This window comes from Panulirus ornatus, chromosome 48 (assembly GCF_036320965.1).
Source record: "Panulirus ornatus isolate Po-2019 chromosome 48, ASM3632096v1, whole genome shotgun sequence".
NCBI classification, from domain to species: Eukaryota; Metazoa; Arthropoda; class Malacostraca; order Decapoda; family Palinuridae; genus Panulirus; species Panulirus ornatus.
In genome coordinates, this window is record NC_092271.1 from 6862103 (window position 1) to 6934191 (window position 72089).

Genomic DNA, 72089 nt, shown 5'->3' on the forward strand with positions numbered 1-72089 from the left:
ATTACCATAGTGGTAATGTTACATACCCCAGTGATAGTGTTGATTACCATAGTGGTAATGTTACATACCCATTGATAGTGTTGATTACCATAGTGGTAATGTTACATACCCCAGTGATAGTGTTGATTACCATAGTGGTAATGTTACATACCCCAGTGATAGTGTTGATTACCATAGTGGTAATGTTACATACCCCAGTGATAGTGTTGATTACCATAGTGGGTAATGTTACATACCCCAGTGATAGTGTTGATATACCATAGTGTAATGTTACTATACCCCAGTGATAGTGTTGATTACCATAGTGGTAATGTTACATACCCCGTAAATAGTGTTGATTACCATAGTGGTAATGTTACCATACCCAGTGATAGTGTTGATTACCATAGTGGTAATGTTACATACCCCATGATAGTGTTGATTACCATAGTGGTAATGTTACATACCCCAGTGATAGTGTTGATTACCATAGTGGTAATGTTACATACCCCAGTGATAGTGTTGATTACCATAGTGGTAATGTTACATACCCCAGTGATAGTGTTGATTACCATAGTGGTAATGTTACATACCCCAGTGATAGTGTTGATTACCATAGTGGTAATGTTACATACCCCAGTGATAGTGTTGATTACCATAGTGGTAATGTTACATACCACAGTGATAGTGTTGATTACCATAGTGGTAATGTTACATACCCCAGTGATAGTGTTGATTACCATAGTGGTAATGTTACATACCCCAGTGATAGTGTTGATTACCATAGTGGTAATGTTACATACCCCAGTGATAGTGTTGATTACCATAGTGGTAATGTTACATACCCCAGTGATAGTGTTGATTACCATAGTGGTAATGTTACATACCCCAGTGATAGTGTTGATTACCATAGTGGTAATGTTACATACCCCAGTGATAGTGTTGATTACCATAGTGGTAATGTTACATACCCCAGTGATAGTGTTGATTACCATAGTGGTAATGTTACATACCCCAGTGATAGTGTTGATTACCATAGTGGTAATGTTACATACCCCAGTGATAGTGTTGATTACCATAGTGGTAATGTTACATACCCCAGTGATAGTGTTGATTACCATAGTGGTAATGTTACATACCCCAGTGATAGTGTTGATTACCATAGTGGTAATGTTACATACCCCAGTGATAGTGTTGATTACCATAGTGGTAATGTTACATACCCCAGTGATAGTGTTGATTACCATAGTGGTAATGTTACATACCCCAGTGATAGTGTTGATTACCATAGTGGTAATGTTACATACCCCAGTGATAGTGTTGATTACCATAGTGGTAATGTTACATACCCCAGTGATAGTGTTGATTACCATAGTGGTAATGTTACATACCACAGTGATAGTGTTGATTACCATAGTGGTAATGTTACATACCCCAGTGATAGTGTTGATTACCATAGTGGTAATGTTACATACCCCAGTGATAGTGTTGATTACCATAGTGGTAATGTTACATACCCCAGTGATAGTGTTGATTACCATAGTGGTAATGTTACATACCCCAGTGATAGTGTTGATTACCATAGTGGTAATGTTACATACCCCAGTGATAGTGTTGATTACCATAGTGGTAATGTTACATACCCCAGTGATAGTGTTGATTACCATAGTGGTAATGTTACATACCCCAGTGATAGTGTTGATTACCATAGTGGTAATGTTACATACCCCAGTGATAGTGTTGATTACCATAGTGGTAATGTTACATACCCCAGTGATAGTGTTGATTACCATAGTGGTAATGTTACATACCCCAGTGATAGTGTTGATTACCATAGTGGTAATGTTACATACCCCAGTGATAGTGTTGATTACCATAGTGGTAATGTTACATACCCCAGTGATAGTGTTGATTACCATAGTGGTAATGTTACATACCCCAGTGATAGTGTTGATTACCATAGTGGTAATGTTACATACCCCAGTGATAGTGTTGATTACCATAGTGGTAATGTTACATACCCCAGTGATAGTGTTGATTACCATAGTGGTAATGTTACATACCCCAGTGATAGTGTTGATTACCATAGTGGTAATGTTACATACCCCAGTGATAGTGTTGATTACCATAGTGGTAATGTTACATACCCCAGTGATAGTGTTGATTACCATAGTGGTAATGTTACATACCCCAGTGATAGTGTTGATTACCATAGTGGTAATGTTACATACCCCAGTGATAGTGTTGATTACCATAGTGGTAATGTTACATACCCCAGTGATAGTGTTGATTACCATAGTGGTAATGTTACATACCCCAGTGATAGTGTTGATTACCATAGTGGTAATGTTACATACCCCAGTGATAGTGTTGATTACCATAGTGGTAATGTTACATACCCCAGTGATAGTGTTGATTACCATAGTGGTAATGTTACATACCCCAGTGATAGTGTTGATTACCATAGTGGTAATGTTACATACCCCAGTGATAGTGTTGATTACCATAGTGGTAATGTTACATACCCCAGTGATAGTGTTGATTACCATAGTGGTAATGTTACATACCCCAGTGATAGTGTTGATTACCATAGTGGTAATGTTACATACCCCAGTGATAGTGTTGATTACCATAGTGGTAATGTTACATACCCCAGTGATAGTGTTGATTACCATAGTGGTAATGTTACATACCCCAGTGATAGTGTTGATTACCATAGTGGTAATGTTACATACCCCAGTGATAGTGTTGATTACCATAGTGGTAATGTTACATACCCCAGTGATAGTGTTGATTACCATAGTGGTAATGTTACATACCCCAGTGATAGTGTTGATTACCATAGTGGTAATGTTACATACCCCAGTGATAGTGTTGATTACCATAGTGGTAATGTTACATACCCCAGTGATAGTGTTGATTACCATAGTGGTAATGTTACATACCCCAGTGATAGTGTTGATTACCATAGTGGTAATGTTACATACCCCAGTGATAGTGTTGATTACCATAGTGGTAATGTTACATACCCCAGTGATAGTGTTGATTACCATAGTGGTAATGTTACATACCCCAGTGATAGTGTTGATTACCATAGTGGTAATGTTACATACCCCAGTGATAGTGTTGATTACCATAGTGGTAATGTTACATACCCCAGTGATAGTGTTGATTACCATAGTGGTAATGTTACATACCCCAGTGATAGTGTTGATTACCATAGTGGTAATGTTACATACCCCAGTGATAGTGTTGATTACCATAGTGGTAATGTTACATACCCCAGTGATAGTGTTGATTACCATAGTGGTAATGTTACATACCCCAGTGATAGTGTTGATTACCATAGTGGTAATGTTACATACCCCAGTGATAGTGTTGATTACCATAGTGGTAATGTTACATACCCCAGTGATAGTGTTGATTACCATAGTGGTAATGTTACATACCCCAGTGATAGTGTTGATTACCATAGTGGTAATGTTACATACCCCAGTGATAGTGTTGATTACCATAGTGGTAATGTTACATACCCCAGTGATAGTGTTGATTACCATAGTGGTAATGTTACATACCCCAGTGATAGTGTTGATTACCATAGTGGTAATGTTACATACCCCAGTGATAGTGTTGATTACCATAGTGGTAATGTTACATACCCCAGTGATAGTGTTGATTACCATAGTGGTAATGTTACATACCCCAGTGATAGTGTTGATTACCATAGTGGTAATGTTACATACCCCAGTGATAGTGTTGATTACCATAGTGGTAATGTTACATACCCCAGTGATAGTGTTGATTACCATAGTGGTAATGTTACATACCCCAGTGATAGTGTTGATTACCATAGTGGTAATGTTACATACCCCAGTGATAGTGTTGATTACCATAGTGGTAATGTTACATACCCCAGTGATAGTGTTGATTACCATAGTGGTAATGTTACATACCCCAGTGATAGTGTTGATTACCATAGTGGTAATGTTACATACCCCAGTGATAGTGTTGATTACCATAGTGGTAATGTTACATACCCCAGTGATAGTGTTGATTACCATAGTGGTAATGTTACATACCCCAGTGATAGTGTTGATTACCATAGTGGTAATGTTACATACCCCAGTGATAGTGTTGATTACCATAGTGGTAATGTTACATACCACAGTGATAGTGTTGATTACCATAGTGGTAATGTTACATACCCCAGTGATAGTGTTGATTACCATAGTGGTAATGTTACATACCCCAGTGATAGTGTTGATTACCATAGTGGTAATGTTACATACCCCAGTGATAGTGTTGATTACCATAGTGGTAATGTTACATACCCCAGTGATAGTGTTGATTACCATAGTGGTAATGTTACATACCCCAGTGATAGTGTTGATTACCATAGTGGTAATGTTACATACCCCAGTGATAGTGTTGATTACCATAGTGGTAATGTTACATACCCCAGTGATAGTGTTGATTACCATAGTGGTAATGTTACATACCCCAGTGATAGTGTTGATTACCATAGTGGTAATGTTACATACCCCAGTGATAGTGTTGATTACCATAGTGGTAATGTTACATACCCCAGTGATAGTGTTGATTACCATAGTGGTAATGTTACATACCCCAGTGATAGTGTTGATTACCATAGTGGTAATGTTACATACCCCAGTGATAGTGTTGATTACCATAGTGGTAATGTTACATACCCCAGTGATAGTGTTGATTACCATAGTGGTAATGTTACATACCCCAGTGATAGTGTTGATTACCATAGTGGTAATGTTACATACCCCAGTGATAGTGTTGATTACCATAGTGGTTGTGTTACATACCACAATGGTAGTGTTGATTACCATAGTGGTAATGTTACATACCCCAGTGATAGTGTTGATTACCATAGTGGTTGTGTTACATACCACAATGGTAGTGTTGATTACCATAGTGGTAATGTTACATACCCCAGTGATAGTGTTGATTACCATAGTGGTAATGTTACATACCACAGTGATAGTGTTGATTACCATAGTGGTAATGTTACATACCCCAGTGATAGTGTTGATTACCATAGTGGTAATGTTACATACCCCAGTGATAGTGTTGATTACCATAGTGGTTGTGTTACATACCCCAGTGATAGTGTTGATTACCATAGTGGTAATGTTACATACCCCAGTGATAGTGTTGATTACCATAGTGGTAATGTTACATACCCCAGTGATAGTGTTGATTACCATAGTGGTAATGTTACATACCCCAGTGATAGTGTTGATTACCATAGTGGTAATGTTACATACCCCAGTGATAGTGTTGATTACCATAGTGGTAATGTTACATACCCCAGTGATAGTGTTGATTACCATAGTGGTAATGTTACATACCCAGTGTAGTGTTGATTACCATAGTGGTAATGTTACATACCCCAGTGATAGTGTTGATTACCGTAGTGGTAATGTTACATACCCCAGTGATAGTGTTGATTACCATAGTGGTAATGTTACATACCCCAGTGATAGTGTTGATTACCATAGTGGTAATGTTACATACCACAGTGATAGTGTTGATTACCATAGTGGTAATGTTACATACCCCAGTGATAGTGTTGATTACCATAGTGGTAATGTTACATACCCCAGTGATAGTGTTGATTACCATAGTGGTAATGTTACATACCCCAGTGATAGTGTTGATTACCATAGTGGTAATGTTACATACCCCAGTGATAGTGTTGATTACCATAGTGGTAATGTTACATACCCCAGTGATAGTGTTGATTACCATAGTGGTAATGTTACATACCCCAGTGATAGTGTTGATTACCATAGTGGTAATGTTACATACCCCAGTGATAGTGTTGATTACCATAGTGGTAATGTTACATACCCCAGTGATAGTGTTGATTACCATAGTGGTAATGTTACATACCCCAGTGATAGTGTTGATTACCATAGTGGTAATGTTACATACCCCAGTGATAGTGTTGATTACCATAGTGGTAATGTTACATACCCCAGTGATAGTGTTGATTACCATAGTGGTAATGTTACATACCCCAGTGATAGTGTTGATTACCATAGTGGTAATGTTACATACCCCAGTGATAGTGTTGATTACCATAGTGGTAATGTTACATACCCCAGTGATAGTGTTGATTACCATAGTGGTAATGTTACATACCCCAGTGATAGTGTTGATTACCATAGTGGTAATGTTACATACCCCAGTGATAGTGTTGATTACCATAGTGGTAATGTTACATACCCCAGTGATAGTGTTGAATACCGTAGTGGTAATGTTACATACCCCAGTGATAGTGTTGATTACCATAGTGGTAATGTTACATACCCCAGTGATAGTGTTGATTACCATAGTGGTAATGTTACATACCACAATGGTAGTGTTGATTACCATAGTGGTAATGTTACATACCCCAGTGATAGTGTTGATTACCATAGTGGTAATGTTACATACCCCAGTGATAGTGTTGATTACCATAGTGGTAATGTTACATACCCCAGTGATAGTGTTGATTACCATAGTGGTAATGTTACATACCCCAGTGATAGTGTTGATTACCATAGTGGTAATGTTACATACCCCAGTGATAGTGTTGATTACCATAGTGGTAATGTTACATACCCCAGTGATAGTGTTGATTACCATAGTGGTAATGTTACATACCCCAGTGATAGTGTTGATTACCATAGTGGTAATGTTACATACCCCAGTGATAGTGTTGATTACCATAGTGGTAATGTTACATACCCCAGTGATAGTGTTGATTACCATAGTGGTAATGTTACATACCCCAGTGATAGTGTTGATTACCATAGTGGTAATGTTACATACCCCAGTGATAGTGTTGATTACCATAGTGGTAATGTTACATACCCCAGTGATAGTGTTGATTACCATAGTGGTAATGTTACATACCCCAGTGATAGTGTTGATTACCATAGTGGTAATGTTACATACCACAGTGATAGTGTTGATTACCATAGTGGTAATGTTACATACCCCAGTGATAGTGTTGATTACCATAGTGGTAATGTTACATACCACAGTGATAGTGTTGATTACCATAGTGGTAATGTTACATACCCCAGTGATAGTGTTGATTAACATAGTGGTAATGTTACATACCCCAGTGATAGTGTTGATTACCATAGTGGTAATGTTACATACCCCAGTGATAGTGTTGATTACCATAGTGGTAATGTTACATACCCCAGTGATAGTGTTGATTACCATAGTGGTAATGTTACATACCCCAGTGATAGTGTTGATTACCATAGTGGTAATGTTACATACCACAGTGATAGTGTTGATTACCATAGTGGTAATGTTACATACCACAGTGGTAGTGTTGATTACCATAGTGGTAATGTTACATACCCCAGTGATAGTGTTGATTACCATAGTGGTAATGTTACATACCCCAGTGATAGTGTTGATTACCATAGTGGTAATGTTACATACCCCAGTGATAGTGTTGATTACCATAGTGGTAATGTTACATACCCCAGTGATAGTGTTGATTAACATAGTGGTAATGTTACATACCACAGTGGTAGTGTTGATTACCATAGTGGTAATGTTACATACCCCAGTGATAGTGTTGATTACCATAGTGGTAATGTTACATACCCCAGTGATAGTGTTGATTAACATAGTGGTAATGTTACAATGGTAGTGTTACGTCAAGTAAGTTTGGCTTGTATCAGCTTTGTCGCAACATGATCATAACTTGTGTTCACATAGACTCAGGTGTTTGTTTGTTTGTCTGTTGGTGTCATGTACTCACCTGCGGCCGGAAGTAAGGAACAAGGATCTTGCAATGACAAATCAAGAAATATTTCCGTTTTAGTATTTTATTTAAAAATCAAAATTTCCTGAAACCACGACTTTCATTATACAGTTAGACGTTAGAATCACATGTCTTCTTCGTCGACTGCATGTGGTATATTGTCTTGCAGGACATTCACTATATTATATAATTCAAGATTTGACGACGACACGACGTAATTTCCAATATCGTCAAATAACAATAAACCATATATGATAGAGCAGGAGTCACTCACATTCTCCAAATATACAAACATATTCTCTGTAATTATATACATCTGTGTAATATATACATACAAACTGAGAGGGTATGATCCAACCTCAGCCAGCATCACAAGGGTCAGAGATCATCAATATGGGTCATGTTATGGTTTGGTTCTCTTCCCTTCAACCTGACACTGGACACTATCAGTACACACCTTCCGGCTACTGACAGTGTCAGTTATATGACAATACACACCCATCAGCTCTTCACAATACTAGGATCATGACAGGACACATCTTCCAGCTGCTGACAGTAACAGCAACACAAGAGAGCACACCCACCAGCTGCTGACACTACCAGCACACCTCTGCTGGGGACGGAGTGTGAAGAAGGCTAAAGATAATGAGGATGACCACATGTTTACCTCAGCCAGGATCATATATCAGGGGATATGTTTATAATGACCACATGTTTACCTCAGCCAGGATCATATATCAGGGGATATGTTTATAATGACCACATGTTTACCTCAGCCAGGATCATATATCAGGGGATATGTTTATAATGACCACATGTTTACCTCAGCCAGGTTCATATATTAGGGGATATGTTTATAATGACTACATGTTTCCTATAATGACAGGTGTGACCACATTACTCCTATAATGACAGGTGTGACCACATGACTAATATAATGACAGGTGTGACCACATGACTCCTATAATGACAGGTGTGACCACATGACTACTATAATAACAGGTGTGACCACATGACTCCTACATGAGGTGGACCAGGACTATGAGTGTGACCACAGGACTAATAATGACAGGTGTGACCACATGACTACTATAATGACAGGGTGTGACCACATGACTACTATAATAACAGGTGTGACCACATGACTACTATAATGACAGGTGTGACCACATGACTCCTACAATGACAGGTGTGACCACATGACTACTATAATGACAGGTGTGACCACATGACTACTATAATGACAGGTGTGACCACATGACTACTATAATGACAGGTGTGACCACATGACTACTATAATGACAGGTGTGACCACATGACTACTATAATGACAGGTGTGACCACATGACTACTATAATAACAGGTGTGACCACATGACTACTATAATGACAGGTGTGACCACATGACTACTATAATAACAGGTGTGACCACATGACTACTATAATGACAGGTGTGACCACATGACTCCTACAATGACAGGTGTGACCACATGACTACTATAATGACAGGTGTGACCACATGTTTCCTATGATGATAGGTGTGACCACATTACTCCTATAATGACAGGTGTGACCACATGACTACTATAATAACAGGTGTGACCACATGACTACTATAATGACAGGTGTGACCACATTACTCCTATAATGACAGGTGTGACCACATGACTAATATAATGACAGGTGTGACCACATGTTTCCTATGATGATAGAGATGACCACATTACTCCTATAATGACAGGTGTGACCACATGACTCCTACAATGACAGGTGTGACCACATGACTACTATAATGACAGGTGTGACCACATGACTCCTACAATGACAGGTGTGACCACATGACTAATATAATGACAGGTGTGACCACATGACTACTATAATGACAGGTGTGACCACATGACTACTATAATGACAGGTGTGACCACATGACTCCTATAATGAGATGTTTGACCTCGTGATTCCTATAATGAGAGGTGTGACCTAATGACTCCAATAATGAGAGGTTTGACTGTATAACTCCTATAATGTGAGGTGTAACTTCATTACTCCTGTAATGTGAGGTGTGACCTCATGACTCTTATAATGAGGTGTGACCACATGAATCCTATAATGAGGTGTGACCACGTGAATCCTATAATGAGGTGTGACCACATGAACCCTATAGAAAAGTGTGACCGCATGACTCCTATAATGAGAAGTGTGACCACATGAATCCTATAGAAAAGTGTGACCGCATGACTCCATAATGAGAAGTGTGACCACATGAATCCTATAATGAGAAGTGTGACCACATGAATCCTATAATGAGAAGTGTGACCACATGAATCCTATAATGAGAAGTGTGACCACATGAATCCTATAATGAGAAGTGTGACCACATGAATCCTATAATGAGAAGTGTGACCACATGAATCCTATAATGAGAAGTGTGACCACATGAATCCTATAATGAGAAGTGTGACCACATGAATCCTATAATGAGAAGTGTGACCACATGAATCCTATAATGAGAAGTGTGACCACATGAATCCTATAATGAGAAGTGTGACCACATGAATCCTATAGAAAAGTGTGACCACATGATTCCTATAATGAGAGGTGTGACCTCTTGACTCCTCATCATGAGCAGAAAGTGACCACAGGTCATGGGCACAACCTAACCAGGGAGGGAAGCTGTTCAGGGTGTTATCATGTCATTCTTCTGGTCAACATAGGAGGTCAGCTGAGGTCAACAGTACTGTTAGAAAGGCAGAGCCACACCGTTGGATGACACGTTTTGTCGTCACATCTGGTGAACAGTTTGACAACAGTAGCGTAACGGAACAACGGCACCTGATAGTCACTCAATGTCCACTGGCTACTGCTGCTGCTCCCCCCCCCCCCACAACACGGGCCAAACAGTAACAATAGCCAACTGTATGCCGTGTGACCTGGCTAGAGACCCCACCCGTGTGACCTGGCTAGAGACCCCACCCGTGTGACCTGGCTAGAGACCCCACCCGTGTGACCTGGCTAGAGACCCCACCCGTGTGACCTGGCTAGAGACCCCACCCGTGTGACCTGGCTAATGTTAGAGGCGGTACTGGTTGAGTGGTAGTCTGGCTGGGGTAGAGGCAGGTAACCCTGTACGTAGTAAAGAGTAGACAATATGTCTGACACATAAGTATAGGATGATGGCCAGGTATCGTGTTGATGTCTGTACCTGTCCAGTGTAGGTATACCGACACAACACTTAGTATACCGACACATAACACTTAGTATACCGACAAACAACACTTAGTATACTGACACATTTAGACTTGAGTGGGTTGTCTAAGAGTATCCGACCGACCCACTTGGTCGATGCTACCGTTGGATCCTGGTAGAGGAAGCTTGTGTGTGCTGTCACTCAGGCCGTGGTTAACAAAGTGGTTATCTATCGTAGCTCGTACCACAGACCCACCCTCGTCTTCATCATCATAAACATCGATGGGAGGAGCTGTGGCTGCCAGGACCAGGGCCTTCCTCATCCTGGGGCTCCGGTGTAGGCTTCTCCTGCTGCGGGTCCTCTCCTCAGCTACCTGCAGGTAGTGATGAACCAAATGAATAAAACCACAACACAACGTATCCAAGTTTTGCAACACCAGTATATCCAAGTATTGTATTGCTGACATATCCAGGTATTGCAACACAGGCATATCAAAGTCACTTACACAGGTATTGCAACACTAACATATCTAGGTATGGAAACACTAACATAAATGTTATTTAACCAAAATCCCAGCAACTTACCCTCGCTCACATCCTATCTCTAGCTCATGCCTCGTCTCCTATTTAATATTGTTGGGTCTACTAGTCTTTCAAATATACCCACTTTTGCCGTCCCAGATAACATTCTTTATTGCCACACAATTTTCATCGCTCCCAGAACCTTCGCTTCCTCCCCTACCCTATGACTTACTTCCACTTCCATGGTTCCATTCCCTGCCATGTCCACTCCCAGATATCTAAAGCCCTTAACTTCCTCTAATTTTTCTCCATTTAAACTTACACCCCAGCTAACTAGTCCCTCAACCCTGCTGAACCTAATAACCTTTACTTTATTCACATTTAATCTCAACTTTCTGCTTTCACACACTCTTTCAAACTCTGTCAATAAGTTGTGCAGTTTCTCATTAAACTCTGCCACTAATTCTGTATCATCAGCTAACAACAATTGACTCACTTCCCAGGTCCTCCTATCCCCCACAGACTGAATACTCGTCCCTCTCTCTAAAACTTTTCCATTAACCTCCCGAACCACCCCATCCATAAACAAATTAAACATTCATGGTGACATCACACATATCTGCCGTACACCGACCTCCACTGGGAACCAATCACTCTCCTCTCACCTCCTACTCGTGCATATGCCGTACACCCTTGATAAAAGAAATTCCCATATATATATATATATATATATATATATATATATATATATATATATATATATATATATATATATATATATATATATATATATATATATATATATATATATATATATATATATATATATATATATATATATATATATATATGTCTATATATATATATATATATATATATATATATATATATATATATATATATATATATATATATATATATATATATATATATATATATATATATATAAATATATATATATATATATATATATATATATATATATATATATATATATATATATGTATATATATATATATATATATATATATATATATATATATATATATATATATATATATATATAGATATATATATATATATATATATATATATATATATATATATATATATATATATATATATATATATATATATATATATATATATATATATATATATATATATATATATATATATATATATATATATTCCTATAAGTCCACGGGGAAAATGAAACACGAAAAGTTCCCAAGTGCACTTTCGTGTAATAATCACATCATCAGGGGAGACACAAGACAGAAATATAACAGTCAGTTGATATACATCGAAGAGACGAAGCTAGGACGCCATTTGGTGAAAAGTTTTTATCGAGGATGTAAGGCATGTGTAGGAAGAGAGGAAAGTGATTGGTTCTCAGTGAATGTCAGTTTACGGCAGGGGTTTGTGATGGTCGTTTAATTTGTTCACGGATGGGAAATGGCGAAGATGTATGAAAAGATATATATATATATATATATATATATATATATATATATATATATATATATATATATATATATATATATATATATATATATATATATATATGCGATTGTCCAAGAAAATCGCATGTTTACCAAATGGCGTCCTAGTTACGTCACTTCGTTGTATATCAACTGACTGTTATAATTCTCTTTTGTGTCTCCCCTGATGATGTGATTATTACACGAAAGTGCACTTGGGAACTTATCGTATTTCATTTTCCCCGTGGACTCATAAGGATATATATATATATATATATATATATATATATATATATATATATATATATATATATATATATATATATATATATGTGTGTGTGTGTGTGTGTGTGTGTGTGTGTGTGTGTAAACTTTGAAGTTGGATTGTGGGTGTGGCAGGAGGAAGTGTTGGGAAGTAGTCATGTGGTACCCACCTTGTACGTGAAGACGCCACCTATGATGCAGTAGAGGACCATGATGGCCAGCTGGGCCACAGTCAGACCAGCCCCCACCAGCAAGAACAGCTCCTCATATTCCTGTGGAGAAAGCATGACCGTCACAACACTTGTCATGCACATCATTGCCCCTCACTCTCACTCACCTCACAATATCACCATCACCAAGTCATCAACCCTTGCCACAGGATCAAATGGATGTCACTTTTTAAGGATGTTACGAGAGCGTCACATGGACGTTACCCTAGGGATGTTACGAGGGCGTCACATAGACACCAGCCCATGGACGATATCAAGACCTATGAACATATGAACATCAACAGTCGTCCACAACATTGATGATCAACTCTTAATTTCCTTTCAAACAGATTTTACGCCTGTTTCAGTTGTCAGAGTTTCATCTCTCTAACAGTTAACATCTCACTCAGCAGTTAACATATCTCAAACAGTTAACATCTCACTCAACAGTATCTCACTCAACAGTTAACATCATACTCAACAGTTAACATATCGCGAACGATTAACATCACACTCAACAGTCAACATCTCACTCAACGGTTAATATCTCACTCAACAGATAACATCTCACTCAACGGTTAATATCTCACTCAACAGATAACATCTCACTCAACGGTTAATATCTCACTCAACATTTGACATCTCAACCAACAGTTAACATCTCACTCAACAATTAACATGTCAGCCACATACAGTAATTAACAAGTACACTTTCCACACGACTCTCCAAAATTATTTGATTCTTGTCTTATAAGAGAACGACTCTAAGATCTGGCCCTACTGTCCTAGGGCAGTAGCTGCTCCACCTGGCCCTACTGTCCTAAGGCAGTAGCTGCTACATCTGGCCCTACTGTTCTAGGGCAGTAGCTGCTCCACCTGGCCCAACTGTCCTAAGGCAGTAGCTGCTCTACCTGGCCCTACTGTCCTAAGGCAGTAGCTGCTACACCGGGCCCTACTGTCCTAAGGCAGTAGCTGCTACACCTGGCCCTACTGTCCTAGGGCAGTAGCTGCTACACCTGGGCAGTAGATGGTACATCTACCCCACTGTCCAAGAAATGGAAATGGTATATCTACCCTACTGTTCTACAACAGTAAATGGTACATCTAGCACACTGTCCTAGAACAGTAGATGGTACATTGATGACCATGGAGCCAGAGCGCCTCCAGCTGGGTGAGTGACCTTACCCAGCTGAGGTAGGGATACCCTCTTTCTTGCCCACGTCTGGTGTGGCTCAGGTCCCTCCTCAACATGTGGCTGTATGACGACAACCTTGAGGCCTGTGCTGACGAGGAGGACATGATGCTGATGATGACTCTACTTACATCTTATCTTCCTCCTATTGTCACCATTGATTCTATTTTCCTATTGTTGTGGAAAGACAAAGGCTACCTGAGGACTTGCCTGGGGACGGCCAGGGAACCTGCCTGGGGACGGCCAGGGAACCTGCCTGGGGACGGTCAGGGGACCTGCCTGGGAACGGTCAGGGGACCTGCCTGGGGACGGTCAGGGGACCTGCCTGGGGACGGTTAGGGGACCTGCCTGGGGACGGCCAGGGGACCTGCCTGGGGACGGCCAGGGGACCTGCCTGGGGACGTACCTGAGGCTGGTAGGTGATATGGTCGAAGCTGCCACTACGCACCATCCAGCGACTGATGTAGAAGACGTTGATGCCCATGACACCGAAGGACTTGAAGAGCCAGAGCCACGTCAACCACGGCATGTGCTGTGACGGAGACAGAGAGAACACTGAGGCCTTGCTGTGGGAAGGGAGGCAGTGCTGTGCCAAGGGAGATAGTGATGTGGGGAGGGAGACAACGGTGTGAGTTGGTACACACTGCCGTGGAGAGGCATGTTACACTGTGGGGAGGAGGATAGTGCTATGCGGAGGAAGGTTTGTGGGAGGTGATATTGTAGGGGGTCATGCTGTGGTGGTGTAGGGGAAGACAGTGCTGTGGGGGTCATAATGTGGTGCTGTAGGAGAAGATGATGCTGTGGGGGCCATATTGTGGTGGTGTGAGTGAAGACAGCTCTGTGAGAATCATGCTGTGATGTTGTGAAGGAGGTGGGATTATCCTAAAGGAAGATATGGGTTAAACTAAGGTAGGGAAGTAAACATCAATACATGTTCTGTAGTTAGAGAGAGAGAGAGAGAGAGAGAGAGAGAGAGAGAGAGAGAGAGAGAGAGAGAGAGAGAGAGAGAGAGAGAGAGAGAAATTTATCCGTGGATGTTAATACAATGGTGACGCTGGTGGTTCTGACCTGCCACCTGCTGGTCAGAAACACATGTTGACGCCACAAGTTCCCGCGACCAGAGAGAGGACTGATGCCACACGATCATGAGGAATACCTTCGTAGGAAGATGGGAATCGTAAATGCTACAAACACAGATGGACTGAATATCTGTGTCTGCCTTCTCAAGACCCACACTGACTTTGAACAGACCAGTTATGGTCTTATAAAACGTTGACAGATGTGGTGAAATGGTCTGTTATGCGGGTCATATTGTACCATTAAGATGCTAAGCTCAAGTTATCCTACCTGAAACTGGTCCAAGCATAACAGGAGTAAAGTTATTACGTGGGAAGATGACGTCTGGTGGCGTCCTCACACAGCCCGCATGATGCATATTGTTATTATCTTCTTTACTAACATAAACTGTTACTACTGTAACTGACACCTTAAACTGTAATGTAATTGGTACTTTAATCTGTTACTACTGCAACTGGTACTTTCTACTACTGCAACCGGTACCTTAAAATGTATTGTAATTGTTACTTCAAACTGTTACTACTGTTAATGATACTCTAAATTGTTACTGCTGTAACTGATACTTTAAACTATTTCTGCTCTAACTGCTTCCCTAAACTGCTTTTTTCTGCAGAAGGCTCCAGTCACGGACAAAATTCTACATCAATGTCTGTTCATAATTGAAATATGGAGAGAATTATGAAACGGAAAAAGAAAAGACTAGAGAAAGTATTTACGAATCTTTGAGAAAGTGAAAACCCTGTCTTTTGAAATGCGCTAGCTCATAGTTATTAGGAAAGACAGGAGAAGGTAGAGAGTTCCAGATCTTCAACATGTAGGGAAAGAAGAAGGTATCAAAACGGCCCACCCTTGAGTTGCTGATGGCCACACATTAATCACGTGACTCTGCAGTTTGCTGAGTATTGCGTGGTCTGGTTAGTGATGTGGGCACACAAACAGCCAGCTCTTGGGAGCAAAAACCAAAGTAATATCTACAGAAGAGAGAAAAAAAAAACAACATTGTGGCGTAGGGAAAGGGGGTTAGGTTTGGAATTTATTCTGGGACAGTTTATAAGGCGGACCGCTTTCGAGTCAACTCTGTCAAGTAAGGATGCAGAGCTAGAACCACCCCAGATGTGAGAGCAGTACTCCATACAAGGACGAATCAATCCCTTGTATAAACGGGGCAACTGTTCAGAGGAGAAGTTTTAACATCTACACAGGATACCCAGTTTCTTTGAGGCAGACTTAGGTATTTCTATGATGTGGGATTTGCAAGAAAGAGTGGATGTTACAGTCATACCAAATAGTGGATGTTACAGTAATACCAAGTATGTTCATTGAGTCAAGAAACTGAATTACAGATTCGTCAAAGGAGAGAGGATAGTTGTGAGGAGTTTGGTGCTGTATCTAATACATTAAACTGTTACTGTAACTGATGCTCTAAACTATTACTACTGTAACTGATACTTTAAACTACTACTACTCTATACTTTAGACTACTGCTACTGTAACTGATACTTTAAACTGTTACTACTGTAATTAATATTTCAAACTGTTACTATGGTAAATGGCACTTTAAACTCTTACAAATGTAAACGACACTTTAAACTGTTACTACTTAAATTGGTAATTAGAAGTGTTGTTAATGTAACTGATACCTTAAACTGTTCCAAATGTAAATGACAACTATAATGTTCAACTGTAATTGATACATAAAAATTTTCCTACTTTAATGACGCTTTAAACTGTTCTTACAGTGACTGATACCTGTTATGTTCCTCCTGTAACTGATACCTTAAATTGTTCCTACAGTAACAGATACTTTGAACTATTACTATTGTAACTGATACTTTAAATTGTTGTTATTGTCAATGATAGCTTAAACTGTTCCTACAGAAATTGATACCTACAATATTCCTACTGTAACTGATAACTTAAACTGTTCCTACAGTAACTGATACCTTAAATCAATTTTACATAAACTAATGCATTAAACTGTTACTACTGTGCAGATAATCTAATCTGTTTTTTACAGTAACTGATACCTTAAACTGTATCTACTGTAACTTATACCATAAGCAACTTCAGCTATTACAAGATTTTTCAAATAAGCTACATAAAAAAAAAAAACTGCTTTGGATTTTTTGTCATTATGTCAGATGGTAATTGATCATATAACTTGATATAACTAATGACTTACCTTGACGAGGATCATGATATAGATAATGACTTACCTTGACGAGGATCATGATATAGATAATGACTTACCTTGACGAGGATCATGATATAGATAATGAAAAAGGAATACAAAACATTCAAACAGCGTTGGGACGTTTCCAGAGGGTGTGTGACAGTGGCAGATGTCAGGGACTCACAGATTAGTGAGGTAAGAGCTAGAAGGCAGACTCACGATTCAAACTGTCAGTGTCAATATGGAGGCGCAAATAATGAAAGTCGTGGACTTGATGCGAAATACATAACAAGTTTACTCTTGAACGTATCTACAGCACTGCTTTCAAATCTTTTATCAACAAATCGTTACAGCTGTCAACAGACATGATGAAGAACATGTACTTCGCTTCAGTCAAGAGAAAACGTTTGCCTATGAGTTTGCATCTATTACTACGAGTAAAATCAAACGAGTCAAGACTATCAAAGCCTTTTATCCTTGTGAATACTTGTGTTAGATCACCCCTGAACCTTTTCTTTTCTAAGCTAAATAGATTCAAGTCGTTTAATCTCATCTCGCAAGATTTCTTTCTCACTCCGGGAATCATCTCGGTAGCTCGACTCTGTATTTTCTGTGTGTCTTTTTTCATTTAAGGTGACCAAATCTGAGCACAATATTCAAGATGTGGACGAGCCAATGAAGTGTAAAGATGTGACGATGGTTTCCATGAACTTATCAGATTCGAAGGCTCTACTTATGAATGTAAGGATTTGTTCGCTCTTTTCATTGCTTCTGTGCACTGCTTACTTGGTTTTAGGTCATCAGAGATTATTATGCCAAGTTTGTTCTCATTTACCTTTTGCAGTTCAAAAAAGTCATACTGTAGCTTCACTTTTCGTTTCTCATACCGATACGTAAAATGTTGCAATTATCGATATTAAAGTTAATTTACAACCGATGACGTCAAGCCATCCGCTGGTGTGTGTCAGTTTGAAACTGCAGACGTTCCAGTTCATTTGTAGATATATTTCTCAGCTTTGTATCATCAGCGAAGTTTGCCATCTTACAATGCAGCTCATGATCAATATCATTAATATACATGAGAAAGAGAACCGGTCCCAAGACTGATCCTTGTGGTACTCCACTTGTTACGTCTAACTGTTCTGAGGTTTGAGTGTTAATCACTACCGTTTGTTTACGTTCAGTTAACCACTTTCCTGTCCACTAAAGTACAACCCCATCATTGCCATGTGCCTCAATATTTGCATGTAATCTTGGATGATGAACCTTATGGAAAGCTTTATGATAATCTAGATAGATAACATTAAGTACTTTACTTTCGTCACACATGTTGATTATATCATAAAAGATATCAAGCAGATTTGTCAGACATGAGCGATTTCGTCGACATTATACTGAGAATTGTTTATTAAGTGCTGGTCATCTAAATGGTTTACAATTGTACACAGAATGATGGTTTCCATATGTTGACCAACTACACACGTTAAGCTAATAGCACGATAATTTCCGGGCAGTGACTTACTGCCTTGTTTTGAATATCATCGTCACATTGGCCAACTTGCATTCATCTGGAACTTGTCCTGTAGCAAGTGACTTACTGAGAAGACCAGTTAACTGCCTCATTGTTCGCCTCTTTCATTGTTCTCACATATAACTCATCAGGCTCTGATGTTTGATTTGATATCATTCCGTTAATTGCTGATACAATCTATGTCCTCAATTTCTATGTTGGTTTGTTGCAGAACTTTCTCCGCTCTCATCACTGAAACTGGATTCAAGGCATGACTTACCTTGACGAGGACAGTGATATAGATCATGACTTACCTTGACAAGGACAGTGATATAGATCATGACTTACCTTGACGAGGACAGTGATATAGATCATGACTTACCTTGACGAGAGCGACGATATATATGATATCAAAGACTGGAGTTATGACACCTTCTCCCAGGCCGATGTAGGTTCTCAAGGTATATCCTGCAAGGCAACCATCAGCCACCTTCAGTATAACATTACAAGACAGGGACTCCCTCCCTCCCTCCCTCCCTCCCTTCCTCCCTCCCTCCCTCCCTCCCTCCCTTCCTCCCTTCCTCCCTCCCTCCCTCGCTACCTCCCTCTCTCCCTCCCTCCCTCGCTACCCCCCCCCTCTCACACTCACACACCAATACTGGCCACTACTACACCACCGGCCAGGACTACACCCACTGGCCAGTACTACACCCACTGGCCAGTACTACACCCACTGGCCAGTACTACACCACTGGCCAGGACTACACCATTGGCCAGTACTACACCCACTGGCCAGTACTACACCCACTGGCCAGTACTACACCACCGGCCAGGACTACACCACTGGCCAGTACTACACTCACTGGCCAGTACTACACCCACTGGCCAGTACTACACCCACTGGCCAGCACTACACCCACGGACCAGGACTACACACTTTGGTCAGTACTACACGACTATTCCCACTGGTCACCACCACACAAAAACACAAACTTATCATTCCACATCTACAGATATTGGTGAGTCCTACAGATCTACAGATATTGGTGAGTCCTACAGATCTACAGATATTGGTGAGTCCTACAGATCTACAGATATTGGTGAGTTCTACAGATCTACAGATATTGGTGAGTCCTACAGATCTACAGATATTGGTGAGTTCTACAGATCTACAGATATTCGTGAGTCCTACAGATCTACAGATATTGGTGAGTTCTACAGATCTACAGATATTCGTGAGTCCTACAGATCTACAGATATTGGTGAGTCATACAGATCTACAGATATTGGTGAGTTCTACAGATCTACAGATATTCGTGAGTCCTACAGATCTACAAGAACTGGTCAGTATTACACATCTACTAAGACGGGTCACTACTACACATGTAAACAAGCCACTCATGCTACCTACGTCATGTACACAATCATTCTCCCAGAACCATCTTGCACCACACAGCCCTGCCCTCCTGCCACCCTCCTGACCATCTTGCACCACACAGCTCTGCCCTCTTGCCACCCTCCTGACCATCTTGCACCACACAGCTCTGCTCTCCTGCCACCCTCCTGACCATCTTGCACCACACAGCCCTGCCCTCCTGCCACCCTCCTGACCATCTTGCACCACACAGCCCTGCCCTCCTGCCACCCTCCTGACCATCTTGCAACCCAGCATGCCTACACACCCACACACAGCCATCCACATCCACAAACAACCATCCACACCCACACACACAACCATCCACACCCACACACACAACCATCCACACCCACACACAACCATCCACAACCACACACAATCATCCACACCCACGCACAACCATCCACACCTAAACACAACCATCCACACCTACACACAACTATCCACACCCACACACAACCATTCTCACCTACACACAACCATCCACATCCACGGACAACCATCCACACCCACAGATAACCATCCACACCTACAGACAGCCATCCACACCCACACATAGCCATCCACACCCACACACAACCATCCGCACCCACACACAACCATCCACACCCACAGACAACCATCCACATCTACACATAACCATCCACACCCACAGACGACAATCCACATCCACGGACAACCATCCACATCTACACATAACCATCCACACTCACAGATAACCATCCACACCCACACATAACCATTCACACCAAAAGGCAACCATCCACACCCACAGACAGCCATCCACACCCATAGAAAACCATCCACACCCACAGATAACCATCCACACCCACAGATAACCATCCACACCTACAGACAAACATCCAGCCCCACAGACAACCATCCACACCCACAGATAACCATCCACACCCACAGACAACCATCCATCCCCACAGACAACCATCCATCCCCGCAGACAACCATCCACCCCCACAGACAACCATCCGCACCCACAGATAACCAGCCAGACCCCCCACAGCCAGCCAGCCAGACCCACACAAGGTGTGAGGTACTCACTCTGTTCGTAGATGTAGATCTTGTTCTGGCAGATTGTTATGTCCAGCTCCCGGGGGCACAGGTAGAAGGAGTGAGCGATGAAGCGATACCCGTAGAAGCCAGCCGTGGTCAGGCCATGCAGCTGTGGACACACCTCCATGAGCTAACACGAACTTATTCAACGATATGACAAGGAGTATACCCATGTCCCAGCCCCAGGGTATACCATGTCCAGGCATGAGAGTTTACCATGTCCTGGTCAAACAGTATACCGGTCATAGAGTATGCTGTGTCCCAGCCTGAGTGTATAACGTGTCCCACCCTTGGAGTATACTATGTCCCAGCCTGAGTGTATAACGTGTCCCACCCTTGGAGTATACTATGTCCCAGCCTGAGTGTATAACGTGTCCCACCCTTGGAGTATACTATGTCCCAGCCTGAGTGTATAACGTGTCCCACCCTTGGAGTATACTATGTCCCAGCCTGAGTGTATACCGTGTCCCACCCTTGGAGTATACTATGTCCCAGCCTGAGTGTATAACGTGTCCCACCCTTCGAGTATACCATGTCCCAGCCTGAGTGTATACCGTGTCCCACCCGTGGAGTATAGCGTGCCCTGGCCTGAGTGGCAGGCGGGCCTACCAACGGGGGTAAAGACGGCCCACCTCCTGAGGTAGGGTGGGCCCCACCTCCTGAGGTAGGGTGGGCCCCACCTCCTGAGGTAGAGTGGGCCCCACCTCTAGAGTTAGGTAGCTGATAAGGACCAAATATGGAGACATTCTACTGTGTCTACAACAAAAAGTAAAGGTAGAATATAATGATATACTCACAAGATTAAGATACTCATGATATAGTGAAATTCTCACAAGGTAAAGATATACTCATAATATAGTGATATTCTCACAAGATAAAGATATACTCATAATATAGTGATATTCTCACAAGATAAAGATATATTCATTATAATGATATAGTCAAAATATAATGATATACTTACAAGATAAAGATATACTCACAATATAATGATATACTCACAATATAAAGATATACTCATCAAGATATACTCACAATATCTAAGATGGCGAGAAAGATACCGAAGTTGACTACAGCTTTAATGGTACAGGCCATAATGGTGCGACCTTCACGCTGGCTGAGCCGCTACCTGCAATACACGTCCAGTGTTGAGCTATGTGATCTAGACGCACGTGAGCACATCCCGTGTTATGCTACCTCACCTACTACCAGCCACTCCTACCTGGCCCACTACATACCATCCTCCTCTACCTACCAACATATCAGTAAAACAAATTATGTCAGTCGACCAGGTATGATCGGCACCGGCCTCCCCAGTCTACCAGATCTGAGCAGCACCTGAGTTCCCGTCTACCAGGGTCGAGCGACACCTGGATCTAACCTACGTTGTATATTTCAACGGTGCGGAAACAGAGTGGCTCACGAGAGCCAGCCCGGCCGGGGCCCACACCAGGCGGGAGGACTCCTCTGTGCATCTCGAATGTAAGATGAAAATGGTTCCCTCGTGCACTGGAGATATATATTTACCTGACTGTTGACAAGTGTTGCAGTTGGGTAAGCGGATTACTGATAACATACCAACCAGATTGACTGGCTCAGGATCAACCAGTCTGACTGATAGTATTGGTCCACTGGCTCAGGATCAACCAGTCTGACTGATAGTATTGGTCCACTGGCTCAGGATCAACCAGTCTGACTGATAGTATTGGTCCACTGGCTCAGGATCAACCAGCCTGACTGATAGTATTGGTCCACTGGCTCAGGATCAACCAGTCTGACTGATAGTATTGGTCCACTGGCTCAGGATCAACCAGTCTGACTGATAGTATTGGTCCACTGGCTCAGGATCAACCAGTCTGACTGATAGTATTGGTCCACTGGCTCAGGATCAACCAGCCTGACTGATAGTATTGGTCCACTGGCTCAGGATCAACCAGCCTGACTGATAGTATTGGTCCACTGGCTCAGGATCAACCAGTCTGACTGATAGTATTGGTCCACTGGCTCAGGATCAACCAGTCTGACTGATAGTATTGGTCCACTGGCTCAGGATCAACCAGTCTGACTGATAGTATTGGTCCACTGGCTCAGGATCAACCAGCCTGACTGATAGTATTGGTCCACTGGCTCAGGATCAACCAGCCTGACTGATAGTATTGGTCCACTGGCTCAGGATCAACCAGTCTGACTGATAGTATTGGTCCACTGGCTCAGGATCAACCAGTCTGACTGATAGTATTGGTCCACTGGCTCAGGATCAACCAGCCTGACTGATAGTATTGGTCCACTGGCTCAGGATCAACCAGTCTGACTGATAGTATTGGTCCACTGGCTCAGGATCAACCAGTCTGACTGATAGTATTGGTCCACTGGCTCAGGATCAACCAGTCTGACTGATAGTATTGGTCCACTGGCTCAGGATCAACCAGTCTGACTGATAGTATTGGTCCACTGGCTCAGGATCAACCAGTCTGACTGATAGTATTGGTCCACTGGCTCAGGATCAACCAGTCTGACTGATAGTATTGGTCCACTGGCTCAGGATCAACCAGTCTGACTGATAGTATTGGTCCACTGGCTCAGGATCAACCAGCCTGGCTGATAGTATTGGTCCACTGGCTCAGGATCAACCAGCCTGGCTGATAGTATTGGTCCACTGGCTCAGGATCAACCAGTCTGACTGATAGTATTGGTCCACTGGCTCAGGATCAACCAGTCTGACTGATAGTATTGGTCCACTGGCTCAGGATCAACCAGTCTGATTGGCTGGAGTCGGACGACACTCTTCCAAGAACATAGTGTGTTCCCTGGCTACCTCCTCCCCGAGCATGGTCCTCCGCTTGTACCTGCCGAGCCACTTCCCCGACCATGGCCCATCTCCACAAGGTTCCTCTGCCTTCCTTGTCTCCAATGGAACGAGTTATCCCATTTGGTGATTAACGTGTTCGAAAGTTTGTAATTCAAACACTGAGAAATTTTGTAATTTAATGGGTGGAAACGGGTGTCACTTAAGGGGTTTGAACGTTTATATGTGACGGGATAATAAACGTTTGTGAGTGACAGGGTGGAAACGCTCTAGCACTGACGGGAATAAACCCATTATCAAATGCCATTAATGATTGTTTAGATACTTAGCTCCTCCACGACTGCCATGTGTGTAAGGTGTGAGGGAGGGTCAATTGTATATGGGGTGAGGAAGGGTGACAGTATATGGGGTGAGGAAGGGTGACAGTGTAGGGGTGAGGGAGGGTGACAGTATATGGGGTGAGGAAGGGTGACAGTGTAGGGGTGAGGGAGGGTGACAGTGTATGGGGTGAGGAAGGGTGACAGTATATGGGGTGAGGAAGGGTGACAGTGTAGGGGTGAGGAAGGGTGACAGTGTAGGGGTGAGGAAGGGTGACAGTGTAGGGGTGAGGGAGGGAGAGTGAGCCTGACGTCTACAGTTTGGGTTGGGGCTGACGACGTCAGGTAGAGTGAGAGATGATGCTGCTGAGCGGAAGGCTAACGGTGTCAGAAGTCAACAAGACTGAGAGGCAAGACGCCAGGTTCAAGGCTGAGGCGAGAGTGAAGGTCACATCAATAACCCAGCAAGAGGAGATGCTGACGACGCCCTAGGATGAGGATCTACGGCTGGCTGGCTGACTGGCTGACGGTAGACTCAAGCTGCGCCTCACATGAACCACCCACAACACTCGCCATTATATACCTCACTTTAAAGGACCGCCAACCTCAAGCTCTATAAACTGTCCAGCTTAACTGAGACCCAGACTGATGAGGTCAGCCTCGGTCTGACCTGCCTTGGTCTGACACACACACACACACACACACACACACACACACACACACTTGATCGCCGTTTCCCCCATTAGCGAGGTAGTGCCAGGAACAGACGAAGAAGGGCTATATCAGCTCGAATCCATTCTCTCGCTGCATTCTGCAATGCACTGAAGCCACAGCTCCCTGTCCACAACCAGGCCTCACAGAGCTTTCCATGGTTTACTTCGGATGCTTCACATGCCCTGATCTAGTCAACTAACAGCACGTCGACCCAAATATACCATATTGTTCAAAATCTGTTTCCTTCCACCCTTCTACCTCCAATTTTGTCTCCCCGTCTTCCTTGTTCCCTACACCTCTAACACATATATCTTCTTTGTCAGCCATTTCAGCACACCCTCTTCAGCGTTCTCAACCACATTCTCTCATTTTCTGTACCACACCTCACCCTTATCCTTTCATTACTTCCTCGATCAAACCACCTCACACCGAATAATGTCCTCAGACATATCATTTTCAACAAATGCACCTTCCTTCTCAGAGTCTTATCTATAGCCCAAGACTCGCATCCATATATTATTGTTGGGACTAATATACTTTCAAACACACATTCTTGCCCTCCAAGATAACGTTCTCTCTTTTCACACATTCTTCACTGCTTCCAGAACCTTCGCCCCCTCACCTACCCTATAACAGTTCCGCTTCTATGGTCCTATTAGCTGCCATGTCTACTCCCGCGTCCCTAAAACACCTCATTTCCTCCAGTTTTCCTTCATTCAGTCTTACGTCCCAGCTAACCTGTTCATCAATTCTTCTAAACCTAATACCCTTGCTTACATCACATTTACTCTCAATTTTCTCCTTTCATGCATTCATCTAATCTCAATTACTAACTTTTACAGTTCCTTACTCGAATCCGCCACAAGTGCTGCATCATCAGCAAACAACATCTGACTCACTTCCTAGGCTCTCTTCTCTCCAACACACCGCATACTCGTCCCTCTCTCCAAGATTCACGCATTTACCTCCTTCACCATCCCATTCATACACCCCTACCGCAGACCGACCTTCACTTTGGAACTACTCACTCTCCTCCCTTCTTACTCGTGCATACGACATATAACCTTGATAAAAACTTTTCACTGCTTCTAACAGCTTTCTTCCAACACAGTATATTCTTATGACCTTCTACAAGGCATCTCTATCAACCCAGTCACATGCTTTCTCCAGATCTATAAATGCCACATACAAATACATCTGTTTTTCTTTCTCAGACAAATGATCGAAAATGCAAACACCTGATCCTCTATCACCTTTGAAATCACACTGCTTCTCCCCAGTCTGTGCTCTGTACATGCCTTAGCCCTCTCAGTCAATACCCTCCCATACAACTTACCAGGTATACTCAACAAAGTAATATATACCTCTGTAATTTGAACACTCACCTTTATCCTTCTTGCCTTTATACTGCGGCACTATATAAACATTCTGCCAATCTTCAGGTACCTCACCATGGTTCATATATACATTGAATATCGTAACTGGCCAATCAACAATACAGTCACACCCTTTCTTCAAAAATTCAACGGTATTACCATTCACTCCATCCGCCTTACCACATTTCATCCTTCGAAAGGCTTTTACCAGCTCTTCTTTCTTCACCAAACCACTCTCCATGACTCTCTTCGCATACCATCCCGACCAACACATATGCGCCACCAGCTGGTATTATTGACATTACCAGCAGCCAACACCCACCACCAACTGGTATTATTGTCATAACCATTAGCCAACACCCACCACCAGCTGGTATTATTGTCATAACCATTAGCCAACACCCACCACCAGCTGTTGTTATTGCCATACAAGTCATTGGAAGGTTGTTGTCCTACAACATTTCCTGTTGTGGTCGTCATGGATTTACTTCCGCCTGTAGGAGTCACCAGCCTCCCACTCAGTCCTGCTACATTACAGGTTATAAACCATGAACTAGTATAGGTCAGGGATACCATGGTGGGTAGCGGGGACAGTGGGATGGGACTGATCAGGGATACCACGACGGGTAGCGAGGACACTGGGATGGGACATACCGTCTCCCAAGGAGAACTGAACCTCTCAGTTGAAATGCATTTTGATAAGGCAGGTCTTGGTGTTGTCTGATATATTCTTAAAAGTCCTCCCATGTGTACACGGAGGAGTAGTCTGCACCTGCAGGTGTAGCAGACGTGCAGTATCTCTCCCCTGGACTGTGTAGGTGGCGATCTCCGTCTCCAGCTGCCACCAGGAGAGCAGCCAAGGTTGCGCTACATTTGGGAACACTGCTCTCTCTATGATGTTTACCCTCGTTCCTTACCCCCATGACCCTCTCACAGGGTCTGCCTGTGGCACCTGACCTAGATGACGGCACAGACCTGGCCACTACCCTAGCCAACTGTACAAAGTTCTCAGTGTACAGTGAACCAACATGGTACAGGAAATGTTCCTGTTGTCGTGCTGGTATTAGGTATGTTGCACTGGTAATACAGCAACATCTTATGTCGCCTTATGTCTTATGTTAGACGAGTACAGCAAGGCTGGTCAGGTGTTATGTTGGACAGGCACAGCAAAGTAGGTCTGGTGTTATGTTGGACAGGTACAGCAAGGTTGGTCTGGTGCTATGTTGGACAGGTATAGCATGCCTGGAACAAGGTTTAGTCTTTTGTTAAGCTGGAAGAGTAACGTAAGGCTAGTTTCGTGTTATGCTGGATGGTTGGAACAAGGTTTGGTCTTGGGTTATGTTGGACGGCTACAGCAGAGCTGGTCTTGTCTTATGCCAAACGGTTGGCTTAGGGTGGTCCTGTGTTATGATGGACGGTTGGAGCATGGTTGGTCCTTGGTTAAGTTGAACGAGTACAACATGGCTGGTCTTGCGTGATGTTGGACGGTTGGAACAAGGCTGGTCTTTCGTTATGTTGTAAGAGTACAGCAAGGTTTGTCTGGTGATATGTTGGACGGTAGAAGCAAGGCTGGTATGGCGTTATGTTGGACAGGCACAGCACGGTTGGTCTTGTGTTGTTATCTTGGATGGTTAAGGTAAGGTTGGTCTTATGTGATGTTGGACGGGTAAAGCAAGCCTGATCTTGCTATGTTTGACGGGTACATTAAGGATAGTTTTATGTTACGTTGGACGGGTATAGCAAGACTGACCTTAGTGCTGTGATAATGTGTCACGACCTCAACCGGCCTCATCTACGGTTATATCATGAGATAACTGTGTCGCTTGATACACTAGGTTATGTAGACGCCACTACCTCTACATGATACACTAGGTTATGTAGACGCTACTGCCTCTACATGATACACTAGGCTATGTAGACGCCACTACCTCTACATGATACACTAGGCTATGTAGACGCCACTACCTCTACATGATACACTAGGCTATGTAGACGCCACTACCTCTACATGATACACTAGGCTATGTAGACGCCGCTACCTCTACATGATACACTAGGCTATGTAGACGCCACTACCTCTACATGATACACTAGGCTATGTACACGCCACTACCTCTACATGATACACTAGGCTATGTAGACGCCGCTACCTCTACATGATACACTAGGCTATGTAGACGCCACTACCTGTACATGATACACTAGGCTATGTAGACGCCACTACCTCTACATGATACACTAGGCTATGTAGACGCCACTACCTCTACATGATACACTAGGCTATGTAGACGCCACTACCTGTACATGATACACTAGGCTATGTAGACGCCACTACCTGTACATGATACACTAGGCTATGTAGACGCCACTACCTCTACATGATACACTAGGCTATGTACACGCCACTACCTCTACATGATACACTAGGCTATGTACACGCCACTACCTCTACATGATACACTAGGCTATGTAGACGCCGCTACCAGTACACGATACACTAGGCTATGTAGACGCCACTACCTGTACATGATACACTAGGCTATGTAGACGCCACTACCTGTACATGACAGTCAAGAATGCCATCTGGACACCAAACCCAACTTTATACTTATCACATTTCATTAAGTAAACAGATCAGGATCACTCATACACTTAAAACAATCAACAAAACAATATATTACAATTATGAACAAAATACAAGTTATGATCTGAACACATGATGGGCTCTGTGGCGCACTAGTCAACGAAAACATTTGAGTAAATCTGAAATTTACATTTCCTCATAAATACTGCTCTCTTTACTTCTGTAAATAATGCCTAAATCTTGTACTTCCATATGACAATTAATCAAGGACAGATGACAACAATAAGGGCAAATACAGCTTGATTATATAGAGCAACCAACGCTCACCTTCAGTCAACTCATCAGCCACCAGCAGAGAGGACAAATGTGCAACTTGTGTGTTCCAACTCCAGCTCTTATTGTTTTAACATAACAAGGGCTTATCTCCACAAAAAAGTAATAACTATGTTTTCACAATACCTTCATGATACTTTATAGAACATGATAAGTTAATCACATAATAAAAGAATAGAAGATTAATTACATTATTCGAATTTATAACAAAAACATTTCTTTTGAGAGTTATGATGAAAAGGAAATACATAACAACAGATAGAGCAAGGTTGGCCTTGTATCATGTTGGACCGGTAGAGCAAGTTGATCTTGTGTTATGTTGGGCGGGACAACAAGGTGGGTCTTATGTTGGATGAGTACAGCCTTAAAGCTAGTCCTGTGTTATATTGGACGGGTACAGCAAGGCTAGTCGTGTGTTTGGTTGGACCTGTACAGCAAGGTTGGTCTTGTGCTATGTTGGACGGGTACAGGAAAGCTGGTCTTGAGTTATGTCGTATTGATGAAGTAAAGCTGGTCTTATGTTATGTTGGATGGGTGGAGCAAGGTTGGTCTATGTTATGTTAGACGGGTGAAACAAGGCCGGTCTTTCATTGTGTTGGTCTTCTTTTATGATGGACGGTTGGATAAAGGCTGGTCTTGTGTTATGTTGGACCGATAGAGCAAAGATGGTCTTGTATTATGTGGGGGAGGGGGCGAAGGTTCTGGGAGCGATGAAGAATGTGTGGAAGAAGAACACGTTATCTTGGAGAGCAAAATTGGGCATGTTTGAAGGAATAGTGATTCCAACAATGTTATATGGTTGCGAGGCGTGGGCTATAGATAGAGTTGTGCGGAGGAGGGTGGATGTTTTGGAAATGAAATGTTTGAGGACAATATGTGGCGTGAGGTGGGTTAATCGAGTAGGTAATGAAAGGGTAAGAGAGATATGTGGAAATGAAAAGAGTGTTGTTGAGAGAGCGGAAGACGGTGTGTTGAAATGGCTCGGACATATGAAGAGAATGAGTGAGGAAAGATTGACAAAGAGGATATGTGTGTCAGAGCTGGAAAGATTAACTTGTCCCTCAACCCTACTGAACCTAATAACCTTGCTCTTATTCACATTTACTCTAGCTTTCTTCTTTCACACACTTTACCAAACTCAGTCACCAGCTTCTGCAGTTTCTCACCCGAATCAGCCACCAACGCTGTATCATCAGCGAACAACAACTGACTCACTTCCCAAGCTCTCTCATCCACAACAGACTGCATACTTGCCCCTCTCTCCAAAACTCTTGCATTCACCTCCCTAACAATCCCATCTATACACAAATTAAACAACCATGGAGACATCACACACCCCTGCCGCAAACCGACATTCGCTGGGAACCAATCACTTTCCTTTCTTCGTACTCGTACACATGCCTTAGATCGCACTTCAGTAGTTCATACAATTTTGTCTAGCATATAATTTTTCTATATATGTGGCACGATATATTTCGTGGAGACGACCCATCTCATCAAGTACCAGTACCTATGAAAGTTATCTAAATCCCAACATCACACTTGATTTCCGTGGTCCAACACCAATCTTTATAGCCTAACCACTGTCTGCTTTGTCTGGTCGTAACCCTTGTAAGGGAGAGTGTGATTCATGAGGGTCAGGCTGCAGGAGTTGACCTGGGTAGTTGGGTGTGTCTTGAACAACTTTTTCATGTTTTCGTGTTTTGTGAATTAAAGTTGCCTGGGGACAAATCTAATCAGTGACGTTGCATGTAGCGTAATTAGTAAAGGTATATAAAATAACCGGATGTTCAAGATCTATGGGGTCATCATTTTCATGACAAAGTTTAGCAATGGCATCTTTGTGGTCATCCCTGCTTACTGAATGACAGCGTCAGTAACATCTCTCCGTTACAGTTTTACCAGTCCGGCCGACGTAAATGTATTTACATGCCTTGCATTTGACGGCGCAAACATTCTCAGTTATTGCATGATGTGGCCTACTATTCATTAAGATCTTACTATTGGTGCTATTGTACTGGAAAGCAACCTTACAAGTATGAGTGAAGCAATAAGACGAGAAAAAAATAATCAGAAAGAAGAACCGTCTGAAATGGAAAATCGACAAGATCTTTTCCAACAGTTTATGGGCGAAAGCATCGAACCCTGATAAGCATGGAACCCTGATAAGCATGGAACCCTGATAAGCATGGAGCCCTGATAAGCATGGAACCCTGATAAGCATCGAACCCTGATAAGCATGGAACCCTGATAAGCATGGAACCCTGATAAGCATGGAACCCTGATAAGCATCGAACCCTGATAAGCATGGAACCCTGATAAGCATCGAACCCTGATAAGCATGGAACCCTGATAAGCATGGAACCCTGATAAGCATGGAACCCTGATAAGCATCGAACCCTGATAAGCATGGAACCCTGATAAGCATGGAACCCTGATAAGCATGGAACCCTGATAAGCATGGAACCCTGATAAGCATGGAACCCTGATAAGCATGGAACCCTGATAAGCATGGAACCCTGATAAGCATGGAACCCTGATAAGCATGGAACCCTGATAAGCATGGAACCCTGATAAGCATGGAACCCTGATAAGCATGGAACCCTGATAAGCATGGAACCCTGATAAGCATGGAACCCTGATAAGCATGGAACCCTGATAAGCATGGAACCCTGATAAGCATGGAACCCTGATAAGCATGGAACCCTGATAAGCATGGAACCCTGATAAGCATGGAACCCTGATAAGCATGGAACCCTGATAAGCATGGAACCCTGATAAGCATGGAACCCTGATAAGCATGGAACCCTGATAAGCATGGAACCCTGATAAGCATGGAACCCTGATAAGCATGGAACCCTGATAAGCATGGAACCCTGATAAGCATGGAACCCTGATAAGCATGGAACCCTGATAAGCATGGAACCCTGATAAGCATGGAACCCTGATAAGCATGGAACCCTGATAAGCATGGAACCCAGATAAGCATGGAACCCTGATAAGCATGGAACCCTGATAAGCATGGAACCCTGATAAGCATGGAACCCTGATAAGCATGGAACCCTGATAAGCATGGAACCCTGATAAGCATGGAACCCTGATAAGCATGGAACCCTGATAAGCATGGAACCCTGATAAGCATGGAACCCTGATAAGCATGGAACCCTGATAAGCATGGAACCCTGATAAGCATGGAACCCTGATAAGCATGGAACCCTGATAAGCATGGAACCCTGATAAGCATGGAACCCTGATAAGCATGGAACCCTGATAAGCATGGAACCCTGATAAGCATGGAACCCTGAAAAGCTGGAACCCTGATAAGCATGGAACCCTGATAAGCATGGAACCCTGATAAGCATGGAACCCTGATAAGCATGGAACCCTGATAAGCATGGAACCCTGATAAGCATGGAACCCTGATAAGCATGGAACCCTGATAAGCATGGAACCCAGATAAGCATGGAACCCTGATAAGCATGGAACCCTGAAAAGCTGGAACCCTGATAAGCATGGAACCCTGATAAGCATGGAACCCTGATAAGCATGGAACCCTGATAAGCATGGAACCCTGATAAGCATGGAACCCTGATAAGATCATTATTCATCTTTCCTCCTGTTCCTTATCCTAGGATGAAAATTTTGCTCTGGGATTTGGACTCTTTTTCTTTTAAATCCACAGATGCTTTCAAGGTGAAACATCAAGAATCCATCAGAAGATCCACTAATAACGGCTACGATGATTTTGATTTCTTATCTGGTTCATTTCTAAATGAAGTGATAACACTTCCAAGTGATAACACTTCCAAGTGATAACACTTCCAAGTGATAACACTTCCAAGTGATAACACTTCCAAGTGTAGTGACATGCCACATACATTCCAGAAAACCATTGAATATTTCAAAGAAAATACAGATATTCATATTACAAAATCAGATAGAACTAGTCAGTTTGTGATTTTAGATACAAAGGACTACAGATGTAAGCTTCAGGATCTTTCAAATTACAGAGAAATATTGGAAAGATTAACTTTCAATTCCCTTAACAATGAAATAAGACCTTCAGTCCTAGACTCAACCAAGTGTTCAATAAGCAGCAGGATCTTCTGAAGTCAGTAAGGATGGTAATCCCTCTTTCTTATATATATGGATCATATATATATATCTACTTCGTTAATTCTTCTGGTTATGAATCATCCAGATGGTGAGCTAAACGCCTTAGCTGTGTTTAACGAAAAATCTCTCCATCGCGTGTTATGAACAGCTTAGATTTTGTAGACGAGGCTGGGACTAATACTTTGCCTGAACATAAACTCATCAGTTTCATGTGAATTTGTAATTCACATTGATGAAACCATCACATGCCTAAGGAGGAAATTACCTGATCTCAGTCTTGCCTCATCTCCTGCCCATAAAAATTTCCATTGACTAAATGAAGCTTTGAGTTTCCAATAATGTTTTCCAAGACAATGAAGGTCATTTCTATAGACAGAAATTTGGTCTTGCTACGGGAAATCTTTTTAGTCCCATTCTCAGTAACTCATTCATGAATTACTTTAAGATAGATTCTAACTTCAATCATTGTCATCTCAAGATTATGATGTTTTCTTTAATGAATTACATAACATCCATCCCACCATCACATACAAGACTGAATGGGAAGAATAAGGTAAATGCCGTTTCTTGATGTGTTGATGACGAGGGGATCTGATCACTTGTCCTTCATGATCTACAGGAAGCCGACCAACTCCCAGAGTTAGATTCATTATTTCTCACTTCAGGATCCTTCTGTACATATGTCTGTAATGTCTATGTTTTTAAGAGCATTACGGATATGGGATCCTACAAGTTTGGTAGATGAATATAGTCATATAAGACGTACCTTGAGGCTGCTATGTTATCCTTATTGGTTTGTGCACAAGACTTACTGTAAAGCCAGAAAGATGTTTTATGCATCTATTAAGGAAAAATGTAAAAAATGATGATAAATGTAAATGTTTTGCGTTGTCTTATCTTCCTAACTTAGCTAATGTAAAACAGGGAGTACAAAACTCTGCTTTTAATGTTGCCTTCCAATACACTAACGCTATCAGTAAGACCTTAGTTAAAAGTAAGTGAAAGTATCAGATAACCGGGTGTGTATACACTGACCAGACAGATAAAACAGTAACTGAGAGATGTTATTGGCACCGTCATACAGTACGCAGGGATGACCACAGTAATGCGATCGCTAAACACTGTCATGAAAACGATCACCTTGTTGACCTTAACAACCCAATCATGTTATACCACCTCATCTGATTACGCAACCCGTAACGTCATCATCCTAATCATTATGACGTGAGAACTATGAAGAAACGATGACGTAAGAACTATGAAGAGATGATGGCGTAAGAACTATGAAGAAACGATGACGTAAGAACTATGAAGAAACGATGACGTAAGAAAAGTATATGAATATACATGAGGTTGCCCTGGCCAACCTCCCCTGCGCCAACTACCTTAACCCCACAGCCTTTGAGCGGTCAGGTCAGTGTATACGTCGGCATGGTGGTGACAGATTGGAGTCTGTGCGTTGGTCTTGAGATCTGAATACGTTATGAATTGTTTGCTCCTGATGAGGTGGATGGTCCTCGTGAAACATGTATTGCAGCATGTGTTACAAAATACATGTTAAATTAAATTATCTGAACTCCCACCATTGAAAAAAAAAATAATCATCCAGACTGATGGATTTACGTAACTGACTGTTTGATAAGTGACTGGCCACAAGAGTATCTTATGACACTCATTCAGTTACCCATACACAACCCCAGTCTGCAACACTGGTTTATATGAAGCAAGCCACCATTCCTGACACAGGCATACGTAAGTGTAAATATATCAAACAAATGAATGTTATCATGGCTCTGAGTTGCCCTTACCTCCAGCAACACAACAGCAGAGTTGTTCACATCACCAGGAACACAACAGCTGATCAGTTCATATCACCAGCAACACAACAGCTGAGTAGTTCACATACCAGCAACACAACTGATTAGTTCATATCACCAGCAATACAACAGCTGAGTAGTTCACATACCAGCAACACAACTGATTAGTTCATATCACCAGCAACACAACAGCTGAGTAGTTCACATCACCAGCAATGCAACAATTAAGTAGTTCATATCACCAGCAACACAACAGCTGAGTAGTTCACATCACCAGCAATACAACAATTAAGTAGTTCATATCACCAGCAACACAACAGCTAAGTAGTTCATATCACCAGAAACACTACAGTTCGTTCGTACACAATACCAGCAACACAACAGCTGAGTAGATCACATCACCAGCAACACAACAGCTGAGCAGATCATATCACCAGCAACACAACAGCTGAGTAGATCACATCACCAACAGCACAACAACTTAGTAGATTCACATCACCAACAACACAACAACTTAGTAGTTCACATCACCAACAACACAAATTAGTAGTTCATATCACCAGCAACACAACAGCTGAGTAGATCACAACACCAACAACACAACAGCTTCGTTGTTCACATCACCAACAACACAACAACTTAGTAGTTCACATCACCAACAACACAACTAGTTCACATCACCAGCAATACAACAACTTAGTAGTTCACATCACCAGCAACACAACAACTGAGTAGTTCACATCACCAGCAACACAACAACTTAGTAGTTCACATCACCAACAACACAACTTAGTAGTTCACATCACCAACAACACAACAAATGAGTAGTTCACATCACTAGCAACACAACAGTTAAGTAGTTCACATCACCAGCAACACAACAGGTAAGTAGTTCACATCACCAGCAACACAACAGGTAAGTAATTCATATCACCAGCAACACAACAGGTAAGTAGTTCACATCACCAGCAACACAACAGGTAAGTAGTTCACATCACCAGCAACACAACAGGTAAGTAGTTCACATCACCAGCAACACAACAGGTAAGTAGTTCACATCACCAGCAACACAACAAGTAAGTAGTTCACATCACCAGCAACACAACAGGTAAGTAGTTCACATCACCAGCAACACAACAGATAAGTAGTTCACATCACCAGCAACACAACAGGTAAGTAGTTCACATCACCAGTAACACAACAGGTAAGTAGTTCACATCACCAGCAACACAACAGGTAAGTAGTTCACATCACCAGCAACACAACAGGTAAGTAGTTCACATCACCAGCAACACAACAGGTAAGTAGTTCACATCACCAGCAACACAACAGGTAAGTAGTTCACATCACCAGCAACACAACAGGTAAGTAGTTCACATCATCAGCAACACAACAGCTGAGTCGTGCACATCACCAGCAACACAACAGCTGAGTCGTGCAGGTCACCATCAGTCAAGGCGTCAGCTGAGCAACACTGTCAGTCAAGGCGTCAGCTGAGCAACACTGTCAGTCAAGGCGTCAGCTGAGCAACACTGTCAGTCAAGCAAGAATGTCAACATTTGATGAGTGGCCGTAACTGTCGGTGATCCAGACAGCAAACGACTGGATCCATCAGTGTGACGCTCCTGTAACACAGACCCACAGTGTGACGCTCCTGTAACACAGACCCACAGTGTGACGCTCCTGTAACACAGACCCACAGTGTGACGCTCCTGTAACACAGACCCACAGTGTGACGCTCCTGTAACACAGACCCACAGTGTGACGATCCTGTAACACAGACCCACAGTGTGACGCTCCTGTAACACAGACCCACAGTGTGACGCTCCTGTAACACAGACCCACAGTGTGACGCTCCTGTAACACAGACCCACAGTGTGACGCTCCTGTAACACAGACCCACAGTGTGACGCTCCTGTAACACAGACCCACAGTGTGACGCTCCTGTAACACAGACCCACAGTGTGACGCTCCGCCACAAACCGTCACAACAGTTAATCTTCTTAACAAGGGCTGACACTGCTGACCTCTTGAAACGTCTTAACTATATATGGGCGGGCAGGTGGGCGTGCGGGCGGGCGTGCGGGCGGGCGGGCGTGCGGGCGGGCTGGTCAGGCCAGCAACACGTAAAACCTTCACAAATACACATACAACAACACATGATCAAGATGTATACATAGTAAATAATGATTATGGGTGATGAGTGAGAGTACTGACCGTAGTGAGAGTGTGGTGGAGGTGATGAGTGAGAGTACTGACCGTAGTGAGAGTGTGGTGGAGGTGATGAGTGAGAGTACTGACCGTAGTGAGAGTGTGGGGAGGTGATGAATGAGAGTACTGACCGTAGTGAGAGTGTGGTGGAGGTGATGAGTGAGAGTACTGACCGTAGTGAGAGTGTGGTGGAGGTGATGAATGAGAGTACTGACCGTAGTGAGAGTGTGGTGGAGGTGATGAGTGAGAGTACTGACCGTAGTGAGAGTGTGGTGGAGGTGATGAATGAGAGTACTGACCGTAGTGAGAGTGTGGGGAGGCGATGAGTGAGAGTACTGACCGTAGTGAGAGTGTGGTGGAGGTGATGAGTGAGAGTACTGACCGTAGTGAGAGTGTGGTGGAGGTGATGAGTGAGAGTACTGACCGTAGTGAGAGTGTGGTGGAGGTGATGAATGAGAGTACTGACCGTAGTGAGAGTGTGGTGGAGGTGATGAGTGAGAGTACTGACCGTAGTGAGAGTGTGGTGGAGGTGATGAGTGAGAGTACTGACCGTAGTGAGAGTGTGGTGGAGGTGATGAGTGAGAGTACTGACCGTAGTGAGAGTGTGGTGCAGGTGATGAGTGAGAGTACTGACCGTAGTGAGAGTGTGGGGAGGTGATGAGTGAGAGTACTGACCGTAGTGAGAGTGTGGTGGAGGTGATGAGTGAGAGTACTGACCGTAGTGAGAGTGTGGTGGAGGTGATGAGTGAGAGTACTGACCGTAGTGAGAGTGTGGTGGAGGTGTGTTGCCTGAGGCGACACTTGGCCAGGAGTGAGTGTGAGGGAGGCTGTGTCTTGCCTTAATACCTCGCCTCAGCGGAAGCCAGCACTAGTCACCCCAGCTGGGGGACGCCCATCCGCTGCTCGGCGCCTCACGCTGCTTAGGACGAGCTGTTTCTGGGGTCAATTAGTGACGACGGTTTAGTTAGTGAGACGTTACTGTGAGACGAGTGGCGTAGTATCATCCAGAGAGGCGTAAGTCTCGTGCAGAATACCTGGCTCTTCGCCCTTTTGACAGACTCGTGCCGCCACCTACTGCTACGGTCGTCGTTTAAGGCGTTTATTCCATGAGTTTGAGACAGACCATGACCTTAACAGCTTTGAGCCTGGATGTCTGCGGGTCCCTGGTGACGTCATGAGCAACGACCATGACAACAACCCTAACACCTCTCCCCCCCCCTCCTCCCCCCTCCTCCCCCCTCCTCCCCCCCCTCCTCCTCCTCCCCCAGTACATCACACACGTCATTAATCCCTCCCTCCCTCCCCCAGTAATTCATTTAATTCATTAGGTCACATACGTCACCAACACCCACCTTCCCCCCCCCCCCCCCCCAGTCAATCAGTGGGTCACCAACATGACCAGCGGCCCACATATTTACCTCGAAGGTTTTTAAGACGTCAGGAGACAGCTGATGTATACCATAACAAAAATAGTCAACACATCTCTATCGGATGGTCAGGTGCCAACTGACTGTAAACTAGCAAATGTTACTTCTATATATGAAAAAGGAGACAAAAAGTGTGTCTTGAACTACCGCCCAATTAGCCTTACGTCAGTGTTAGGTAAAATGATGGAAAAAATAATACGTTTCTAGAACACAAAATTATATCGGACAACCAACACAGTTTCCGCTACAGAAGATGCTGCAGTATATTCAGATTTCCAAAAGGCTTTCGGTACAGTACCTCACAAGAGACTCTTACATAAACTCAAAGCACACGGAATGGGTGAAGAACTCTGTACATGGATCAGAGACTGGCTTACCGGAAGAAAGCAGCGTGTAGTATTAAACGGCGAAGCCTCAGATTGGCTAGACGTAACGAGTGGTGTGCCACAGGGGTCGGTCCTAGGCCCAATTCTTTCCATAATATACATTAATGACCTACAACTCAATGTCATATCTAAGATCTCCAACTTTGCTGACCATACTAAACTAGGAGGTAGAGCTGGAAACAGGCGGGACTGCGAAATGATTCAAAGATCTTAACTTACCAGCAGAGTGGCTGATCAGACAGATGGCATATGAAGTTTGATGTAGACAAGTGTAAAGTTATGCACTTGGGAGACAAGAATATACGTTACGACTACAAACTATTCAGAAACTCTCTAACTAAAGTAAACGAAGAAAATAACCTTGGAGTTGTCATTAGCAACAATTTGAAATACACTGAACAGTGTCAAGCAGCAAGTAAAAAAGGCAATCAAATATGCAGTCTAATTTTGGTCCCCAAACTATAAAAGAGACGAGGAAAAATTAGAACAAGTACAAAGACGCGCGACAAAATTGATCCCATCTCTTAGAAATCTGGCATACGAAGAGAAGCTAAAACGATTGGATCTCTTCTCCCTTAACCAACGTAGACTTCGCGGCGACTTAATCCAAGTGTTCAAAATTCTGAACAAGATCGATAAAGTAAACCTCGAGCATCTTGTCGAAATACAAGAAAATATGGTTACCAGAACAAATGGAATAAAACTCAAAGCTAAAAGATGTTGTACGAACGTGGGGAAAAGCTTTTCCTACAGGTGTGTTGCGCAGTGGAATAAGTTACCGTCAGATGTCGTGAATGCTAAATCTATCAATACCTCTAAAAGTCGCTTACACAAATATTATATAGATTCAGGTATATTTTGAGAAAAACGGCAGAAATGAATGTATATACGACAGCGGTAACGGAGACACTAGGAAGCTATTGTGCAACAGCGGCGAGTCGTGATAGCTTAAAAAAGAGCTGAGCGGAATTGAATTTTACTTGTCAAGTTGATTTTTTTTTCTAACAACCCGGTCGTGGGCCAAGCAGGCCTCCTGTTGTGTGTGTTTCTCATATAAACTCATGTAAACCATCATCACCGGCCACCAGCAGGCTGGCCCAGACCTTGGCCTACCATCATCACTATAGATCATCCAGCTGACCAAGACCATGGCCTAATATCAACACCGGCCACCAGCTAGCGGAACCAAACCTTGGCCTACCATCAGAACTAGCGATTATCCTGCAGGCAGAGAACCAGGCTTACCATCACTATTATCCACCAGCTGGCTGGCCCAGACACTACATTACTATCAACACTAGCAACCAGCTGGCTGGCCCAGACACTACATTACTATCAACACTAGCAACCAGCTGGCTGGCCCAAACACTAGATTACTATCAACACTAGCAACCAGCTGGCTGGCCTAGACACTAGATTACTATCAACACTAGCAACCAGCTGGCTGGCCCAGACACTACATTACTATCAACACTAGCAACCAGCTGGCTGGCCCAGACACTACATTACTATCAACACTAGCAAACAGCTGGCTGGCCCAGACACTACATTACTATCAACACTAGCAAACAGCTGGCTGGCGCAGACACTGGCCTACTATCAACATTAGCCACCAGCCTGCTGGCCCAGACCCTGACCTACCACCATAACTAGCCACCAGCCTGCTGGCCCAGACCCTGACCCACCATCATCACAATAAACCAGCTGGCTGACCCACACCCTGGCCTAATATCAACACTGTACACGAGCCTGCAGGCGAAGACCCCAAGTCTTCCATCATCAATGGTCACCAGCTGGCTGGCGCAGACCCTGGCCTACCATCAGTAATAGTCACCAGCCAACTGGCCACACCCAGGCTTACCATCATCACTGGCCACACCCAGGCTTACCATCATCACTGGCCACATCCAGGCTTACCATCATCACTGGCCACACCCAGGCTTACCATCATCACTGGCCACACCCAGGCTTCCCATCATCACTGGCCACACCCAGGCTTACCATCATCACTGTCCACACCCAGGCTTACCATCATCACTGGCCACACCCAGGCTTCCCATCATCACTGGCCACACACATGCTTACCATCATCACTGGCCACACCCAGGCTTACCATCATCACTGGCCACACCCAGGCTTACCATCATCACTGGCCACACCCAGGCTTACCATCATCACTGGCCACACCCAGGCTTACCATCATCACTGGCCACACCCAGGCTTACCATCATCACTGGCCACACCCAGGCTTACCATCATCACTGGCCACACCCAGGCTTACCATCATCACTGGCCACATCCAGGCTTACCATCATCACTGGCCACACCCAGGCTTACCATCATCAGTGGACACACCCAGGCTTACCATCATCACTGGCCACACCCAGGCTTCCCATCATCACTGGCCAAACCCAGGCTTCCCATCATCACTGGCCACACCCAGGCTTCCCATCATCACTGGCCACACCCAGGCTTACCATCATCACTGGCCACAGCCAGGCTTACCATCATCACTGGCCACACCCAGGCTTACCATCATCACTGGCCACACCCAGGCTTACCATCATCACTGGACACACCCAGGCTTACTATCATCACTGGCCACACCCAGGCTTACCATCATCACTGGCCACACCCAGGCTTACCATCATCACTGGCCACACCCAGGCTTACCATCATCACTGGCCACTCCCAGGCTTACCATCATCACTGGCCACACCCAGGCTTCCCATCATCACTGGCCACACCCAGGCTTACCATCATCACTGGCCACACCCAGGCTTCCCATCATCACTGGCCACACCCAGGCTTACCATCATCACTGTCCACACCCAGGCTTACCATCATCACTGGCCACACCCAGGCTTACCATCATCACTGGCCACACCCAGGCTTACCATCATCACTGGCCACACCCAGGCTTACCATCATCACTGGCCACAACCAGGCTTCCCATCATCACTGGCCACACCCAGGCTTACCATCATCACTGGCCACACCCAGGCTTACCATCATCACTGGCCACACCCAGGCTTCCCATCATCACTGGCCACACCCAGGCTTCCCATCATCACTGGCCACACCCAGGCTTACCATCATCACTGGCCACACCCAGGCTTACCATCATCACTGGCCACACCCAGGCTTACCATCATCACTGGCCACACCCAGGCTTACCATCATCACTGGCCACACCCAGGCTTACCATCATCACTGGCCACACCCAGGCTTACCATCATCACTGGCCACACCCAGGCTTACCATCATCACTGGCCACACCCAGGCTTACCATCATCACTGGCCACACCCAGGCTTACCATCATCACTGGCCACACCCAGGCTTACCATCATCACTGGCCACACCCAGGCTTACCATCATCACTGGCCACACCCAGGCTTACCATCATCACTGGCCACACCAGGCTTACCATCATCACTGGCCACACCCAGGCTTACCATCATCACTGGCCACACCCAGGCTTACCATCATCACTGGCCACACCCAGGCTTACCATCATCACTGGCCACACCCAGGCTTACCATCATCACTGGCCACACCCAGGCTTACCATCATCACTGGCCACACCCAGGCTTACCATCATCACTGGCCACACCCAGGCTTACCATCATCACTGGCCACACCCAGGCTTACCATCATCACTGGCCACACCCAGGCTTACCATCATCACTGGCCACACCCAGGCTTACCATCATCACTGGCCACACCCAGGCTTACCATCATCACTGGCCACACCCAGGCTTACCATCATCACTGGCCACACCCAGGCTTACCATCATCACTGGCCACACCCAGGCTTACCATCATCACTGGCCACACCCAGGCTTACCATCATCACTGGCCACACCCAGGCTTACCATCATCACTGGCCACACCCAGGCTTACCATCATCACTGGCCACACCCAGGCTTACCATCATCACTGGCCACACCCAGGCTTACCATCATCACTGGCCACACCCAGGCTTACCATCATCACTGGCCACACCCAGGCTTACCATCATCACTGGCCACACCCAGGCTTCCCATCATCACTGGCCACACCCAGGCTTCCCATCATCACTGGCCACACCCAGGCTTCCCATCATCACTGGCCACACCCAGGCTTACCATCATCACTGGCCACACCCAGGCTTACCATCATCACTGGCCACACCCAGGCTTACCATCATCACTGGCCACACCCAGGCTTACCATCATCACTGGCCACACCCAGGCTTACCATCATCACTGGCCACACTCAGGTTTACCATCATCACTGGCCACACCCAGGCTTACCATATCACTGGCCACACCCAGGCTTACCATCATCACTGGCCACACCCAGGCTTACCATCATCACTGGCCACACCCAGGCTTACCATCATCACTGGCCACACCCAGGCTTACCATCATCACTGGCCACACCCAGGCTTACCATCATCACTGGCCACACCCAGGCTTACCATCATCACTGGCCACACCCAGGCTTACCATCATCACTGGCCACACCCAGGCTTCCCATCATCACTGGCCACACCCAGGCTTCCCATCATCACTGGCCACACCCAGGCTTACCATCATCACTGGCCACACCCAGGCTTCCCATCATCACTGGCCACACCCAGGCTTACCATCATCACTGGCCACACCCAGGCTTACCATCATCACTGGCCACACCCAGGCTTACCATCATCACTGGCCACACCCAGGCTTACCATCATCACTGGCCACACCCAGGCTTCCCCTCATCACTGGTCACACCCAGGCTTCCCATCATCACTGACAACACCCAGGCTTCCCATCATCACTGGCCACACCCAGGCTTCCCATCATCACTGGCCACTCCCAGGCTTACCATCATCACTGGCCACACCCAGGCTTACCATCATCACTGGCCACACCCAGGCTTACCATCATCACTGGCCACACCCAGGCTTACCATCATCACTGGCCACACCCAGGCTTCCCATCATCACTGGCCACACCCAGGCTTACCATCATCACTGGCCACACCCAGGCTTACCATCATCACTGGCCACACCCAGGCTTACCATCATCACTGGCCACACCCAGGCTTACCATCATCACTGGCCACACCCAGGCTTACCATCATCACTGGCCACACCCAGGCTTACCATCATCACTGGCCACACCCAGGCTTACCATCATCACTGGCTACACCCAGGCTTACCATCATCACTGGCCACACCCAGGCTTACCATCATCACTGGCCACACCCAGGCTTACCATCATCACTGGCCACACCCAGGCTTACCATCATCACTGGCCACACCCAGGCTTACCATCATCACTGGCCACACCCAAGCTTCCCATCATCACTGGCCACACCCAGGCTTCCCATCATCACTGGCCACACCCAGGCTTACCATCATCACTGGCCACTATAGCTGGCTGGCCGAGACCCTGTCCTAAGATCAACACTGGTCAACAGCTGGCTGGCCCAAACCCTGTCCTACTATCAACACTAACCACCTGCCAGCTGGCCCAAATCCTAGCTTACCATCAACACTGACCACTAGCCAGCTCACCCAGGCCCTGGAATACTATTACCACAGGCCAACAGCCAGCTGGTCAAGACCCTGGCGTACCGTGGCCAACCATCATCACGGGCCACCAACCGGCTGGCCCAGACACGGGCCTACCAAAAAACTGGCCACCATCCGGGTGGCCCAGATCTGGTCTACTATCAATGCTAGCCACCAGCCAGCTGGGCCAAAAACCGGCCAAACAACAACACTGGCCACTAAACAGATGGCTTAAACCCGGTCCTACCGTCATAACTAGCCATTAGCCGGCTGGCCGAGAACCTAGCCTATCATCAACACTGGTCACCAGCCAACTGACCCAGACTCTGACCTGCCATGAACACTAGCCCCAAGCCAGCTGGCCCAGAGCCCGGCCAACCAACAACACTGGCCACCAGCAGCTGGCATTAACCCTGACCTACCATCATATCTAGCCACGAGCCGGCTGGTCTAGATCTGGCCTACCATTAACACTAGCCACCAGCCTGCTGGCCCAGACCCTGGCCTACCATCATAACCAGCCACCAGCCTGCTGGCCCAGACCCTGGCCTACCATCATCACTGGTCACCTGCTGGCTGGCCCACATCTTACCCTACCATCATCACCGGCCACCAGCCGGTTGGCCAACAGCTGGCTGGCCAAAACTCTGGCCTTCCATCAACACAAACACCAGCCAGCTGGCCCAAATCCTGGCCGACCATCAGCACTGGCTAACAGCCAGTTGTCCAAGACATTGACCTACCATCAAGAATGGCCACCAGCCAGCTGGCCTAGACCCCGGCATACTAGCAAGACTGGTAACCGAGTGATCCAGTCATATCATGGTGATTATGGTGCTGGAAACTGATTGGTCAAGCTCTAACATGGTGAGTATGGAGTTGTGATTTCAGTGGTGTAGCCCTACCATGATTGATATTGTGTTTATATATGAGTGGTCCAGCCCTCCTGGTGTGTTTGGTGCAGGCAACTGAGTAGGCAAGCCCTACTATGATATTTATAGTGATGGCAACTGAGTGTTCCAGCCCCGCCAGAGTGAACATAGTGTTGGTAACTGAGTGGTTAGGCCCTACCAAGGTAAGTATTGTGTTGGCAAATGAGTGGTCCAGCTCTACCATGGTGAGTATCGTGTTCATAAGTGTGTAGTCCAGTCCTACCATGATGAGTGCTGTGTTAGTAAATGAGTGGTCTAGCTCTACCATGGTGAGTATGGTTTTCGTAATTGTGTGGTCTAGCCCCACCATGGTGAGTATGGTGATGGTAACTGTGTGGCTAAGGCATACCATGGTGAGTATAGTGTTGGATACTGAGTAGTTCAGTCTAACCATGATGCCTATGGTGTTCGTGACTCAGTGGTGCAGGTATACCATGATGAGTATAGTGTTGTGAATTGAGTGGTCCAGCCCTACCATGGTAAGTATGGAAGTGGGATCGCAGTGGTGTAGCCAGACCACGGTGAATTTAGTGCTGGTAACTGAATGAACCAGCCCTCTCGCGATGAGTATGGTGTTGTTAACCGAGTGGTTCCGCCCTGCCATGGTGAATAGAGTGTTTGCAACTGAGTGGTTTAGTCCTACCATGGAAAGTATAGTATTGGTAACTGAGTGTTTCAGGCATACAATGCTGCTTTTAGTGTTGGTAACTGAGTGGTCCAGACCTACCATGGTTAGTATACTGTTGGTAAATGAATGGTCCAGCCTTAACATGTTGAGTAGATTGTTGGTAACTGAGTAGTTCAGACCTACCATGGTAAGAATGTTGTTAACTGAGTGGTCCAGCCCTACCATGGTGAGTATAGTAATGGTATCTCAGTAGTCCAACCATACCCTGGTGAGTATGGTGTTGGTAGCTAATTGGTCCAGACATACCATGGTACGTGTAGTGATGGTAAATGACTGGTTCAGCCTTACCATGGTGAGTATGGTGTTGGTAAGTGAGTGGTCCTGTCATTCCATGGTGAGTATGGTGTTGATAACTGAGTGGTACAGGCATAACATTTTGAGCTTGGTGTTGGTAACTGAGTGGTCCAGGGATATCATTGTGAGAATAGTGTTGGTAACTGAATGTGCTAGCCCTACCATGGGGAATATATCGTTGGTGTCTCAGTGGTCCAACCCTACCATGGTGAGTATGGACTTGGTAACTGATTGGCCCAGGCATATGATGATGAGTATAGTATTGGTAACTGAATGGTCCATGCATACCATCGTAAGTACAGTGTTGGTAAATGAATAGTTCACCCTTATCATAGTGGGTATAGCGTTGATGACTGAATGTCAAGCTCTACAGTGCTGCTTATGTTGTTCGTAACTAAGTGGTCGAACCATATTTTAGCCTGTATGGTGTCAGTAACTTAGTATTCCAGCCCTAGCAGTAACTTGGTGTTCCAGTCCTGTCAGTAACTTAGTGTTCCAGCCCTACCAGGGTGATTACGGTGTTAGTAACTGTGTTATCAAGCCCTGCTATGGTGAGCATGGAGAAAGGAACTGAGTGGTCCCCTACCATGGTGAGTATGATATTGGTGACTATGTATGTAGTCCAGCTATACTATGGTGAGTATGGTGTCCAGCCCTACTATGGTGAATAGAGTGTTGGTAACTGAGTGGTCTAGCCCAACTTTGGAGAGTTTGTTTTTGGTAACTGAGTAGTTCAGGCATACCATGGTGATTATGGTGTTGGTAACTGAGTGGTCTATACCTACTATGGTGAGCATGGTGTTGGTAACTGAGTGGTTCACCCCTGCCATGATAAGTATGGTGTTGTTAACTGAGTGGTCCAGCCCTATAACGGGAAGTGTAGTGTTGAAAACTGAATGGACCAACCTTACCATGGTGAGATAATGGTGTTGGTAACTAAATGTTCTAACCTTACCATGGTGATTAGAGTGTTAGTAAATGAGTGATCGTGGTATACCATGGTGAGTACAGTGTTGGTAAATAAGTAGTTCATCCTTACCATAGTGTGTAAAGTGTTGGTAACTGAATCGCCAACTCTACAATAGTGCGGTAACTGAGTGGTCCAGCCATACTATGGTGTATGTATGGTGCTGGTAACTCAGTGTTCCAGCCCTACCATGTTGAGTATGTGGTTGATAACTGAGTGGTCCAGCCCTGCCATGGCGAATACAGTGTTAGTAACTGAGTAGTCTAGGCCTACCATGGTGAATTTAGTGTTGGACTCTGAGTAGTTCAGCCTTCCTATGGTGCGTATGGTGTTCGTACGTGAATGTTGCAGGTATACCACGATGAGAATGGTTTCGGCAATTGAGTGGTGAAGCCCTACCATGGTGAGTATAGAGTTGGGAAGTCAGTGGTGTAGCCCAACCATGATTGATATAGAGTTGGAAACTGAGTGGACCAGCCCTACCATGGTGAGTGTGGTGTTGTTAACTGAGTGCTCCAGCTATACCATGGTGAGTATAGTGTTGGTAACTGAGTAGTCTAGGCCCACCAAGGTGAGTATAGTGTTCGTAACTGAGTGGTCCACATACCATGAGGAGTAGGGTGTTGGTAACTGGGTGATACAGGCAAAGTATGGTGAGTATGGTGCTAGTAACTGATTTGTCAAGGCATACCATGGTGATTATAGTGCTGGCAAGTGAGCAGTTCAAACCTACCATGGTAGATATGGTTTTGTTAACTGAGTGGTCCAAACCTACATCAGTGAGCATAGTATTGACAACCGAGTGGTTCAGCCCTACCATGGTAAGTATGGTTTTATTAACTGAGTGGTCCAGCCTTACTCATCATGGTAGGGCTGGCACATTCAGTTGCCAACACCATACTCATCATTGTAAGCCTAGACCACCCAGTTACCAGCACCATAATTGCCAACACTATACCCAAAATGGTATGCTTGGACCAATCAGTTACCAACACCATATTCACCAAGGTATGGCTGGACCACTCAGATACCAACACTAGACTCACCATGTATGTCTGAGTCACTAAGTTACTATCACCGTACTCACATAATAGGGCTGGACCACTCAGTTACCAACACCATACTCCCCATGGTTAGGCAGGACCAGTCAGTTACCAAAGCCATATCCACCATGTTATAGCTGGACCACTCAGTTACCAAAGCCATATTCACCATGTTATAGCTGGACCACTCAGTTACCAACACTATACCCACCATGTTGGGGCGGATCAGTCACTTACCAACACCATACGCACCATGGTAATAGTTAGACCATTTAGTTACCAACAGTATACTTACCATGGTAGGGCATACCACTTAGTTACCTGCACCATACTCACCTGGACCAAACTGTTTTTAACATCATACTCACCATGGTATGCCTGAACCCATCAATTACCAATACCATACTCACCATGGGTGGCTGGATCACTCAATTACCAACTCCATACCTAACTTGGTAGAGCTGGACCACTCAGTTAACAACACCATGGCAAGGCTGGGATACAGTTAATCAACATTAAGCTTACCATGGTATGGCTGGACCACTCAGTTACCAGCACTGCACGCACCACGATAGGTCTGGACCACTCAGTAACCAACACCATACTTATCATGGTATGGCTGGATCTCTCCGTTACCAACCCCATACTCACCACATTAATGCTGGATCACACAGTTACCAACAATTTACTCTCCATGATAGGGCTGGACCACTCAGTTACCAACACCGTACTCACCATGGATGGCTTGGTCCACAGAGTTACCAACATAGATTCACCGTGGTAGGTCTGGACTACTCAGTAACCAACACCATACTCACCATGGATTGCTTGGTCCACAGAGTTACCAACATAGATTCACCGTAGTAGGTCTGGACCACTCAGTTACCAACACCATACTCACCATGGATGGCTTGGTCCACAGAGTTACCAACATAGATTCACCGTGGTAGGTCTGGACCACTCAGTTACCAACACCATACTCACCATGGATGGCTTGGTCCACAGAGTTACCAACATAGTTTCACCGTAGTAGGTCAGGACCACTCAGTTACCAACACCATACTCACTATGGTATGCCTGCACCGCTCAGTTACCAAAACTATTCTCTCCATGGCATGCCTTGAGAGCTCAGTTTCCAACACTATACCTACCATGGTAAGAATGGACCACTCAGTTACCAGCACCATACTCACCATGTTTAGGGCTGGAACACTCAGTTTCCAACACGATGCTCACAATGGTATGGTTGGACCACTCCGTCATACGCACCATATTTGAGCTGGACCACTTAGTATCCACCACCATACTCACCATGGTATGGCTCGACCACTCAGTTAAAATCATACTTATCATGGTATGGCTGGATCACCCAGTTTTCAACCCCCATAATCACAATATTTAGGCTGGATCGCACAGTTATCAATAATTTACTCACCATGGTAGGGCTGGACCGCTCAGTTATCAACAACAATCGCACAATGGTAGCAGCTGGAGCATTCTGTCACCAACGATATACTTACCATGGTAGCTCTGGACCACTTAGTTACCAACACCATACTCATCATGGAATGGCTGGATCACTCAGTTTTCAACCCCCATAATCACCATATTTAAGCTGGATCACACAGTTACCAACAATTTACTCAACTTGGTAGGGCGGACCACTCAGTAACCAATACCATACTCAGCATAGTAGGGCTGGAACACATAGTTGCCAACACTATACTCACCATGGTAGGGCTAAAACCATAGCTACCATGGTATGGCTGGACCATTCAGTTACCAACACCATAGCCATCCTGGTTGGGCTGTACCACTCAGTTTCCAGCACCAAACACACCATGGTATGACTGGACCACCCACTTACCATCACTACACTCACCATAGTAGGGCTGGATCACTCAGTTATCACCACCATACTCACCATTTGAGGGCTGGACCACTCAGTCACAAATACCATACTCATCATGGTTAGACTGGACCATTCAGTTACCAACTCCATACTCACTATGGCATGGCTGGACCACTCAGTTAGGAAAACCATATTCACTATGGTATGGCGTGGACCACATAGTTACCAACACCATACTCACCATGGTAGAGCTTGACCACTCAGTTACCAACACTCTACTCACCATAGTATTGCTGGACAACTCAGTAGCCAGCACCATACTCACCATGTTGTGGCTGGACCACTCAGTTATTAATACCATACTCATCATGGTATTGCTGAACCACTCAGTTAACAATACCATACTCACCATGGTAGGGCTGGACCACTCAGTTTCCAGCACTGTACTCACCATGGTAGGGCTGGATCACTCAGTTATCAACACTATACGCACCATGGCAGGGCTAGACCACTCAGTTACCAACACCACACTCACCATGGTAGGGCTGGACCACTCATTTACAAACACTATTCTTACCATGGTCGGGCGAGACCATTCAGTTACGAACACCATACTCACTATGGTTGGGGTGGACCACTCAGTTATCAGCACCATATTCATCATGGTATGACATGGACCACACAGTTACCATTACCATACCTACCATGGTATAGGTGAACCACTCAGTTACCAACGCTATACTCACATTATATGGCTGGACCATTCAGTTACCAACACCATACTTGCCATGTTATGGCTGGACCACTCAATTAACCATCAGTTCATACCACATGGTAGGGCTGGACCACTCAGTACCAGCACTGTACTCACCATGTATGGGCTGACACCATCAAACTATCACCAGGCAGCCCATAGTTCCAACATCCCATGGTAGGCTTGACCACTCATTACAGACACATCTTACCATGGTTGGTTGAACCACTTACATTACCACACCATGCTTTCACATGGTATGGTGACCACACATATACATTACCAGAGACTACCACGCTTACCATTAATGGCTGAACCATTAATTACCAGCACCATTGTCCCATGTATGGCTGACCACTATTACCAGCTTACCATGTTATGGCTGGACCACTCAATACCAGCACCATGCTTCCCATGGTATGGCTGAACCACTCAATTACCAGCACCATGCTTCCCATGGTATGGTTGAACCACTTAATTACCAGCACCATGCTTCCCATGGTATGGCTGGACCACATAGCTACCAACAACATACTTACCATATTACACCTGGAACCATACAGGACACCAACATTCCCACCAGAAGCCTCTGGACCACAAAGTATATCAGTGGTACACTTGTACCACAGTATACCCGCAGCATACGCACAATATATCATCAATACATACTTCGTATGACACTAGGACCAAACATAAACATATGCACATACTGTGGTACACTGGACCACACATTAAGTGATTAACACAAAAACAGTGATGCACCTGTACCACAGAATGTAGCAGCTACACACACACACACACACACACACACACACACACACACACACACACACACCTCGCACGACGTTCATGATATTGAAGTTGGAGAAAAGTTTGGTACAGGTGATCACCGACGTATTATTTTTCAGGTTGTTTACAGCATTGCATGTGATGTTGGTCAACATAACAGTTGCAAAATCCAGGGCAATCCTGGGATGATATACTTCATGAAGATGACATGAACGTAGCTTGTAAAAATCTCAGAAAATCCTTCCAAGCAGCAGAGGGACCGACCATAGGTACCAGTGCGTAGCAGATGGTGGATTACTAAAACAAAACCAAGGTGGTGGAACGGGGAAATAAGAAGGTGCTGTTGTTTGAGGAAGTAGCTCATAAGAAGCTCACACAATGCAGTAACCAACATGATAGAGTAAGGTATGTACATTTCCATAGAGAAAGTGAGAGAGTTATATTGCTAAGCATTTCCTTTTTTTTTTTTGAAAACTTCAAAAGAAAACTTCTGTTTTGTACAGTGTCCCTGAAAAAAACATTACTTTTCTCTAATACGTTTGAAGAACGTTATGGTGAATTGGAAGGATTTGGTATACCGGGGTCGACGTTCTGTCAATGGATTGAACCAGGACATGTGAAGCGTCTGGATGTGGAAAGGGAGCTGTGGTTTCGGTGCATTACACATGACAGCTAGAGACTGAGTGTGAACGAATGTGGCCTTTGTTGTTCTTTCCTAGCGCTGCCTTGCGTGCACGCGGAGGAGGGAGGGGGGGTGTCATTTCATGTGTGGAGGGGTGGCGGCGAGAATGGATAAAGGCAGCATGTATGAATATGTATATGTGATAGGGGAGAAAGAATACTTCCCACGCATTACTTACGTGTCGTAGAAGGCGACTAGAGGGGACTGAGGGGGGGGGGGGGCAGAAATCCTCCCCTCCTTGTATTTTAACTTTCTAAAATGGGAAACAGAAGAAGGAGTCACGCGAGGAGTGCTCATCCTCCTCGAAGGTTCAGATTTGGGTGTCTAAATGTGTGTGGATGTAACAGAGATGTGAAAAAAGGAGAGATAGGTAGTATGTTTAAGGAAAGGAACCTGGATGATTTGGCTCTGATTGAAACGAAGCTCAAGGGTAAAGGGGAAGAGTGGTTTGGGAATGTCTTGGAGTAAAGTCAGGGGTTAGTGAGATGACAAGAGCAAGTTAAGGAGTAGCACTACTCCTGAAACAGGAGTTGTGGGAGTATGTGATAGAGTGTAAGAAAGTAAATTCTAGATTAATATGGGTAAAACTGAAAGTTGATGGAGAGAGATGGGTGATTATTGGTGCATATGCACCTGGGCATGAGAAGAAAGATCATGAGAGGCAAGTGTTTTGGGAGCAGCTGAATGAGTGTGTTAGTGGTTTTGATGCACAAGACCGGGTTATAGTGATGGGTGATTTGAATGCAAAGGTGAGTAATGTGGTACTTGATGGAATAATTGGTATACATGGGGTGTTAAGTGTTGTAAATGGAAATGGTGAAGAGCTTGTAGATTTATGTGCTGAAAAAGGACTGGTGATTGGGAATACCAGGTTTAAAAAGCGAGATATACATAAGTATACGTATGTAAGTAAGAGAGATGGCCAGAGAGCGTTATTGGATTACGTGTTAATTGACAGACGCGCGAAAGAGAGACTTTTGGATGTTAATGTGCTGAGAGGTGCAACTGGAGCGATGTCTGATCATTATCTTGTGGAGGCGAAGGTGAAGATTTGTATGGGTTTTCAGAAAAGAAGAGAGAATGTTGGGGTGAAGAGGGTGGTGAGAGTAAGTGAGCTTGGGAAGGAGACTTGTGTGAGGAAGTACCAGGAGAGACTGAGTACAGAATGGAAAAAGGTGAGAACAAAGGAGGTAAGAGGAGTGGGGGAGGAATGGGATGTATTTAGGGAAGCAGTGATGGCTTGCGCAAAAGATGCTTGTGGCATGAGAAGCGTGGGATCATGTAAATGAGTAGGAGATGCATAAAAGGAAGAGGCAGGAGGTCAAGAGAAAGGTGCAAGAGGTGAAAAAGAGGGCAAATGAGAGTTGGGGTGAGAGAGAATCATTAAATTTTAGGGAGAATAAATGATTTGGTAAACAGAGAAGAGGCAGTAGAAGCTTTGAGGAAGATGAAAGCCGGCAAGGCAGCAGGTTTGGATGGTATTACAGTGGATTTTATAAAAAAAAAAAAAAAAGGGGGTGACTGTGTTGTTGACTGGTTGGTAAGGTTATTTAATGTATGTATGATTCATGGTGAGGTGCGTGAGGATTGGCGGAATGCTCGCATAGTACCATTGGACAAAGGCAAAGGAGATAAGATTGAGTGCTCAAATTACAGAGGTATAAGTTTGTTGAGTATTCCTGGCAAATTATATGGGAGGGTATTGATTGAGAGGGTGAAGGCATGTACAGAGCATCAGATTGGGGAAGAGCAGTGTGGTTTCAGAAGTGGTAGAGGATGTGTGGATCAGATGTCTGCTTTGAAGAATGTATGTGAGAAATACTTAGAAAAGCAAATGGATTTGTATGTAGCATCTATGGATCTGGAGAAGGCATATGATAGAGTTGATAGAGATGTTCTGTGGAAGGTACTAAGAATATATGGTGTGGGAGGCAAGTTGTTAGAAGCAGTAAAAAGTTTTTATCGAGGATGTAAGGCATGTGTACGTGCAGGAAGAGAGGAAAGTGATTGGTTCTCAGTGAATGTAGGTTTGCGGCAGGGGTGTGTGATGTCTCCATGGTTGTTTGATTTGTTTATGGATGGGGTTCTTAGGGAGGTGAATGCAAGAGTTTTGGATAGAGGGGCAAGTATGCAGTCTGTTGTGGATGAGAGAGCTTGGGAAGTGAGTCAGTTGTTGTTCGCTGATGATACAGCGCTGGTGGCTGATTCATGTGAGAAACTGCAGAAGCTGGTGACTGAGTTTGGTAAAGTGTGTGAAAGAAGAAAGTTAAGAGTAAATGTAAATAAGAGCAAGGTTATTAGGTACAGTAGGGTTGAGGGTCAAGTTATTTGGGAGGTAAGTTTGAATGGAGAAAAACTGGAGGAAGTGAAGTGTTTTAGATATCTGGGAGTGGATCTGGCAGCGGATGGAACCATGGAAGCGGAAGTGAATCATAGGGTGGGGGAGGGGGCGAAAATTCCGGGAGCCTTGAAGAATGTGTGGAAGTCGAGAACATTATCTCGGAAAGCAAAAATGGGTATGTTTGAAGGAATAGTGGTTCCAACAATGTTGTATGGTTAAAACCTTCCACAGAGCATCTCTATCAACTCTATCATATACCTTTTCCAGATCCATAAATGCTACACACAAATCCATTTGTTTTTCTAAGTATTTCTCACATACATTCTTCAAAGGAAACACCTGATCCACACATCCTCTACCACTTCTGAAACCACACTGCTCTTCCCCAATCTGATGCTCTGTACATGCCTTCACCCTCTCAATCAATACCCTCCCATATAATTTACCAGGAATACTCAACAAACTTATACCTCTGAAATTTGAGCACTCACTCTTATCCCCTTTGCCTTTGTACAATGGCACTATGCAAGCATTCCGCCAATCCTCAGGCACCTCACCATGAGTCATACATACATTAAATAACCTTACCAACCAGTCAATAATACTGTCACCCCCTTTTTTAATAAATTCCAGTGCAATACCATCCAAACCTGCTGCCTTGCCGGCTTTCATCTTCCGTAAAGCTTTTACTACCTCTTCTCTGTTTACCAAATCATTTTCCCTAACCCTCTCACTTTGCACACCACCTCGACCAAAACACCCTATATCTGCCACGCTATCATCAAACACATTCAACAAACCTTCAAAATACTCACTCCATCTCTTTCTCACATCACCACTACTTGTTATCACCTCTCCATTTGCGCCCTTCACTGAAGTTCCCATTTGCTCCCTTGTCTTACGCACTTTATTTACCTCCTTCCAGAACATCTTTTTATTTTCCTTAAAATTTAATGATACTCTCTCACCCCAACTCTCATTTCCCCTCTTTTTCACCTCTTGCACCTTTCTCTTGACCTCCTGTCTCTTTCTTTTATATATCTCCCACTCAATTGCATTTTTCCCTGCAAAAATCGTCCAAATGCCTCTGTCTTCTCTTTCACTAATAATCTTACTTCTTCATCCCACCACTCACTACCCTTTCTAATCATCCCACCTCCCACTCTTCTCATGCCACAAGCATCTTTTGCGCAATCCATCACTGCTTCCCTAAACACATCCCATTCCTCCCCCACTCCCCTTACTTCCATTGTTCTCACCTTTTTCCATTCTGTACTCAGTCTCTCCTGGTACTTCCTCACACAAGTCTCCTTCCCAAGCTCACTTACTCTCACCACCCTCTTCACCCCAACATTCACTCTTCTTTTCTGAAAACCCATACAAATCTTCACCTTAGTCTCCACAAGACAATGATCAGACATCCCTCCAGTTGCACCTCTCAGCACATTAACATCCAAAAGTCTCTCTTTCGCGCGCCTGTCAATTAACACGTAATCCAATAACGCATTCCTCGCGTGTCGTAGAAGGCGACTAGAGGGGACGGGATCGGGGGGCCAGAAATCCTCCCCTCCTTGTATTTTTTTAACTTTCTAAAATGGGAAACAGAAGAAGGAGTCACGCGGGGAGTGCTCATCCTCCTCGAAGGCTCAGACTGGGGTGTCTAAATGTGTGTAGATGTAACCAAGATGTGAAAAAAGGAGAGATAGGTAGTATGTTTGAGGAAAGGAACCTGGATGTTTTGGCTCTGAGTGAAACGAAGCTCAAGGGTAAAGAGGAAAAGTGGTTTGGGAATGTCTTAGGAGTAAAGTCAGGGGTTAGTGAGAGGACAAGAGCAAGGGAAGGAGTAACAGTACTCCTGAAACAGGAGTTGTGGGAGTATGTGATAGAATGTAAGAAAGTAAATTCTCGATTAATATGGGTAAAACTGAAAGTTGATGGAGAGAGATGGGTGATTATTGGTGCATATGCACTTGGGCATGAGAAGAAAGATCATGAGAGGCAAGTGTTTTGGGAGCAGCTGAATGAGTGTGTTAGTGGTTTTGATGCACGAGACCGGGTTATAGTGATGGGTGATTTGAATGCAAAGGTGAGTAATGTGGCAGTTGGGGGAATAATTGGTATACATGGAGTGTTCAGTGTTGTAAATGGAAATGGTGAAGAGCTTGTAGATTTATATGCTGAAAAAGGACTGGTGATTGAGAATACCAGGTTTAAAAAGCGAGATATACATAAGTATACGTATATAAGTAGGAGAGATGGCCAGAGAGCGTTATATATATATATATATATATATATATATATATATATATATATATATATATATATATATATATATATATATATATATATATATTTTTTTTTTTTTTTCATACTATTCGCCATTTCCCGCGATAGCGAGGTAGCGTTAAGAACAGAGGACTGGGCCTTTGAGGGAATATCCTCACCTGGCCCCCTTCTCTGTTCCTTCTTTTGGAAAATTAAAAAAAACGAGAGGGGAGGATTTCCAGCCCCCCGCTCCCTTCCCTTTTAGTCGCCTTCTACGACACGCAGGGAATACGTCGGAAGTATTCTTTCTCCCCTATCCCCAGGGATAAATATATATATATATATATATATATATATATATATATATATATATATATATATATATATATATATATATATATATATATATATATATATATATATATATGTATATATATACACATATATATAAATAATTATTATTATTTTACTTTGTCGCTGTCTCCCGTGTTAGCGAGGTAGCGCAAGGAAACAGACGAAAGAATGGCCCAACCCGCCCACATACACATGTATATACATACATGTCCACACACGCACAATATACATACCTATACATCTCAATGTATACATATATATACACACACAGACATATACATATATACACATGTACATAATCTATACTGTCTGCCTTTATTTGTTCCCATCGCCACCTCGCCACACATGGAATAACAACCCCCTCCCCCCTCATATGTGCGAGGTAGCGCTAGGAAAAACACCAAAGGCCCTATTCGTTCACACTTAGTCTCTAGCTGTCATGTAGTAATGCACCGAAACCACAGCTCCCTTTCCACATCCAGGCCCCACACGCTTTGCATGGTTTACCCCAGACGCTTCCCTTGCCCTGGTTCAATCCATAGACATCACGTCGACCCCTGTATACCACATCGTTCCAATTCACTCTATTCCTTGCACGCCTTTCACCCTCCTGCATGTTCAGGCCCCGATCACTCAAAATCATTTTCACTCCATCTTTCCACCTCCAATTTGGTCTCCCACTTCTCGTTCCCTCCACCTCTGACACATGTATCCTCTTGGTCAATCTTTCCCCACTCATTCTCTCCATGTGACCAAACCATTTGAAAACACCCTCTTCTGCTCTCTCAACGACACTCTTTTTATTTCCACACATCTCTCTCACCCTTACATTACTTACTCGATCAAACCACCTCACACCACATATTGTCCTCAAACATCTCATTTCCAGCAAATCCACCCTCCTGCGCAAAGCTCTATCCATAGCCCACGCCTCACAATCATACAACATTGTTGGAACCACTATTCCTTCAAACATACCCATTTTTGCTTTCCGAGATAATGTTCTCGACTTCCAAACATTCTTCAAGGCTCCCAGAATTTTCGCCCCCTCCCCCACCCTATGATTCACTTCCGCTTCCATGGTTCCATCCGCTGCCAGATCCACTCCCAGATATCTAAAACACTTCACTTCTTCCAGTTTTTCTCCATTCAAACTTACCTCCCAATTGACTTGACCCTCAACCCTACTGTACCTAATAACCTTGCTCTTATTCACATTTACTCTTAACTTTCTTCTTTCACACACTTTACCAAACTCAGTCACCAGCTTCTGCAGTTTCTTACATGAATCAGCCACCAGCGCTGTATCATCAGCGAACAACAACTGACTCACTTCCCAAGCTCTCTCATCCACAACAGACTGCATACTTGCCCCTCTTTCCAAAACTCTTGCATTCACCTCCCTAACAACCCCATCCATAAACAAATTAAACAACCATGGAGACATCACACACCCCTGCCGCAAACCTACATTCACTGAGAACCAATCACTTTCCTCTCTTCCTACACGTACACATGCCTTACATCCTCGATAAAAACTTTTCACTGCTTCTAACAACTTGCCTCCCACACCATATATTCTTAATACCTTCCACAGAGCATCTCTATCAACTCTATCATATGCCTTCTCCAGATCCATAAATGCTACATACAAATCCATTTGTTTTTTTAAGTATTTCTCGCATACATTCTTCAAAGCAAACACCTGATCCACACATCCTCTACCACTTCTGAAACCACGCTGGTCTTCCCCAATCTGATGCTCTGTACATGACTTCACCCTCTCAATCAATACTCCCATATAATTTACCAGGAATATTCAACAAACTTATACCTCTGTAATTTGAGCACTCACTCTTATCCCCTTTGCCTTTGTACAATGGCACTATGCAAGCATTCCGCCAATCCTCAGGCACCTCACCATTAATCATACATACGTTAAATAACCTTACCAACCAGTCAACAATACAGTCACCCCCTTTTTTAATATATAAAATATATACAAATATTTATATATAAATATATACATATATATATGTATATGGATTTGTATGTAGCATTTATGGATCTCTAGAAGGCACACTTCATCCATATTCTTTTGAACGTATACATACATATACATACAGAGACATATACATATATGCATATGTACATATTCATACTCACTACCTTCATCCATTTCTTTCGCCGCCCCGCCACACAGGAAACAGCTCCCCCACCCCCCCACCTACCCACCCACCAGCGGGGTAGAGCTAGGGAAAGATAAAAAAGGCCACATTAGTTCACACTCAGTATGTAGCTCTCAGGTGTAATGCATCGAAACCATAGCTCCCTTTTCATATCCAGGCCTCACAGATCTTTCCATGGTTTACCTCAGACGCTTCATATGCCCTGGTTCAATCCATTGACAGCACCTGTATCCCGGTATGCCACTTTGTTCCAATTAACTCTATTCCTTGCAAGCCTTTCAGGCTCCCGTATTTTCTGGCCCAGATCGCTCAAAATCTTTTTCACTCCATCCTTCCACCTCCAATTTGTTCTCCCGCTTCTCCTTGTTCCCTCCATCTCTGACACATATATCCTCTTTGTCAACCTTTCCTCACTCATTCTCTCCATGCGTCCAAACCACTTCAATACACCCTCTTCTGCTCTCTCAACTACACCCGTTTTATTACCACACATCTCCCTTACCCTTTCATTACTCGATCAAACCACCTCACACCACATATTGTCCTCAAACATTTTATTTCCAACACATCCACCCTCCTCCACACAAACCTGTGTATAGCCAATGCCTCGCAATCATATAACATTGTTGGAACCACTATTGATAACGACCTACGGGCACGGCAGGCATAGAACACTTTTTAAAACATTATCTCGAAAATCCAAAGATGTTGTGTGATCGACAAGAGAGAACACCTTAAACATCCATCACAAACAGCATGGGAAGCACGGTAGAGAATTTCAAGAGTGCGTTGGACAAGTACCTACAAGGTTCACCAGCGCTACCAAGCTGTGGGAGGCTGTGTAGGCCTGAGGGCTGCTGCTTCCAACAGCTTGGTCGACCTACGACTACATACAGCAACCTGGGCCCAGTCCGGGCTGCCTGGTGTACATCCCCGAAGACTTCACAAAGTATTGCCAAGTACCTGCACCTCATATGAACCATACCTTGTACCACACTACATGTACGGTACCTGCACCTCACATGAACCTTGTAACTTGTACTATCTGCAATGTATCTTCTGCTAGAAATGTAGTTTTACTTTTTGATTTTTATGATTCTATCTTGTATCCTCCTTACCTTCTTTTTCACTTTTCTAATACTGGACCAACCAAACTATTGTGCTGTTACCATCATACTTCTGGTACTGAACAAACCAAACTATTGCGCTGTTACCATCATACCTCTGGTACTGAACCAACCAAACTATTGCGTTGTTACCATCATACTTCTGGTACTGAACCAACCAAACTATTGTGCTGTTACCATCATACCTCTGGTACTGAAACAACCAAACTATAATGCTGTTACATCATACCTCTGGTACTGAAACAACCAAACTATAATGCTGTTACCATCATACTTCTAGTAATGAACCAACCAAGCTATAATTCTGTTACCAATCACAACTCTGGTACTGAAACAACCAAACTATAATGCTGTTACCATCATACTTCTAGTAATGAACCAACCAAGCTATAATGCTATTACCATCATACCTCTAGTAATGAACCAACCAAACTATAATGCTGTTACATCATACCTCTATTAATGAACCAACCAAACTATAATGCTGTTACCATCATACCTCTATTAATGAACCAACCAAACTATAATGCTGTTACATCATACCTCTAGTAATGAACCAACCAAACTATAATGCTGTTACATCATACCTCTAGTAATGAACCAACCAAGCTATAATGCTGTCACCATCATACCTCTATTAATGAACCAACCAAACTATAATGCTGTCACCATCATACCTCTATTAATGAACCAACCAAACTATAATGCTGTTACCATCATACCTCTAGTAATGAACCAACCAAGCTATAATGCTGTTACATCATACCTCTAGTAATGAACCAACCAAACTATAATGCTGTTACATCATACCTCTAGTAATGAACCAACCAAACTATAATGCTGTTACATCATACCTCTAGTGCTGAACCAACCAAGCTATAATGCTGTTATCATCATACCACTAGTAATGAACCAACCAAGCTATAATGCTATTACCATCATACCTCTAGTAATGAACCAATCACACTATAATGCTGTTACCGTTATGCTTCTAGTACTGAACCAACCAAACTATAATGCTGTTACCATCATACATCTAGTACTGGGCCAACCAAACTATGATGCTGTTACCGTTATACTTCTAGTACTGGACCAACCAAACTATGATGCTGTTACGATCATACGTCTAGTACATGACTAACCAAAATATATTTCTTTTCCCTACATGAGAGGCTTCAGTTACGGACAAAAGTCTTTGTCAAGGCCGGGCCGCAAGTGAAATATAGAAAGGTTAATGAAAGGGAAGATGAGACAAGGGAAAATATTTACGAAATCTGAAGGCAGTAAAAAGCACGTATTTTGAAACGTGTTATGTCATGGTTATTGAGAAAGACATAAGACAGAGTTCCAAGGCTTCGACATGTAGGGTAAGCAAGAAGCAGTTATCAAAACGGCCCACCCTTGAATTACCAACGGCCACACAGTAATCATATGTCGCAACAGCTTTACATGTATTGTGTGTGGTCTGGCTAGTGATGTGGGCACACAAGCAGCCAGTTCTTGGGAGCAAACACCAAAGTAATACCTATAGAAGAGGGAAAGTGGACCATCGTTGCAGCGTAGGGCAAGAGGGTCAAGTTTTGAAGTTATCCTGGGACAGTTTATAACGCGGACCGCTTTCAACTCGACTCCGTCAAGTAAGGATGCAGAGCTAGAACCACCCCAGATGTGAGAGAAGTACTCCATGCAAGAACGAGTTGATACTTTGTGTAAACGGAGTAACTGTTCAGAAGCAAAGAAATTTCGACATCTAAACGAGATTACCAGTTTCTCAGAGGCAGACTTAACCATTTTTTGTAATGTGGGGTTTCCAAGAAAAACAATGTTACAGTAATACGAAGTATCTTCATTGAGTCAAGAGGTGGAATTGTAGAACCGTCAAATGAGAGACGAGAGGTATGAGGCGTTTTCGGTAAAGAAATGGGTAGAAACTGGGTCTTGGAGGTACTAAACTTGATTAGGTTTCGTCTATCCCGCTGAGTTTTCCTGTCCAAGTCTGAGTTTATTGAGGAAGTTATGTCGAGAGGAGATATAGATTGAGTGAAATAATAGGAAGCAGAATTAAAGATGTGGATGAATAAATACAGTGTTGAGTCATCACCGTATCAGTGATTTTTTTTTTTTTTTTTTTGAAGAGGAAATGGTTAATGAAAAGTGTAGGGGACAGGACAGCATCTTGAGGGACACCGCTGTTGATAAAGAGGGATGTGGGGGAGGGAGGAGGAGACTTAGAAAGAGGTAAATGTTAAAGCAATAGGGTGATAGAGTGGTCAGAACCCTCACCCTTATTAGGGATGGGATGTACCAACTCATGCTTCCAAGAAATAGGAAAAGTTTTAGTTTTTAGACAGAAATAGATCTGGCAGCGGATGGAACCATGGAAGCGGAAGTGAATCATAGGGTGGGGGAGGGGGCGAAAATTCTGGGCGCCTTGAAGAATGTTTGGAAGTCGAGAACATTATCTCGGAAAGCAAAAATGGGTATGTTTGAAGGAATAGTGGTTCCAACAATGTTGTATGGTTAAAACCTTCCACAGAGCATCTCTATCAACTCTATCATATACCTTTTCCAGATCCATAAATGCTACATACAAATCCATTTGTTTTTCTAAGTATTTCTCACATACATTCTTCAAAGGAAACACCTGATCCACACATCCTCTACCACTTCTGAAACCACACTCCCCTTCCCCAATCTGATGCTCTGTACATGCCTTCACCCTCTCAATCAATACCCTACCATATAATTTACCAGGAATACTCAACAAACTTACACCTCTGTAATTTGAGCACTCACTCTTATCCCCTTTGCCTTTGTACAATGGCACTATGCAAGCATTCCGCCAATCCTCAGGCACCTCACCATGAATCATACATACATTAAATAACCTTACCAACCAGTCAACAATACAGTCACCCCCTTTTTTAATAAATTCCACTGCAATACCATCCAAACCTGCTGCCTTGCCGGCTTTCATCTTCCGTAAAGCTTTTACTACCTCTTCTCTATTTACCAAATCATTTCCCCTAACCCTCTCGCTTTGCACACCACCTCGACCAAAACACCCTATATCTTCCGCTCTATCATCAAACACATTCAACAAACCTTCAAAATACTCACTCCATCTCCTTCTCACATCACCACTACTTGTTATCATCTCCCCATTAGCCCCCTTCACTGAAGTTCCCATTTGCTCCCTTGTCTTACGCACTTTATTTACCTCCTTCCAAAACTTCTTTTTATTCTCCCTAAAATTTAATGATACTCTCTCACCCCAACTCTCATTTGCCCTCTTTTTCACCTCTTGCACCTTTCTCTTGATCTCCTGCCTCTTTCTTTTATACCTCTCCCACTCATTTGCATTTTTTCCCTGCAAAAATCGTCCAAATGCCTCTCTCTTCTCTTTCACTAATAATCTTACTTCTTCATCCCACCACTCACTACCTTTTCTAATCAACCCACCTCCCACGCTTCTCATGCCACAAGCATCTTTTGCGCAAGCCATCACTGCTTCCCTAAATACATCCCATTCCTCCCCCACTCCCCTTACCTACTCTGTTCTCACTTTCTTCCATTCTGCACTCAGTCTCTCCTGGTACTTCCTCACACAAGTCTCCTTCCCAAGCTCACTTACTCTCACCACCCTCTTCACCCCAACATTCTCTCTTCTTTTCTGAAATCCTATACAAATCTTCACCTTCGCCTCCACAAGGTAATGATCAGACATCCCTCCAGTTGCACCTCTCAGCATATCAACATCCAAAAGTCTCTCTTCCGTGCGCCTATCAATTAGCACGTAATCCAATAACGCTCTCTGGCCATCTCTCCTACTTACATACGTATACTTATGTATATCTCGCTTTTTAAACCAGGTATTCCCAATCACCAGTCCTTTTTCAGCACATAAATCTACAAGCTCTTCACCATTTCCATTTACAACACTGAACACTCCATGTATACCAGTTATTCCCTCAACTGCCACATTACTCACCTTTGCATTCATACCACCCATCACTATAACCCGGTCTTGTGCATCAAAACCACTAACACACTCATTCAGCTGCACCCAAAACACTTGCCTCTCATGATCTTTCTTCTCATGCCCAGGTGCATATGCAGCAATAATCACCCATCTTTCTCAATCAACTTTCAGTTTTACCCATATTAATCTAGAATTTACTTTCTTACACTCTATCACATATTCCCACAACTCTGGTTCAGGAGTAGTGCTATTGCTCTTGTCCTCTCACTAACCCCTGACTTTGCTCCCAAGACATTCCCAAACCACTCTTCCCCTTTACCCTTGAGCTTCGTTTCACTCAGAGCCAAAACTTCCAGGTTCCTTTACTCAAACATACTACCTATCTCTCCTTTTTTCTCATCTTGGTTACATCCACACACATTTAGACACCCCAATCTGAGCCTTCGAGGAGGATGAGCACTCCCCGCGTGACTCCTTCTTCTGTTTCCCATTTTAGAAAGTTAAAATACAAGGAGGGGAGGATTTCTGACTCCCCGCTCCCGTCCCCTCTAGTCGCCTTCTACGACACGTGAGGAATGCGTGGGAAGTATTCTTTCTCCCCTATCCCTATAAATATAAATGAGAGTTGGGGTGAGAGAGTATCATTAAATTTTAGGGAGAATAAAAAGATGTTCTGGAAGGAGGTAAATAAAGTGCGTAAGACAAGGGAGCAAATGGGAACTTCAGTGAGGGGCGCAAATGGGGAGGTGATAACAAGTAGTGGTGATGTGAGAAGGAGATGGAGTGAGTATTTTGAAGGTTTGTCGAATGTGTTTGATGATAGAGTGGCAGATATAGGGTGTTTTGGTCGAGGTGGTGTGCAAAGTGAGAGGGTTAGGGAAAATGATTTGTTAAACAGAGAAGAGGTAGTAAAAGCTTTGCGGAAGATGAAAGCCGGCAAGGCAGCAGGTTTGGATGGTATTGCAGTGGAATTTATTAAAAAAGGGGGTGACTGTATTGTTGACTGGTTGGTAAGGTTATTTAATGTATGTATGACTCATGGTGAGGGTGCCTGAGGATTGGCGAAATGCGTGCATAGTGCCATTGTACAAAGGCAAAGGGGATAAGAGTGAGTGCTCAAATTACAGAGGTATAAGTCTGTTGAGTATTCCTGGTAAATTATATGGGAGGGTATTGATTGAGAGGGTGAAGGCATGTACAGAGCATCAGATTGGGGAAGAGCAGTGTGGTTTCAGAAGTGGTAGAGGATGTGTGGATCAGGTGTTTGCTTTGAAGAATGTATGTGAGAAATACTTAGAAAAGCAAATGGATTTGTATGTAGCATTTATGGATCTGGAGAAGGCATATGATAGAGTTGATAGAGATGCTCTGTGGAAGGTATTAAGAATATATGGTGTGGGAGGCAAGTTGTTAGAAGCAGTGAAAAGTTTTTATCGAGGATGTAAGGCATGTGTACGTGTAGGAAGAGAGGAAAGTGATTGGTTCTCAGTGAATGTAGGTTTGCGGCAGGGGTGTGTGATGTCTCCATGGTTGTTTAATTTGTTTATGGATGGGGTTGTTAGGGAGGTGAATGCAAGAGTTTTGGAAAGAGGGGCAAGTATGAAGTCTGTTGGGGATGAGAGAGCTTGGGAAGTGAGTCAGTTGTTGTTCGCTGATGATACAGCGCTGGTGGCTGATTCATGTGAGAAACTGCAGAAGCTGGTGACTGAGTTTGGTAAAGTGTGTGAAAGAAGAAAGTTAAGAGTTAATGTGAATAAGAGCAAGGTTATTAGGTACAGTAGCGTTGAGGGTCAAGTCAATTGGGAGGTGAGTTTGAATGGAGAAAAACTGGAGGAAGTGAAGTGTTTTAGATACCTGGGAGTGGATCTGGCAGCGGATGGAACCATGGAAGCGGAAGTGGATCATAGGGTGGGGGAGGGGGCGAAAATTCTGGGAGCCTTGAAGAATGTGTGGAAGTCGAGAACATTATCTCGGAAAGCAAAAATGGGTATGTTTGAAGGAATAGTGGTTCTAACAATGTTGTATGGTTGCGAGGCGTGGGCTATGGATAGAGTGGTGCGCAGGAGGATGGATGTGCTGGAAATGAGATGTTTGAGGACAATGTGTGGTGTGAGGTGGTTTGATCGAGTAAGTAACGTAAGGGTAAGAGAGATGTGTGGAAATAAAAAGAGCGTGGTTGAGAGAGCAGAAGAGGGTATTTTGAAATGGTTTGGGCACATGGAGAGAATGAGTGAGGAAAGATTGACCAAGAGGATATATGTGTCGGAGGTGGAGGGAACGAGGAGAAGAGGGAGACCAAATTGGAGGTGGAAAGATGGAGTGAAAAAGATTTTGTGTGATCGGGGCCTGAACATGCAGGAGGGTGAAAGGAGGGCAAGGAATAGAGTGAATTGGAGTGATGTGGTATACCGGGGTTGACGTGCTGTCAGTGGATTGAATCAAGGCATGTGAAGCGTCTGGGGTAAACCATGGAAAGCTGTGTAGGTATGTATATTTGCGTGTGTGGACGTATGTATATACATGTGTATGGGGGTGGGTTGGGCCATTTCTTTCGTCTGTTTCCTTGCGCTACCTCGCAAACGCGGGAGACAGCGACAAAGCACAAAAAAAAAAAAAAAAAATATATATATATATATATATATATATATATATATATATATATATATATATATATATATATATATATATATATATATATATATATATATTTATATATATATATATATATATGGAAAGATGGAGTGAAAAAGATTTTGTGTGATCGGGGCCTGAACATGCAGGAGGGTGAAAGGAGGGCAAGGAATAGAGTGAATTGGAGCGATGTGGTATACAGGGGTTGACGTGCTGTCAGTGGATTGAATCAAGGCATGTGAAGCGTCTGGGGTAAACCATGGAAAGCTGTGTAGGTATGTATATTTGCGTGTGTGGACGTGTGTATGTACATGTGTATGGGGGGGGGGGGGGGTTGGGCCATTTCTTTCGTCTGTTTCCTTGCGCTACCTCGCAAACGCGGGAGACAGCGACAAAGTATAAAAAAAAAAAAAAAAAAAAAAAATATATCCTAGCCGATTTTTAACGACCAATCCCTGAGGTGGATGAACAGATGGGTTGACTGTGGACCGACTGCCTTGACCTGGATTCGAACCTATGCGCTTGACCCTGGGCGCCCTGTGAATACGTCATCTCTCCTTGATTAATTGTCATATGGAAGGATAAGATTTAGGCATTATTTACAGATGGAAAGAGAGCAGTATTTATGAGGAAATGTAAATTTCAGATTTACTGAAATGTTTTCGTTGACTAGTGCGCCACAGAGCCCATCATGTGTTCAGATCATAACTTGTATTTTGTTCATAATTGTAATATATTGTTTTGTTGATTGTTTTAAGTGTATGAGTGATCTTGATCTGTTTACTTAATGAAATGTGATAAGTATAAAGTTGGGTTTGGTGTCCAGATGGCATTCTTGACTGTCATGTACAGGTAGTGGCGTCTACATAGCCTAGTGTATCATGTACTGGTAGTGGCGTCTACATAGCCTAGTGTATCATGTAGAGGTAGTGGCGTCTACATAGCCTAGTGTATCATGTAGAGGTAGTGGCGTGTACATAACCTAGTGTATCATGTAGAGGTAGTGGCGTCTACATAGCCTAGTGTATCATGTACAGGTAGTGGCGTCTACATAACCTAGTGTATCATGTAGAGGTAGTGGCGTCTACATAACCTAGTGTATCATGTACAGGTAGTGGCGTCTACATAGCCTAGTGTATCATGTACAGGTAGTGGCGTCTACATAGCCTAGTGTATCATGTAGAGGTAGTGGCGTCTACATAACCTAGTGTATCAAGCGACACAGTTATCTCATGATATAATCTTTGGTTAATGTGTTATCAAGGGGTCGAGACCCACCGTAGATGAGGCCGGTTGAGGTCGTGACAAAGTAAACGTCAATATGTAGCGAATGTCGCTGAAAATTAGGAAAAGAAACAGTAAGACCGCAAGAGTCATCATCCAGTCGATAAGTTCATTAATTACGGAAAACGGTGACCTAGATCAAGATAATGTAGCCATGACAAAAATATTAAATAGCTTTTTTACATCTGTATTCACGATCGGGGACACAACCCATGTCAGGAATTCATTGAACAGAATAAAAATAAATAAAATGGCAAAACTTGTTATGTTTTACCTGAGAACAATGAAAGAGGCGAACAATGAGGCAGTTAACTGCTCTTCTCAGTAAGTCACTTGCTACAGGACAAGTTCCAGATGAATGCAAGTTGGCCAATGTGACGATGATATTCAAAACAAGGCAGTAAGTCACTGCCCGGAAATTATCGTGCTATTAGCTTAACGTGTGTAGTTGGTCAACATATGGAAACCATCATTCTGTGTACAATTGTAAACCATTTAGATGACCATCACTTAATAAACAATTCTCAGTATAATGTCGACGAAATCGCTCATGTCTGACAAATCTGCTTGATATCTTTTATGATATAATCAACATGTGTGACGAAAGTAAAGTACTTAATGTTATCTATCTAGATTATCATAAAGCATTCCATAAGGTTCATCATCCAAGATTACATGCAAATATTGAGGCACATGGCAATGATGGGGTTGTACTTTAGTGGACAGGAAATTGGTTAACTGAACGTAAACAAACAGTAGTGATTAACACTCAAACCTCAGAATGGTTAGACGTTAAGAGGTGATCTAATGCTTGTATTAGATCACCTCTTAACCTCCTCTTTTCTAAGCTAAATAGATTCAAGTCGTTAAATCTCATCTCGTAGGATATGCTTCTCAGTCCAGATGTCATCTTGGTCGCACGGCACTGGACTCACTCCAATCTGTCTATATCTTCTTTTAAGGTAGCGCCATCCAAACTGGACACAGGCTTTGATATTTTTGATCTATCAAGTTACCTAAGACTTGATTCGTCTGTTTTTACTCGTAGTGATGTATACAAACTCGTGGCCAATCGAGTTGCCTCGAATGAGGTGAAGTGCTATTTCTTCAAAAGTATTGTTAACATATGGAGGGATTTGCCTATTAGTGTGGTTGAAAGCAATACTGTAGTATTATTCAAGAACAGACTTGAAAAATATTTCGCTTCAAGTCCACGACTTTCATTATTTGCGCCTCCATATTGACAACGACAATTTGTAGGTTATTCACTTTGAATCGTGTGTCTGCCTTCCAGCTCTTACCTCACTAATCTTCCATCACAAGCAGGTTAGAAAGAACCCAATGATCTATTGCTGTTTAAATTCCTTAGTATTCCTTGTATTACTGTCACTGAGGCAGCTTCATCCACGACAAACACGACCAAAATGTCAGCAAGGTACATTCACCAGCATCAAGCACCACCAAGATAACACTCTGGTACATTCACCAGCATCGAGCATCACCAAGATAACACTCTGGTACATTCACCAGCATCGAGCATCACCAAGATAACACTCTGGTACATTCACCAGCATCGAGCATCACCAAGATGTCACCAACGTAACTTCACCAGTGTCGAACATCACCATGATGTCACCAAGGTAGTTTTAACAACGTCGAAGATCACCATGACGTCACCAAGGCAGCTTCACCAGCGTCGAAGATCACCAAGATGTCAGCAAGCGGCGGGTGTCACGTGTCGGTCTAGAGCGGTGATTAACCATGAAGGAGGAGGTTGTTGAGGACCTGCAAGGACCACACACGGGCCCACTGTCCTCCCTCGCTGCTCCACTCCTCCTCCTCCTCCTCAACGGTGCCACACATACCATCATGATAAGAACGAAGGAGATCAAGTATCCAGTCATCTCTAATATCACTTATGCTCTTAACACAAAGAATCAGCAGTTTCTGTAGTCAGAGTTTCTCACTCTCAGCTGATTATTGACCAACTTCAGGTAAAGTGTGTCAGGTTGACGTGGACAAGAAAATATTACGCAATACTGAGAAGAAACATGTTACACATGACGAGATACAGCTCGAACCTCTGCCACTATGTCGCCTCTCCCTCAGCAATATAACATACCCTACTTATGCTAGGATGGTACCTCTCCCCCAGCAATATAGTATACCTACTTCTGCTAGGATGGTACCTCTCCCCCAGCAATATAGTATACCTACTTCTGCTAGGATGGTACCTCTCCCCCAGCAATATAGTATACCTACTTCTGCTAGGATGGTACCTCTCCCCCAGCAATATAGTATACCTACTTCTGCTAGGATGGTACCTCTCCCCCAGCAATATAGTATACCTACTTCTGCTAGGATGGTACCTCTCCCCCAGCAATATAGTATACCT

At 43.8% G+C, this 72089-nt stretch overlaps 1 protein-coding gene across 7 annotated transcripts; it reads right to left on the reverse strand.

The window, feature by feature from the left end:
- Window positions 1-7834: 7834 nt before the first annotated feature.
- Window positions 7835-39042, reverse strand: LOC139764061 (uncharacterized). Of its 7 annotated transcripts, XR_011716311.1 has the most exons (10): window positions 38921-39042; window positions 22923-23016; window positions 21876-21996; window positions 19785-19870; window positions 15049-15174; window positions 13412-13513; window positions 10768-11345; window positions 10193-10715; window positions 8506-10054; window positions 7835-8453 (listed from the first exon to the last, which is right to left on the reverse strand). XR_011716311.1 is itself a non-coding variant. In XM_071690516.1 (7 exons), exons 2-7 carry the CDS (start codon window positions 22980-22982, stop codon window positions 11079-11081), a joined length of 762 nt encoding a protein of 253 aa, XP_071546617.1. In that variant the 5' UTR covers window positions 22983-23016; window positions 38921-39042; the 3' UTR covers window positions 7835-11078. The 7 variants fall into 7 exon arrangements, 2 of the variants coding, with proteins under 2 accessions (XP_071546617.1, XP_071546618.1); XR_011716309.1 differs by having other exon boundaries at window positions 7835-10054; XR_011716310.1 differs by having other exon boundaries at window positions 10193-11345.
- Window positions 39043-72089: the final 33047 nt, after the last annotated feature.

What these genes read in the sequence shown, in the direction of transcription:
- LOC139764061 (XM_071690516.1), bottom strand. Translation starts at nt 22,982, where the DNA reads ATGGCCTGTACCATTAAAGCTGTAGTCAACTTCGGTATCTTTCTCGCC. An exon ending in GATCTACATCTACGAACAGA is followed by an intron (nt 19,871 to 21,875) that starts GTGAGTACCTCA and finishes GTTGCCTTGCAG; the next exon opens with GATATACCTTGAGAACCTAC. An exon ending in ATATCGTCGCTCTCGTCAAG is followed by an intron (nt 15,175 to 19,784) that starts GTAAGTCATGAT and finishes TCTCCGTCACAG; the next exon opens with CACATGCCGTGGTTGACGTG.